The 72,089-nt window shown below is 39.9% G+C and overlaps 2 protein-coding genes across 3 annotated transcripts; one reads left to right on the top strand and one right to left on the bottom strand.

The window, feature by feature from the left end:
• The first annotated feature begins 9,628 nt into the window (after positions 1-9,628).
• LOC134534344 (methyltransferase-like protein 25B) lies at positions 9,629-21,360 on the top strand. 2 transcript variants are annotated; one of them, XM_063372755.1, is made up of 5 exons: positions 9,629-11,356; positions 13,588-13,812; positions 14,572-14,799; positions 17,384-17,723; positions 18,906-21,360. In XM_063372755.1, the coding sequence occupies exons 1-5, from the start codon at positions 11,156-11,158 to the stop codon at positions 19,280-19,282; spliced, it is 1,371 nt and encodes a 456-aa protein (XP_063228825.1). In that variant the 5' UTR covers positions 9,629-11,155; the 3' UTR covers positions 19,283-21,360. The 2 variants fall into 2 exon arrangements, with proteins under 2 accessions (XP_063228825.1, XP_063228824.1); XM_063372754.1 differs by having other exon boundaries at positions 9,939-11,356; positions 17,381-17,723.
• Positions 21,361-32,382: 11,022 nt separating this feature from the next.
• Positions 32,383-42,986, bottom strand: LOC134534502 (uncharacterized). The gene is made up of 4 exons (XM_063372980.1): positions 42,854-42,986; positions 35,514-35,645; positions 34,870-34,948; positions 32,383-32,685 (listed from the first exon to the last, which is right to left on the bottom strand). The coding sequence occupies exons 1-4, from the start codon at positions 42,984-42,986 to the stop codon at positions 32,643-32,645; spliced, it is 387 nt and encodes a 128-aa protein (XP_063229050.1). The 3' UTR covers positions 32,383-32,642.
• Positions 42,987-72,089: the final 29,103 nt, after the last annotated feature.

The following is a 72,089-nucleotide window of genomic DNA, read 5'->3' on the forward strand; positions in this document are numbered from 1 at the left end:
CCAGTCGATGGAAAAAAGTTAAACGAACGATTACGAAAATATTCATGTTTATGGAATCAATCTATGGAATAATATAGAAGGCAGGATATGCAGGACAATGCCTGGGATTTGTTTCGAAGGGAATGCTATCAAACTGCGTAGACTTTATCCTGAAATAATAAATTTGGTTTCGCCCTCACGAGCGACTGCTTCATCAAATTATCAAATTCTTCAAATTCTTTTTTTGTATTATTAAATTCATGAACCCATTTCTTTTTAAGTTCACATACTGCAAGAGCCAGCAGAATATTATCATCGTCGGAATCATTACTCGAATCCCACGGCATGCGTCTCTCAGACATCGCGAACTGGACTGTACTTTCTGGCCGCCTGGCGCAGCGAACTAGAGAACATCGTGAACTTAGCGAACATCGCGAACTTAGCGTAGCTCTCTGTGTGGCCTCGTCCTAAATCTGTCAGAAACTTTGGAAGGAAAATAAAATAAAAAGTCCTCGTCACGTTATTGTACCCACCTTGCAAAGTGACGCAGCTATAAATGAACAAATATATGAATAAGAATGTAATGTATCGTTGGCTTAGAGTTCACTAGAGACATATGATATGTCAAACGATGATACGAAGCAGTGAAGGAATGCAGTTCTAGGGAGAGAGAGGGGGGGGGGGGAGATTACGCCGAAAAACCCAACGAATCAGTCCAGGTTATATCGTGCCGATATACAAGAAACTCACGGTGTTTGTAAACAATAACTGGATTTTTCAACAGTTGCTAGCTTCCCGATGTGTCTTTTTTTCCCCTCTTAAGTTTGACCTTGAACTTGGTGTATAGACGTGACGGATCACGGGACCCGACCCGTTGCTTCGTTGGATTGGTCGTGGTTATGCAAGATGTTTGTGCGGAGTCACTGTGACGTGGCGACGTGGTGTCGCAATCACCGAGAACAAACACCTCGACAAACAGTGCTAACAATGCTTCGTCGCGAGACATTACTCGCGCCTGTAGTTGCTGAGGCCCCCGTCCACCTGGGCGGTTTCCGACACATTGCACGCATCCCTGCATCTCTTGGCAAAGGCAGAGACAGTGAAAATGATGCCTTCCTAAGGAATGGATGATATTGAATACTTTAACTAACTGCTAGTACCGCCTATTGACAGTTGGTTGTACTAATGTGCGTGCAGCCATTTGAATCGTGATGTATTTTTTTTTTTGCAGTTTGGATGTCATGAATTTCTTAGCGATCGAAACAACAATTTAGTTTCAGTTTTCCGAATATTATAAAAATAAGTAACTACTTATTATCAGAATTATCTATATACTTTTACTAGCTGAACAGCCCATCGTTGCCCAGCTAAATACATCGTGAAGAGACTTATTTGGTCAAATAAATACAATAAAGTAGTAGTATTATAGTAAATTAGTTCCGAACCCTGAATTTGGAGCATGGTGTCGGTGTAGGGGTCCACCATCTTGGATCGTGATGTCACTGTGGCATCATAGATGACCCTGCCCTGAAAATTGACCTTGACATTTGACTTTGACCCAGGCTGCCATCTTGGATGACATAACTTCCACCATTTTGAATTCCGCCATTTTGGTATCGAGTGCTCCACTCCTACATAATGCACTTTACATTATGGTAGAAATTTACGCCAACTTGGATTCTGACGTCACACCAATCATCTTGTTTTCTTCAGCTATAGGTCACCATTTTGGATGATGTTACAGCCGCCATCTTTTTATTTTTTCTGCTGGAGGCTGCCATATTAGATACCACCTTATTTGTTTATTTTATTTTTTACTAAAGGTCAGTCTAATCCATTACCTACTAGCATTGTTATGACCCTTAACTACATTATGTTTGGTGTTTATACGAGGTTATTCGAAACATAACAGATTGGACCTCTGGATTGGAAAACATACACCATGACCGCACGGCCAACGATACATTTACTAGACTGAGAATTAAATAAGGTATACTTAAAAACAACAATGGCTTTTTTTTTTCAGGAATAACAGAAGAGAACAAAAACAAAAGTCTCGTCAGGAATAACCAAGAGTGTACAGAGAACACAAATAGAAATCTTGCCAGAGCCAGATGGACTACTCCCACCTCAGAGTATTAGATTACTCTTCATCAGAGCATGTGCCGGGCGAACACCATCACATTATCAACAAAGTAACTGAGCGACACTCAGCATGTCTCCCCACTCTGTCGGAGATAACCTAGCATCAATTTGAAATATAGAAAGTGAAAACACAAGCCGGCATGCAAGAAGGTGAAAGTTGGCAATGCTTGCATTGCATTTTATGTCATTCCTAGTTTATAAACGAGTACACCTATTTTCACTTAGCACAACTAATTCGTTCCTAAAAAAAGGTCATGTTAATCGAAATCGCATATTCTGAAGCAATAGTTTCCATATATATGAAGGCTAATTTATTAAATGTGTTCCAAAATTGTGAAGGAAAATATACTTTACGTAATATAAATGTGTTGAATAACACTCAACTATAAATATGTCACACCACTTATCTGTATATGCCTCCCAGCGCACCTTGTATGACAAACACGACACCGTGTAATGAGAGATACATGGTTATGAACTTTATCGTCAGTCGGCTGGCTGACTGACTTGCCCGTCCGGGCATGACCTTCAACACACATTGCGTACATTTTCAAACCATTCTTTACTGACAGTGAAATCGATATTACTGTCTGGAAAATTACTTATTAAATTTTCAAAAAGTAAAGTGCTTATTCACGTATCACCACCTGGTTGACACCAATCCTGTCAGGCCAATGATTACTTTTTTCACTGCAACATTCATTTACCAACCTTTTCCACGTGAATCATCTGTTGTTCATTTCTGTTCCGGTATCTATTGTCAAATATATTCCCGCTAGTACAACCATCAGCATCAGACTTACTATATAAACTTTTGGTAAGAGTCCTTATTTCGTACGATTGTGCGCACAGTTGAATTGCTTAAAACTAAAGTGCGACCAACATATGCGTGGCCTTCATGACAATCTGCGCGCCATAATACTTCTAGTTTTGTCTCAAATACTTGAACACGATAAATTATTAATGATGAAGCACATACAGTTACCAGCAGCTGGATGGGCAGATGTTGTTTTGTATAAGTGAATTCCCTGCCACTGGCTAGACTGAGTTTATAGCTCGGTTTGTGGCCAGGCCACAATGGTATGGCATGGCGGCATATGCGCGGATGTAAAAACATTCCATAGCCGCAATTTAACTTGCCATAGCTGATGATTGTACAACAGCCGATAGCATAGACAGATCTGCGCGCGCATCTCTTCCCCCCTTGTTTGGCTAACTGTATCCCACGGCACATTTGTTGTTTACAGAAGTTGAAACAGATTTCGTGGCGCCGTGCTCGACTTTTCTTTGCCTGCCGAGATTTCGTGCTAACTGAAATTTACAGATGTGCTATTCAAGACTGGGGCAGTAAAATTCACATCGCGCTAAATGAATCCGCGCAATCTGAAGACGTACTAAGTGAGGGATAGGTGTAATTTAAAATATTATTAAAAGTTTTAACTTTTTTGTTTTGTGTTTTTTATTTCTTGCTTTTTCTTGCATAGTTTATAAACCCGACCTTAGAGCTTATACGCCCACCATACATTCCATAAAAATTATTGGAATTTAAAATTATTGATGCCCTCTGATATATAATTATGTATTATATAATGGGTATTCAAATTCATAGGGAATTTTTGGATTTGTAAAGTATTTATTTTATTCTTTATAATTAATAATTACCAAAAATAAAATAAAAAATGAAACAAAAATATGACAAATATTTGCCAGGAAAAACTATAAGGATTAAGTCAAACAATTTAAAGAGAGCTTTTAATTATGAATTCGAGTCTGTACTTATTGTAGAGGTGGGTTGTGACAGCAATTTTCGGTATCTGTCCCAACCTGATACTGATACAGCATTGTACCATGTTACAACCCATACAGCACACAATGTTTCAGTAACATGTCTGTGATATTGCAGTAACATTACTATGTTGCGAATAGATTACATTTCATCTGTCATGTTTCTGGAATATTTCATAAACATTTCATTGGAAACATAGTACTCATGTCTATAAATGAAGTTTCAGATACATTTCAGCAAGATTCGTTTGGCAATATTACATTGTGGTTGATTCTGAAATGTATCTGAGACATTATATTGAAACTTCCCATCATGCTTGTTGGCACTGAAGTTTAGAAATCTTTGTCTTTGTGTATTATTTCTTGTTTTGGCGCAGTATTTTGGTACTTGGATTTTTATATGTGGTGAATAAATTGTAAGTTTTAACATTATTTATTTCATGTTAGTTTACTTTTTTTTTGTTTTTACTTTCGCACTTAAGCAAGTACCGGTATAGAAACATTCTTTTATGCGTCTTCGAAATGTGTAAAGCTGTAGGTTAAGGAATGTCTTTTTTTGTCGGTATGCTTAACATTCCCGTGCCATATTTATATGTGCGCTATTTTCAGTCTGATTTTTTAATTTATGTGATGCATTAACAGGATATTCGCGATTTAATAAAATTGCGAAAGCATCTAACAAGTTTTCTACTTACTGTAGCTATATATGGTCGTTGACTGTAGAACACGAATGCTAATGTATGGGTTATTTATTATCTTTAGTTAAAAATCACACAAATATAGGCTTATAGGTTCCTAAATATTTTGGTTTTAATAGCATTTGATTAAACCAATTTATTTTATTCAGTTATCACCTTCGGGCTTTTATAATATACTTAAGTAAATATATTTCATAACCTATAATATGTAGTTAAGGGTAATTAATGTTTATTTACTGTGCACAACACATAAATTAATTATGTTGTGTTTATTTTAATATAAATATTGAAGTGTTTCATTTTAAATAATTTACAATTCTGCTGGTTAAGTAATTATTTTTATTATTTTCTGCACTATGTAGTAGTACTTATTGTATGTTGTAGACGTACGTATTACTATTAATGGAAATTTAATAAAGCCTTCTATTATATCTGGCTTGTCATAAATGTAATTTATTGTAAGTGAATGCACTAGGCCTACACATATAATTAGACAGCGGTTTCATTAATTGCCATTTCGTTTTAACAAAGTTATTTCTGCAATCTGGCCTTCATGTTATTGGTGGGCTGGGATTACAGCGCAAAATAATTGAAATAAATTTTATCCTTTCCCGCAGAGAAGGTATAAGTCTTCGAGTTGTGTTGTACTAAGCATAAGCATCATTGGTATTTCTATTTAAATTAGTTTTTCTTATGCTAAATTATAGTACTTAGTAACAAATTATGTTTGATTTGGAGAGTTTGACAAAACCTAATTCCATCCATTATATGACAATAAAGGAAACACATTAAATGATGATTTATTAGATTACATGTGTATAGTTATGTAGTGGTAGCAATTTAAATAATGAAAATAAACATTAAATGTGCACTACAAAGGATAATATTGAGAATCTGCTCAAAAAATTACTAGAAATTTTAGAGTATTATTGCACAAAAACATGGGCTGAATTGTAATGATGTAACATCACAGGCACTGTTCACACAGACACTTATTAGGAAATCATTAGGATTTAAATTTAAGTTTTCTTTTAAAACTTTGCTTAAAATGTGTTATTATACAATGTCATGGGCCTCTTTGCATTAACCAGACACCATTAAATTGATTATTAGGAATGTAAATAGCATGTTAAGAAATTCCCAGTGAAGAAGTATTCCTGCTTAATAAGTTTGAAAAAAAAAAATGCATAGGTTGCAATACCAATTTGTCAATTTTAAGATGCTTTCAGTTTTGAAATTTATCATTGGCATCAGAAACTTTTTTTTTTCTGTTTGCATGGTAATTTAAAAATAAATAATGTAACAACTTAGTGTCTACATGTTTAAAAATGTCACATACATGTCATAATTGACCTGAAACAAGTTAAAAATAATTGTTTTTTCTTCTTCTTTTTTCCAGCAAAAATCTCCAAGAACATCTGCATAGAGAGTCAGTTAAAAGTTTCATGTATTGTATATATTATTTATTTTTATATTTATATATATATATATATATATATATATATATATATATATATATATATAGTTTTTTCTATTAAAGTCTACTTCTCAGACTACGTTGTTATTTGTTATTGAAAATACCCCTTTGCATCTTTGCCTCTATTGTTAAGTATTCAAATGGAAAGAACCTAGTTTGACCTGGTGTGGCTTTCTGATTATGGTTATACATGGTTCTTAACTTACTTCAGGTGCATTCTTGGCTGGTTTCATAACATAGATCATAGAAGTTACAATCCAAAACCCCATTGTCTGTTTGAATAAGTTTCTCTATCTCTAATGACTTCATTGTTGACGAGTTAGGCCAAACTAGCTACCTTCTATTTTGTACAAAGTATAACTCGCCATTCATATTATTTTAAAATTTTGTACTGCATATTATAAAATTATTTATATTATTTGTTTACAATAAATTTGTGATCTCATTTGAATATAGTTTGTGTGGAAGTACTGTTGTGTTAATATTATTTTGTGTATTTACTTTGAAAATTTGGATTTTAGAGACCCTATATACTATTGCCATATTGTATTTGTTGTTTTATCCTTAGGCTATTTAGTCAATTTGGTAGTATTAAAATACAAATATAAAACCTAGCTTAATCCACGAACTTTAGGTAGATTAACATGCTATCTATAGAAAAAATTAAGGAAACCAGATTTTTTATGGACTGCCACTATTTATCTTCAGCAAGTCACTGGCCACTGAATGTTAGGGAAGCTGGATCAATTTGAGCTCTTGTCTGATACAATAAGTCTTTCAATTAGGGAAAGTGACATTGCAATGTTAAAGAGTATTTCTCATTGCACATTTGTTTCATTCCCATTTATATTCCACTACTACACCACCATCTCACTTCATTTAGGCTGGTCAGACAAGTTTTTTGTTTAGTGAGGACAGCCGATTCTAGTCCAGTCTCATTTATGTTGAGCTTGTGTGAAATGGAAAACAATATGTCGATTATAAAGCTATATGATGAAATTGTATTAAGACTGCATTGTTTCATATTTAGACCCTCTGTAAATTAGTATATGTGTGTTTAAGAAGAAAAAGACATTAATTATAACATAAAATTGTTACATGTCTTTTGAGGGTTTTCAAGCGCACATTTTTTTCTTGCAAATGTCCAAAAAACAAGCACCAGCCATATATACTTACTATAGCATTAAATAAGGAGAAAAGTACATCACAATACGAGCACAGGTCAAGTCTCATGGCTGTTCATTATGTTAATACCGGTTTCCTGTGCAACATACAAGTAGGAATTTTCTATTATAATATGTTAGTGTATTGTATATAGGTATATTATTTTTTTATTTCTATAACATTTGTTTGAGGTTGAATGCGATTTTTTTTCTTGTGTGTATCAAGTATTTTAAGTTAATGTAATACCACATGATTATCTAGACCACTGATACCGTACACAATAACAGTGTCGTGATTTTTGAGAATGTCAACATCTGGAATGCAATAGAAAACCATACCCAAATTCTCAAGACATTGTTCAAATACAGATAAAGACATCGATGGACAAGTGCTCATTTATGATACTCAAAAACAAACTTGAAGTGGCCATAACACATTGGGTTGTGAAAATTATATTTTAAAATTCTCAGTAATCATGTCTCCTATGCAAGTGGGGTTTGGTTGTTATGGATTAAGTAAATATTAGCATACTTTCTGTGCTGAGCATAAGGAGATCACATCCAGATAGCTTGGGGAGCCTCAATTTAATTTATTCATTACAAGATGACATTGTCATTGTATTTAATAATGGAACCTTTGTGCATTAGCTTGTCCCTTTTTCCCCATGTACTGATGTAGATGCATGCCTGCCTGCCACTATATCACATTCAAATTCCCCATTAAAATAAAATGCAATGGACAGGAACCATGGACACCAATGCTGGGCTACCTATTACATTCATGTAAGTTTCATTCACTTTGCAAGCATACTGAAGACTTATTTAAATTTTACTTTTATAACCATAATTTGTTTTTAGAATAATAAAATAGTTTGTAAAATTAATGTTAGGCAAGTCTGGTACGCTGACCTGGGAAAACATCTGATGTCTTTATTAATTAAATTATTTCTTTAATTTGGGTCATATATATATATATATATATATATATATATATATATATATATATATAAATTATAAATTAAGCTCAGTAGGGTGGAGAATATGGTTTCATTAATTTACCTGAATTGTTGGATTTTGTCGGCAGGCCTTTTTAATCTTACATTAGAAATTATAAGTAAATTTTTAATTATTGTACAAGCCAAATTATTAAGTAATATAATCAATTATCATTACATTAAAAACGACAAAAATTTACATTCTATGCCCTACCAGAGCACATCTTTAAAATAATTTCAAACAAATTAATATTACAATATCTATTTTTTTATATAATCAAAAAATGACACATTACTATGGACAAGCAAAACTTGACGATAACAAGAAGATACGAACAAGATCATATCAATCCACCGATTAACACTTTCTAAGGGTGTGGTCAAGGGGCATTATGCAAAAAGTGATCAAGAGGAAGTGTACGAGGGAATGCTGTGATGAATTGGAACACAGTCACTGCACTTCACTGCAACTAGCTGACCAATGCAGCTGTAACATTATGGTATCTGTTAAAGTGCAATACTCTTTTAAATTATAAATATACCCTCAGTCATCCTAATTTCCAGAGGTATTTTGGGTCACATGATACATTTTATATGTATTTCAGAACATTTATGGAAATATTTCGGTTAAATGTTTCAGAAATATTGATGGGACATTAGTGGAAACATTTCAGAAACATTACCATTTGATGTTGCAGGGAGGTTTCATTGAAACATTTCAGAAACATTACCATTTGATGTTGCAGGGAGGTTTCATTGAAATATTTCACAGGGCGGACATTTGGACGTTTCTGAAATATATCCGAGATGTTTCAGGTAGGTTGCGAAATGTTTCAAACATGTTACAATGTTTCAAAAGTTATATTTCTGAAACATATCTGTAACATTTTGTGCTGTATGGGAAGTCTCTGATACTTCTGTATCAGACGGTCCCAGGAGGCAACAAAGCTCCGCGTACGCAGACCGTGCGACCGGAAGGAGGAATCTGATACATTATTTATCACGCCTGGTAATTCTCAACCTCTGATACTCTCATGCCCGCCTGATACAACCAGTATCAATCAGTTCAACATTCACTGCAGTTCGTCCTGGCCGTGTATCACCATGTTGCGGGCTGTCATGCTTTGTTGTTAGTATCTTTATAGTGAAATAAGGAATGGATAAGTGCACGAAAAAGACTTCATTTGTGTGGAATTTTTTCACGGAAAATAATGAGTTTGCTAATTGTAATTTGTGTAAACAAAAACTGAGTTATAAATCATCGACTAATCTGAAGAAACATTTGAAAAAACATTGATATAGTATGCTCACTAATGTACTTATCTGTTTTTTATTTTTTATTTTTGATAAAATCGTGAATTTTTAATGTATAAAAACACTAGTTACTAATTGTTTTCGAAAAAAGAAAGTCCATATGTTGATTACATCTGTTATTAGTGTCAGCTGAGAATTTATTTGCATTTTCATAGCTGTTAGGTGCACAAATATAAATATTATATCTTGTATTAATGTACTTTTTAATATTAAAATTTCATTAGTTTTATTATTGAACGAGACGGTGCACGCACTGCGCACTGAGCGTACTTTGAAGTAGGACAATAAACAAAACGACTTGTAACCAGGGCTGCCACTCTGATATTCATGAAAAACCTAGATAACCTACAAAAAAACCCAGACACATGGGTAAAAAACCCAGATGCGTCTAAAATGCTATCGTTGAAAATGTTTGCGTACTAATTCAAAAATATAAACATAACTGGTTTTAATATAAAACAATTAATTACCTTACAAGACTGAAAACGGTTAAATACAACCAATACAAGAAAATTACACTGCAGCAAAATGGCTGTATAAGTAATTCTTGGACCAGCACATATCATAAAAAAACATAGGCCTACAAATATATACATGACAAAACAAACACCATCACTGCATTCTTTAAACCGGTAATTGTTTTTATAAAACTGCATCATGTACGTTAGTCTTTATTCAGAGTCTGATTCTACAAGATTGGTTTGAAGGTTAATTGTTGCATTGGTTTTGTGTTCTGCAAGCCTCTTTGAAGAATGTGTCTAATTTAATATTCGACTTAGCTTCTTGAAAACTAGTTTTGTGTTTATATGTATTTTTGTGTGTGAAACACATAGACTTGTTTGCATTTACAAACAGATATTGCAACAGATACAGTAGCTACTACCTTTATTATTGTTTTAGGTATAAAAATAATTAAAATTATAAAAAACATAGAATTGTTGGAATTCATTATTTAAAAACCCAGAAACCCAAACACCATTGGAAAAACCCAGATCTGGGTGGAAAAACCCATGAGTGGCAGCCCTGCTTGTAACAATATCGCTTTGCGCCACTCCTTCAAGGCTTCAACGCCTTCCCCTGCGCTTCCTCCCCTACATTCTTTCCCTTCTTTATCCCTTATTCGTCGTTCCTGCTCCCTCCCCTTTCACAAGCTCCGCCCAAGTGACCGTCATCTGCGATCGGGTACTGCGCTCATTGGCCGTGGTGTTGTTCCAGGTGAATTCTGAACTGATACTAAAGTCTCTGATACTTTTCAAGTGTACTCATTTGCCGTTCCTGATACAGGCGCGTATCAGTGTCAAAGTATCAGGTTGATACTTTTCGACCCACCTCTAACTTATTGTAGCTCTATTAATTACTCTATGGATATTGGGCACGTAAGTTGCTTAGATATTTGGAACACACCTTTTGAAAAGGAAGCTAAAAATAGTGTGTTATTACAAAACTACAAGATCTCTGATGGAGGGAAATCGAATGTTATTGTAAACAAAGTAATGTGTTTTTGTGAACATGAAACGACTACGAGCGAATTGTAGGCCTAAATTATTTGTACGCTATGGAACGTAAATATATACCGTATATCACTTATCGCTGTGTAAAATGTTGCCAGCTAATTGCAACTACGAATCTTACTTCAAGGAATCTTTATGCTACTTAAGAGACTATCAATGGATTTACAATTTTGCGGTCACAAACGTTCTCGTGGAAGATGTTCTGTCACGAATACCTGAAGACTGGTTGTCGGCGCTAATGCAGCTCACTAATGATGAACTGAATCAACTTCCATTTGGGTTTGAAAAGGCAAGTATTGTTTGTAGCTGGTGATCCTGTTGTTATCATGCAAGGTAATTTTGGAGTTAAGCTCTTCAGAAATCATGAATTCACAATTCCTGAGATGGTGTTTCGGGTGTAGCTTTTCTTGGTTCGTAATTTCACGAAAGTGCGTTAACAAATATAAACAAATTAACTTTTTTTTTTTTAACCTCAAAACTCACTGCAACTCAGAGATTAGAATCGTCTACTTGCAATATTTTAACGATGTGTGTGTGTGTGTATGGCTATTGTGTGTTTTATGATACCCAGGACATATAAATCAATTTGAAAATAATAATTAAATTTCAAAAATGGTTAATGTAAAATATACTTAAAGGGTAGAAATATAGTATGCAGTACAATATCGTGGGAAATATACCTTCTGTATTGTGTTCATTACCTACTAGAATAGATAGAATAGAAATTTCCAATACCACTTTTTATAATTTAATTATTCATTTTCAAATTAATTTTAATGTCCCAGGTATCGTAAAGTACATTACATCTCCACCTATTCTGTTACTAAACACAATATCATTAATATTATATCTACAGTATAGTATTTTTTTCTACAATCCCACCAGGTATAGTATCCGCCAATATCGTAACATATACTTCAGCCGTTCGAAATCTAGTATAGAACACAATACAAAAATATATTCCATTACTCTGATGTAGTATCAAATATGTTGTGCTAAAAAAGCATGTGAATCTTTTCCGGCCAAAATATCCTATTCCCGCGCTTGTACCATAAGAATGTACAGGCAGTAATTACTTTGCATTGCTTGTTGACTACTTCACCAATATCCCCACTACTTAAATCACGATGTAAATGTATAAACAGTTTTTTAATCAGTCTACCTACCCTCACCAAATCTTTCACTTTGTTTTTATCAGTTAGTTTGCAAAACTAACCAACCATAGGAAAATTAGCTATGTTTTACAGTGCATAATCAATTTTATAATCTACCTAGCCAAAGAAAACAAATATTTCACCAAACATCACAAATGAAACACATGGGACACTTCTCACCTAACATAGCAAACAAAATGCACATAATAATCGTAATCATATTAAGTCCATAAACTATATATATGCAAAATATTGCAAAATATGTCAATCTGTTGCTACAAGAAAGTACAAACAGACAAACTCACTATTACATTATAATATTAGTATGGATTGCAAAACATGGTGTTTGTTTTTCCTTCAATTACTTTTAGGTGGTGTGGAACAGAATGAATAATTAGTCTAACCATGATTTAACTACAAAAAAATAGCTAAATAGTTTTTAGTATTTATGCTTAATTTTTTGGTGTTATACTTAAACTAGATTGATTGTAAAAAAATCTTTACAGTGTTTCTTTATATTTAATAAATACAATAAATGAAATAAATTAAACGTCTTCGAGGTTATGTTGTGTTTGAACGTAGATGTAAGTGCTGATTCAGCCACTTGGCGTAAGGCTGGCCTACAAATCCTTTATAAGCTGGGCTAATGGAGAACATCGGTGTTACATGAGTGCAACCAGGGGCACAAGTGTACAGATGGAATGTGACCATTCAAAAATCTGTGCGGTTGAGAAATGTCAACACCAAATGTTAGGTTAAATGTAAAGAAAACATAGAAATTTCTTAAATATAATAGCTTAAATAAAATAAGATATTTTACAAACATAATTAGTTCAGAATTTATGATATGGTGTATTAATGGAGTGGTGTATTCAGTATACGTAATGGCAAAATATTATACTTTAGGAAATTTTTTGACAATGTTGAATTATTTTGGTAGCAATGGAATAAGTATGACCTGCCATGTGCACATGTATAGGCGTGTGCCAGTGTGTATTTTTTTTTTTTACAATTTAAACTAAGATTATGGTTTTCAACACACATACTTTTCGGCTATGCAGTTTTTAATTTTTGAAACAAAAGATAAATCATGACATAGTGTTTTGGTTGTTCGGTACTGTAAAAAAAATTATAAACTTGAACATTTATGGTGAATATTCTCAGCAACAAATGACCAGAAAAAAAATCAAGGTTGCCAGCATGCACTTTTGGAACGTTAACGACTTTCAGGTTGTTAGGTTGCTTATGAATGAAGCACGGTGTACTGATTTCCAAAGAAGACGAGAGCGTTAGTTAGAGGATTGAGTTGCAAGGTTGCGACACTATCTTCCCTGTGTGTGTGCGAGTGCTGTTGTCGGGGGGGCAGGACGGCTGGCCGGCGTCGCTGGCGGCGTTCTGCCGGCGCTCGCGGGCACTGCTGCTGGCCCCAGAGCACGGGCCCCCCGGCGTGGATCCCGCACAGCTGCCGCGCGAGCTGCGCACGGGCCTGTCGCCCAAGAAGCAGCACGAGGTGTGCCGCCTGGCCGCGCTGGTGCAGCGCGAGTGCCGTGCCCTCGGTGCCACCTGTGTGCTGGACGTCGGCTCTGGGCTGGTGAGTGTCGTCTCCCGCGCACGGCTCAGTGAGTGTCGTCTCCCGCGCACGGCTCACTCGCTGGCACGTGCCAAGGGTAGTAGGTTCTCTCGGATTACTCCTGTCGCCCTCATCCGTTCATTCTGTCAAGTTGCCCTGTTCTCATCACATCTCCTCTTAACATACTCAATGTTGATTTAGACTACAACGTAATTCACTTAGTCCTTCCAGCTATTCCGAACATTCCATGACCGACTTCAGACTTTTTTTTTCATATCTAAATGTGCACAAATTTCATCTGCCCTGTGTTCATACTAATTCTAAATTTTTTTACTTTTTAATCGTCCTCATTTGTGTAACGGACAATCTATACAATTTTTCTGTGCTGACACAATGGAGATACTCGTTGTTGGTTAGCAACCCTTCCACAGAACTTTTAAAATTATTTATTTAACCGAGACACAATTGTACAGTAATTAATATCATCTTGTTGGAGCCAGCCTGTGTCCAATCTCTCAATATAGCTACAGTAGGGTGTCAATGAACCGATTTAATGTGGACTTAACTTACTTCACAATTTCTGTTGATGGATTAGCATGTCTAGAACCTGTGACGGGAGACTGTGGTCGGACCCAGGACCTGCTAGTGGGGAAAGTGGGTTGTTCCCCGGCCAGCGTGCAAGGGGAGACTGTAGCCCAAGGCCTGTGCTTCCGGTTGGAGTGTAAGGAGACGAGGGGGAATCCTCCCCTGCGCACACGGCTCGGGCACGGCTGTCGCCAGGGCTACCTGGGCCGGCTGCTGCACCACCGCTACGGGCTGCGAGTGCTCGGGGTGGAGGCAGACCCCTGCAAGGTGGCCACCGCACGGCGTCGCGCCCTGGGCTGTTGCGCGGCCGGCGTGGCGTACGTGAGCGCCGCGGTGGCGCCCGGCTGCGAGCCGCTGGTCAGGCGGAGCGTGCGTGCCGCGCTGCTCGCGCGCCACACGGACTGCTGTCGCGCGGACCAGGAGGTGAGTGACTGAGTGTAGCCTTCTGGACACACAGGTGTGGCACGTCCTCTGAAACAAGGATATGACGGAATATCACAAGAAACAAGCGGGATCCTCTGTTATTTCGGGAGTAGATGCTCGTTCCGGAAAATTGCAGCCATATATATATAATTTTTTTTGTCATAGGAAACCGATGTAATAGTGACACTCATGTTCACGTTTTAAAGATTGCATAATCTGTGCTATCCGCAATTTTTACAGAGTAATTTTTTTTTTTGGACTAAATGTTTTTCAGAAATGCAGTTAACCAGCTGATGATGAAGTAATTAGTGTATTTTCAATTTGTGGATTTTTTTTCTTTTTTTTCTTTTTCAGAAAGCTATCTAGGTACCTACATTTTTACATTAAATAAGTATATTCTCCGTTCACTCTTAGCTGAATTCTGAAATAAACAAACACCGCTGTATCGCTGCGACGCGTCAGCAAGTGATAGGTTGAATTCATCTGGTGCGCCAAGCACTAGTTGCAACACACACACTTCAGTACAGTCGGTGCTAATAAAATAACGGAGATGTAATATAACAGGAACCACCATAGCACTTAGTTCAGCGTAGGTGGTTCATTTGCGAAGAAAAAACTATGCACTTTACGCCTGATAACCGTCTTCACAAAATCATCATAAGTTTTTATAACAGGATACTCAAGTTTTCTTTTCTTCCCAGAAGATGTTAATGTCCCGGTGTCCTGTAATTATTTCCTTGCACGAAGCACACTGCTCTTCGAAACACGCCTAAATTCTGCAGTTAAACTCGCGATATCGTTCACACGACAATTCTGATATTTGTCTGAAAATGTTTTAAAAACATTCAACACAATAGTTTTCTGTGCGTTTTCTGTGCACTTTTCAAAGGCTTTCCCGTTCTGTGTTTTACAAAACTCGGTCCGACGTCAGCCATAACAAAACGTGCGCGCGCGAATCCGAAATACAACTGTTGCGCCGGGCATCAACTGTACACCGTACAGTACCTTTTGTCTATGCCAGCGTACACACGGCGTCTGCTAACATAATTGTAAGTAAATACTTGCTGACACATTAAACTGTATTGGAAATTAATTATGAAATGCTATAATGCTATATATCAACAATTGTTATAAAAAAGGCAGTGTAAAAATACTTACAAATGATACGTAACCAAGGAACTATTTCTTGCGCACGAATAATGTGCGCGGCGGCCGGCAGCCAATGAAAATGTTTGTTTACAAGAGGCTTTGTTTATTCCAAAACTCAGGTAAGAGTGAACGGAGAATAGTGACTGATTTTTAGGATGCACAGAGGGGATTTTTCTTTGATAAGTTTATTGAATATATAGTGTTGATACAGTAACTTAAACCATTTTTAAGCTATAGCTTTGCTTCAAGAACATAAGACAGATTAATTTTTTTTAGTGAAAAAAAAAAAGGGCAGGTGTACTGAAATGATAGATGATATCTCATCCTGTGTTTGAGAGGGATAGAGATGACAGCCCAGATCCGTGAGAAAGACTACAAGCCAGGCAGCGTCTTCATTTTTTTTTATAAAGGAATTTTTTAAGTGTTTTGTGCAGTGCTTTCTCTGGCTGGTCATCGTACGGAGGTTGGCAGTGTCTGTCGTATTCATCAATGGCTCGCTACTAATTGTACTTTGATGTGAATGTAAAACACTTCACACCTGTGGTCCAGGAAATTCAACTTCAGGCGGCAACGGAAGTCCAAGTGGGGCCTTAATAAATTTTGGTGACCATTCTGGGCCTCTCGGCTATTGTCCCATGTGTTCAAGGGACTGCTGGAATTTATATCAGCAACGTCAAACATATCAGTTAATGTGGATTCCAAAATATGAGTTGCCATAAGCTGTGTCAATCTGCATGGTTGTGGGCAGTGCAACAATTTTCAGTAAAGTGGAATACATCTACAAGATCTTGTTGTGAACTCTTTGATTCGAATCGAAGCATTTCACTAAATTCATAAATCATAAATAACTTTAACCATATTAATATTTCATGAACTGTTTCGACCTACGACTTACAGTTCTTCATCTTTTTTACGATTGTTTATTAATTGTGCAGTTAAGACTGTAGCGAGCTGGGAGGTATGGATTGTAACGAGGTTACAAAAACTAGTTTCGTTCAGTTGTTCGAACCTTGTTTGGTTCATCCAATCATTACACAAGTTTTGTGGTATGTATTGTTAATTGTTACCTATACAGACATGTGCTAGGAAGGGCACAGATAAGGATCTTGCATAGCATAGCCTCTCAAAATTATTCATTTAAACAGGAACTATGTGCTTCTTGTCTCTGTCATGTCAATTGTGATGTCAAGCTGTTACTTTGATCTGGTTTGCTGTCTTTGTTGAGTCATCCTTTTTTTTTTTTTTGGCACACATCTTTAATTTTTTTTTTTTTTTTTAAATATTTGTATTCTCTCTCTATTGTTTTGTATTTTATTGTGTTACTGGATTTGTTACTTATTTAGTGTGTGTTTTAGCAATAGCTAGTTCTGACTGAGTGCCCATGTGGTATGGCATGCAACCAAGTAACACAGGTGAATGTTCGTGCCGTGAGGAGGAGGAGGAAAGTCCCGCCGTGTGCGCGGTGGCTCTCCACGCGTGCGGGGACCTGACGCCCAGCATGCTGGACCTGTTCGCGTTCGTGCCGGAGCTGCGCGGCCTGGTGCTGGTGCCGTGCTGCCACCACAAGGCGTCGCCGGGCGGGAGCGCACGCTTCCCGCTGAGCGCGCGGCTGAGGGCGGCCGCGCGGGGGGCGGAGATAGCACGGCCGGCCCTGCTGCTGCGGCTGGCGTCCCAGGAGACGGCCGCGCGCTGGCGCGGCACCTCCGAGCAGGAGCACGGCGCTCACGCCTTCCACGTGCTCTCCCGGGCCGTGCTGGAGCTGCACGCCCGGCAAGGTGACGGCACACGCCCTGAGCACGCACACTCCCGAGAGGTCGTGTCTCTACACCTTCGCCCTGTGCGTTTCTTAGCTGAAACCACGATAAACTGAACATTTGACTCGCAGTGAGACATTGGTGATGGTGAACTGTATACTCATTAGTAGTATTCTCAGCAGCAACACTTTACTTATTATTTATATCTATTGTTAAAGGGGGGTGGGGGGAAACGCATAGATTTATTTGCAAATTTCTACTCTCAATAAACCTGTGTACAGTCCGATCATGTCCATTATAAATAACTGTAAAAGTAATCAAATCAAAATAATTTTGATACATGCAGTAGAAAAAATGCTGTCTTTCAAATATCTGGCAGTCTAGACTGTTAAGTACCATATTTACCTCCTTCTGGGTCGCACATTTTATGTCGATTTTTATTTTTTAAAAAATGTAATGTTACTCTGTCTTAGGTTTGTTGGTTTTTTATATCAACTCGGCACCCATAAACATGGGTCCATCCACGATGTTGGCATGGAACCAACACCCCTTTTAACATGAGCACGACACGCTAGCGATCATGGCGCCGAGGATTCTTTGTGCCTAGGCATTAAGTGTGTGTAGCACAACAGCTATCATTGCACACAACTTAATTCTATAGCTAGAGACAAGATCTTATGGTTTTATTTTTAGTCCAATTTCATTTTTAAAACAGAGTCTTTCAGTGTTATTGTTTTTATTTTATAAAAGCTGTTTTGTAATACTTACGCCACCAGAATAGTGGTGTATTTTTCAAATAATTATAATAAATTTGTCTAAAGTGGGTACATTCAAACCAATAAAAATTAACCAGCGAGAATTTGTGGTGTAAAAGTGATTCAACAAGAGATGCACAATAAAACAAAACTAAATTTAATTTAATCATCCATGCACTTAGTACAATTTTTTTGCTCTGGAAGTAATGGCGTTCCTTGAATTTCAAAAATCAAAAAGATTTCTTTGTTAAGATTTGGTTAAAATGCTACTTCATTCCATTGTATAACTTTTCATTTCGGTGTTATGCAGTGTTTTGACATTTCGGTTTTATCACAATTCACCGTGTCATCTTGTCCCTATCCATAGCATGTACGTTCAGATTTCTACGGTCACGACCGTGAATCATGGATTGCCGGGCGCACGGCTGAAAGCTGTTGTTCCGTGCAGCGAGCCTGGAGCTGGTGAAGAAGAAGCGCCGCTGTGTCCGGAGGGGGAAGCTGGGGACGCCCGGCTTCGAGGGCTTCGTGAGCGACGCCCTGGAGCGCTACGACCACGTGGGGCCCGGCGGGGACGACGAGGCGGAGCTCCGCGCGGGACTCGGGCGGCTGTGGCGGGCCCACGAGGGGAGCGCCCGGGCCCTGGAGCTGCTCACGGCCCTGCAGGTGGTGATGCAGGCGCCCGCGGAGCATCTCGTCGCCCTGGACCGGCTGGCGTACCTGCGGGAGGTGACCCCTGGGGCGGAGGCCCGCCTGCTCCGAGCCCTGGACGACGGGGTGTCGCCCCGCTGCCTGGCCCTGGTGGCCCGCAAGCCGCCCCGCTCCTGACCGGTTCCACTTAGACAACCACTGTCTGTGCCAGAGGTCGTGGCGAGTGACGAGGCCTGCCGTGCTACCACAGCTCTACGTCGTCGCAATGACATCGTACACGCGCACTCGAGCGACTGATTGACAAGGGAGATTGATGCTATCATGCACAGGGGTGTAGCCAGGGGGTGGTTTTAGGGGTTCAACCCCCCCCCCCCTTCCCCTTAGCCCCAAATTTTTAATTAAATTTCTTATTCATCACTCAAACAAATTTCATATTAAAAATTAATAAAAATTTTACCATTACAATATTTAAATTTAAGTACCGGAAACTGCTGAAATACCACTATTTCACACCTTAACAACCACATTTTCCCAGGGGAGGACCCCCGGACCCCCCGCTTTAATCCGGAGGGGGGGGGGCATGCTTCTTAACACCCCTCATACACAAATCCTGGCTACGCCACTGATCATGCAGCAGTATAAAGTGATTCACAGTACAGAAGGAAAAATAATAAATAGTTTACATTGCTGTGGTGAGAATGCAAAAAAAAATGTTTGCTTGTAACATTATCAAAAGCAACTGCAAAGAGCCATAATATATCTTTACTGGTGTTTGTGAAAGATCCATCCAGAGAATAGACGAAACGGTCAAGCACTCAACAACTTACAAAGTTATCTTATAAAAGTTTATAAATATAAAATATATATAAATATGAAAGGAAATTTTAAGCCATGATAATTTTATTTAAAAATTTGTGTTATTTAAGAATCTTGTGTACTTACATGTACTGGTATCGTGTGTGTTACTTTGCTAGTGTTGATGGTTTTTGGTGAAAAGTATCACAATACACACCCATTATCAAATTTAATTCAGTACCGTTGAGTTCTGCAAGATACTATGTGTTTGTTTTACCTCCCTACTTGTTTCTTTTCATTAATACAATTCAGTAACTTCACTGAAAGTTGTGTGTCCAGTACTGATCCAAATAGCTGTAGGTTTACTAAGTTGGCAACCTTGAAAAATTTCACACACAAATTAGGTAAGTTTTATTATATAATAAGAAAAACCTACCTGTTGCAATATGAATACAAACTTGATAACTCACCTATTAAAAAATCTCAACATGTCAAAGACCTAGGAATTTTACTGGATCAAAAACTATTTTTTCATCTTCACATTGAAAACATTATCTCGGTATCTAACAAAATACTTGGTCTAATTAAATTTATCACCTTTAACACCTCCAATATTGACTCTATTCTCTCCCTCTATACAGCTCTAATAAGATCGAAACTTGAATATGGTTCTATTATATGGAATAGCATCAATAACACTGATATTGAAAAGCTTGACAGGATTCAATCTAAAGTATCTGACTATATTAACAAAAAATTAAATACCATCAATAACATATATTTAAATTCCCTCCTTGGTTTATTATCAACTAGAAGAAAGATCTTAGATGCCATTTTTGTCTTCCATTGTTATTATGGTAATCTTATATGTCCTCATATATTTGATGTTACTGGCATTAAAATTCCTTCTCTTAATAGCCGTAACCCACCTTTTTTGTGCACACTTTTAAATACAAATGATATTATATATAGACTTGTTAACAATTTTAATTTGTATGTTAATCACTTACAACCTACCAGAGAGAAAAAACTTGTTAAAAAAATTATTTTTTCGGCATCCAAAGATTAATTATCTTTATGCTCTAATGTTATTACCTAAATTATTTAATTCCAGATATATTAATCTAAGGATACTAACTGTATTTATCTACATAATATTATATGTTCTGTACTTATACATTTATTACTCTCATGAAACATTTTTGTTATTTTAAGTAATTTTTAGAAGTTAAGCACTCATATGGATATGTGTATGTTATGTTGCCTTGTCTTTGTTTTTGTCCTACTATATGTTGTTCTTATAATTTATTGTTTTGTTCTTATTTTTGTTCTGTTACTGTATTTGTTTTTTTACTTGTCTTACATGTTGTGCCCACCGTTGGAGCCTTGTGCTGTTGGTGTGGCATGTAACAAATCAAATAAATAAATAACACCTACTATCCTCATTCTGGGGACATTAATTATTGTTAGTTATTGTATCATATTGTTGTGATCAAGTATTTCTACATTGTACACAGAATTGTGTACAGTGAAGAGCTACCACATACATGTATAATACTAGCTGAGGACACCCGCTTCGCTATGTTTCTTTTTGGTACATCTGTGCAGTTCATTCTGGTCCAGTTCATTCATTGTAGTACATTCAATGATGGGTGGTCAGTGGTAGATATTGGGTGTTGCTGGCCGGTTTATTCTATTACATTTAAGAACATTATTCTAACACATGGTCAGTAGCAGCTAGGGTTCAGAACTGGGAAATCCCGGTCCCGAAAGTACCGAGGAAGCCCAGTACTTTTGATATAGTGAAAGAATCGGGAATTTAAAACTGATTCCCAGTTCTTTCGGTACTGTCACTTGGGGTTATTTTGCTCCATTTTTCTTGAAGTTTAATTTATATTCTCTTATAAAGATGGGGATACTTTGCACCAACCCCAAAAACCAACACTTACAAATGGATTATTAGCTGTGGAGCATTATATGACCTTTATTAAATATAAAATCCTGTTTATATCAAAATAAAACAACTTTTAGAACAACATTTTGTAATATGCTGATTAACATCACATTACAAATCTTTTTTTTAAAATAGTAGTATTGGTACACTTTCTTCAATGACATCTTCAATAGAATAAATCAATGTTATCTTCATACATTTCTTGGTGTAGAACTCAATCCTAAAATTCATCTAGTTCAGGGACAGATAAGAAACCACAACGATTTATCACCTTTAGAGGTTAGATGCTTCCAATTAAGTCATCAAAATAATATCATTGGTTCTTAAAAATTAGGGTTGTTTTTTCTTCTGATATTTAATTTGCAGTGATAACGAAATATTAAGCCTGCACGCGGCTTATACAAACTATGTATTGATTTTGAGAGAATCTAATGTGTATTTATAAGTTGCAATGTCGGTAAAATCACTTGCTGGAGTCTACAAGCATTTGTTTTAAAAGTAACAAACCAACATCCAATCACTATAAAAACATTCATTATGAAAAATTTTGTCATAATAAAGACCTTTGTCCTAACATTGGTACACATTCAAGGCAGCGGCTTAGTTCGGAAACTTGATTTAAATCATAGAAGGGAATATGACTTTTTGGATTAGGTTAATGAACTGTGCGATCATCTGATATAATTATGTATTGGCATCGCAACAAGCCGAAAATACGTCACACAAACAAAATACTGTCTGTTATTGAAAAATTGACTGTAGTGGGGTATATAAAAAATAAGTACACCTTTTTAAAAAATGATGAGTCGACGAGGTATTGCACTTGAACTCCACAAGGGTGCACGCAAGTGTTTCCTCGGAGAAGGGTAATCACTCGTGGCCCGGGTGATCTTTTACTAATAGACATGGTTCAAATGCAACCTTATTACCATATGAATAAAGTTTTCAGATATATTTTGACCGCTATAGACTGATACGTACCCGAAGTGTGCTTACACCATTCCAGTCAAGAAGAAGACTGCCGAATTCGTAACTCAGGCAATGAAACGTATTTTAAAGGATTCTTTAACGTTCAAGCACGTGCTCCGACAGAGGTATGGCATTTTGTAACCAACCGTTTCAGGTCTTAATGAAATAGATAACACGGGATTAATCATTTTCTGCCAACAGCGAGCTGAAATCGTCTGTTGTTGAATGCTGTATTAGAAGTTTAAAATCACTTTCATTTACAAAAATGTCAGCTCAGGAAATTACAAATGGCTGAAGTTTTTGGCCAAAAGTTATGAAAATATACAATGTTGTGAAATAAATTTATCCCATGCAATGTAAGACTCGTGTAGGCAGCCATGTACGGATCTCAAGATATAAATTTTTTTTATTTTCTAAAGGCTGTACTGAAAATTGGCCTCATAAGATTTTCAAGGATACGAATATATGCTATATTTATCCTCAGACCTACTATGTGATGGATCTAGATGAAAATGAACTCAAATGCTGTTTTTATCTGTAAGTGACTAGATATCCAGACACAAATTTACTTAATAAAACCCACAAGAAACTTCCGACACATCTATATTATTGATTTCTAGAATCAATAAAAACTTGGGTAAAACGGAGTGACGGCAAAGAGTAAACCAATTTGTTTCAGTGTGAACGTTACTTAACTAACTGCTGGAGACGGCTGGGACGTCGTACTGGCATCTGGAAGCCAGGTGTTTATGGCAAAGAGGGGTGGGGTAGCTTCCCACGCATCTAACCTATACGTAATGTAATTCTCAACCACATTCATAGTAGTACATAGTATACTGATTGAAACCATTTATACAATTTAATATCAAGATAATATAGTGTGGATTTTTTTTTTGCTTTCATTTATTTTTCAAGTATTGAAGAAACTTAAATTATATATATTAATTATAAATTTTATTATAATATAAATAAACATGAACTAACAAATTTATTACTGACTTAAAAATAAACACTCAGGATATTGATAAATATTGTTTAAAAAATTACTGATTAATTTATATATATATATATATATTACTAACTGTTGATATACTCACACCATAACAAATATTTGTTTAGTAAATATAAATGCTAGGATTGACTAATAAATTATTTTTTAATTTATTTTTTAGGGTTGGTAACATCTTGCAAAAATTAAATTGTGCTTTATAAATGTCTGTGATTTACTTGGGTGGTTGTGTGTTGCTACGTTGCGACCCTTACGTAGTTATGAACTCGGCCCTAGGCCCTCCTGCAATGACGCGTAAACGTAAGAAATGGGAATGAATCACTGAAAGGAAAGATATTTGCGTTTCATTCACATCTGTCTGCCGCTCCTACAGCGCATGGAAACGTAAAAAAACGGCAGTGAATGAGATTGAATTTAAATTTTGTGCCCAACACAATCATAACAAAGAAACATGCTTTGTTAAAATTTAAATTTAATTGCGAACATGGTAATTCAGAATATTATATGAGGACATATAAAGTGTCCAACATCATGATTACGAAGCATTAATTCAATCAAAATATTTTTGAAATAGCCTACAAGACAATAATAGAGTAGAGAATTACAAATGCATATTTAATAAAATCAAAACACAAACAAACTATAGAACACTGGTTGTATACACATACTTATTCTTTTACCTGGAACACTGCTAACTCCGGCCAAACACTTATGTCGCACATAGTTGCGGAAACGGGTGTAATACGTATGATTTTGTGTCGGCATGTGCCACTGTATATACTCTGGTCTGTGATCTACGTATCCGCTTACGTAATACGTAAGCAGAATTTAAATTTTGAATGGTGTGTGTTCGTGAAGGGAGGGGGGAGGTAGAACCACTTTGCCTCTGTGTTTGCATTCTTTTTTTTTTTTTCGGTGGGTGATTAGAGATGTCGCTACCATAGTTACGGGAACGGCGTCACTGAAAGATATTTACACGGTGCTGTATCATAGCACGAACAATCGTTAGTAGGTAGAGCTAAAACTAGTGAGATGAGCACTAATGCCTATAGGGCATTGGCGAATCCAGAGGTTCACCTCGGAGAGGACACTAGGATTTGAGAGTAGCCAGAGAAAAAAAGTCTTAAAATTACTAAATTTGTATTTAATCTACTCACACTACACAGAACATCCAACCACCAGATTTTATGTTTCTACAAGAAATTCATTAATTATATTAAAATATTTTATTGGTCTCAGAAACAATCATTTATGTCGCCAATATTAATGTAGCAGACAATTGGTTTTTCAGGGGGGGGGGGGGGGGCACTTGCTTTAGGGAGGATAGTGGTAGATGTCAATGCCTAACTTGTCCTCGAGGTATAGTTTGATAGTGTGTTCACGAAGCACGTGGTGGTATAGCCCCTCCTCCCCCCCCCCCTACTCTGAGTCAGCAGCAGAAGCCGCACGGGCGGCAGGTGGCAGCACTGCTGCCTCGTCGCTCCTGGAATGCGAGGGGTCCCGGCCGGAAGCCAGCCGGCAAAGGTCCCTCAGGAGATTGACAGAGTGACCTTTGAGAAGGGGGGGGGTGCTGGCGCGCTCTCCCCCGGACAGGTAGCGGGGCCAATAAAAGTCAATCAGCGGACGGCTGGAGTGGCCGCGGCTGTGACGGGACTGTTGTGTTGGCCAGCCCCCCCCCCCCCCCCCCCCCCCAGGGCCGGACTGCTCCGCTACACCGCCGCTTCTGTGCTGCACGCGTCACGCACGTAGCGAAAGGAATTTTTAAAATGTAAATAAATGAAAGGTTGATCAAGTTAAAAAAAAAACTGTGATTAAGTGATTGATTGATATGAAAGTTAACTTTTTTTTTTCGAATCAATTTTTTTTTTTTTGCAATCGTAAGTGGGACAGATGTCAGATTTCTGAAGGAAAAAAAAATTTATTCCCGTGGCTCCAAAGAACATTTTTACTGGAGCCATATTTCTGGATTTGCCTATATAGCTATATATTTTTTTTAAAGTATATTTTTTGATAGTCGTGATACTTGAGGTAAAAGTAATGTTCAGAACCATCTCGCCTCTCGGCTGGTGTATTTTTTATAGAAGCAGTACTTATTTATATATATGACGTCATAAGCGTGTGAGGATGACGAAGACGAGCTCGGACAGTCACGAGGGGGGTAGGGGGGGAAGCCGTGTCCCGCGCGACTGTAAATCCTCATCGGCGTCCCAGAAGCCCACGTGACGCCATCAGGAGGGGGGGGGGGGGTGTCTGCTCGGTCCGTCCGCCGCTGAGCGAGAACTTCCGGTCGCCTTCCTGGTTTACTGCCGTCCGCAGATCCGATCATCAGTCCGGCGAGCAGATCACGATCACTTCAAGGGCGCAACAACAGGGGGGGGGGGGGGGGCAAGGGTATTTTGCTCCCCCCCCCCCCCTTTTCTGAAACCTTGAAGTGGGGCAAAGAAAGTGCTGTGAAATCAATTTTTAGATAGTAAAACTGCTTAAATAGCACCATTTTCCACCTTGAAATACAAATTTTCCCACTCCCGCTTCAATAGGGGGGGCGGGATCGATGATTCTTTATAAAAAGGTATATTGCCCCCCCTACCCCCTTTTGGAAATTCAGTTGTTGCACCCCTGTATCACTTAACACAGTCTCGCTCCAACGACACGCTGTGTGCGTCCTTGTGTTCAGCGAGGCTTGTGAGCCAGCAAAGGGCCCGCAAACACCGAATAATTAACGTGCACTTAAAAATATATATATATTTATATTGTGTCACTGAATTATAAAAACAATATTTCACTAAAAATATATATATATTGACGTAATAACGTCTTATAAATCAATGAACGCCGGCTGCACGCACGGAAAAGCATGACATTGTCACGAGCGTGCAAGCGAGAGCGCAGAACAAGCGATAGAGAGGCACGATCGGCCTAAGCGTTCGGCTCGTGTTATTTAAATTAAATTTGCAAAAACTGTAAATAATATTTGAAAATTAAAAAGTATGCAATTTTTCATCAATGTTTTCTTATGACGTTATCACGTAAAATTATCGTCCGTAAACCGACTTTACAGACAAACACCCCCCCCCCCCCCTCCCTTTTTTTATTGCTTTTTTTTAGATTTATTTTCGCGAATTTAATTTATCGTTAATGTATTTAAATAATTTTTATTTAAAGACGGAATGAAATAATTTTTTTTTTTTCGTCAATATTGCAATACTTGTGTGCGTGCTGGGATGCCATTCCAAAAATGTACAAAACATGTAAAGGGTGAAAATATGTGTGAATAAAAAACCTATTAAATTGTAAATATTGTGTATTGCCATAAAAACATAAAAATATAGATAAAAATACTACTGTAACAGTTGCTAACCTCAAATATTGTTTACGTTTAACTTCATTGTTAATAAGTTTGGCTCCTTAAGATCCAGCTACGATAAAAAGAAAATCGTTGCATTAAAATATGTCATTATTGAATACTACTTATTACAGTTAGATTACATCGCTAACCTCTTACTTGTTTCACACCACCGACTGACACGCACGTGGTATGTAACGTAGCAGCGGTGCGGTAAACACCGTCAGAACGGCGTCAGTGGTTGGAGTTCAACTGGAAATGTTGTGTTGGCAATGACGCAGCTGCCTCCTGCAGGTATGTCCCCGACCTGAGGTGGTTACCGCGTCTTGCGTCTTGCGTGGCGTATAGGTTATGTCGCCCCCTCGCCTGTGTTGTCAGTAGAGGGCTGCTCAGTGTATTAGCTCTGACTGGCGCTGTGTGCACAAGGGCCTAACCAGCAGAGAGACATGTGCTCGGTGGAACACTGCTCTATCACTAGCGGGGCGCGAAGTAGCTGTAGAACACGAGTTACCTACTAGTTACAGTATCACAGTAGGGTGCAGTTCTCGCGTTAGAAATGTTAAGGTAGTAAATTTAATTTTCTGCTCGATAATTTTTTACTTAGACCTATATGGTGAATTTTTAATTAGTTACAGCTTTTTTTTTAACAGGACAAGACCTCAGCGCTGCTAGACCTGGTGAATATCGGCGTAACAACTTCCTATTGTGATGGTGAGTGATTATGGTATGAGAACGGTGATGGTAGAGATGAGGATGATAATGTTATCTGCATGAAGTCTATTGTAGCCAGGTCGCTCAGAAAACACAGAGGTGAAGAAGCAGTGCGTAAATGTACGTCCGACCGCAGGTTCAAGGTTGTAGAGATGTGGATCCGGCCGCCATCTTAGATTGTGACGTCACGGCGGCCATTTTCAAAAATGTCTAAAAAATTCTTAAAAAAAAAAAAAAAAAACTCTATTATTTCAAAAGAAAAATTTTCCTTTTAGAGGGAAATTTTTCCAATTTTTTCCTTTTCGGTAACAAAAAAAAGCGAAGGACAAATGTCCCCAAAAAGGCTTAAATCCCACACCTCCCAAAAAATTATAATTTAATTCGAGCCTCTGGGGTAGCCCTAGTCATATTGAAATCTGACACCTTGTGTGTAATTTGACACTTGTAATTCATTTTTAACTAACAAAACATTTAAAAAATATACCAGATATTAGGTAACAATTTTACAATTTTAATAACAATTAGGTAATAAAGTACGTCATGTATTTCAAAGAACAGGGTTGGATTCCTGGTGGATGCACTTGTAAAAATAATTCAACATAGTGTTATGACTCGCTCTGAGCACTCTGGCAAGCGGCTTCGAGGCTCGCCCTGAGTCAAACACGAGGTGTCAGCAGTTTCAACACCGCCAGCGAAACAGCGACGCGGGTCGCCGCTGCGAGAGAAAAGGGGACAACACGGAACATCAACACGGACGCGGACGGAAGAATAAAAACGACAGCCACCATCGAGAGGGGGCTTCTTCTGGTCACCGGCGACTGGACGGCTGAAGTCCTGACATCGGCACCACGGAGCGCCGTGGTCCTCGGCCGCCGCAGTCCGTCGTCGAGATCCTGCCGCGAGCGCGACCCAGCACAGCGTGGGTCAGGAACCTGCCGAGGTGTGGTAGCGAGGCTCCCGATCATTGTCGGAATTAGGTGACCGCTAACACTGCAATAGTACGTGACAGTAAATCAAGTCTCTATATTGAATTGTCTTTCATTCTTAGTCTTGAGCCCCCTATCACCCTGTCTTAGAATAGTCAAGAATTGAGATCATCTATAGTTGAATCATAACAATATCCTTCCTCCACAATACCTACCAGGCAACTGACCCTCCATCGCTACTACTAACCAGTGTGGCGTCACTTTATTCGTCCGCAAGAACTTTTCTTTCATACATGACTCAAATCACATTCTTGCTGTGCTTAGCAATATCTGTTTTCGTTTCCAAGTGAGATAGTGAAGCATTCATGCCATCTCGAAAGGCCCTCAAATAATTAAGACTTTATGCTTTCAGTACTTTGATCATGTCACGAATTCGAGAATCCAAGGCCATACATTTACATATTACTTGAACGTCTGCGAGAAAATGGCATTGACGCATGGAATAAAATATTGGCATTGTCATATATAGGAATTCAAAGTTTGCAATTTCTTTCCATCTATGGTTTAATATTTGTGAAGTGACTGCTGCGTGCTTACATTTATCACTAACACTGACTTTGCATTTAAACATTTAAATTGTGCTGCGAATACTTTATTTTATTATTTAATTGAAGTGAAAACTTCTATGGGAAGGTTTGGATAGGGAGCCTTGATAGGGAGTAAATTCAAGTAAATCTTAAGTATACGATTACTGTTCAGTAAAAGTGAGTATAAAATATATTAATATTCTCATATAGATATACAGTATGAATAACGAAGAAAACGGAGTCTTTGTAGCAATATAACCTAAAAATTAATAACATCATTATTTATTTTTTAATACCTACAATTACTATGCAATGTGTATTTTATAGGGATTTAGGAGTTATTTTACTGACGTGATAAAACAATTTTGTTGTGTGATAATATTTTTTCGTAACAATTGCAAAAAGGTTTTCACTTCTGTCGTCAGTCCTCATGACTGCTTTAAAATATTTTTATTGATTTTTATGCTTTTGCAACATTTTTTTTTGATGTGGCTTATTACGAACACACCACACGTGGCAAAGAATAAATATTGTGACGAAATAAGGCTTTGTTTAGTACAAATATTTTTCAACTGTATTTTTATTTTGACAGATTTATTAGCATTGAAACCAACCGTTGTTGCATTCTGTTAGAATTGCTGACGTCCCCACAGCTCCGCGCAGATGACGAGGAAACAACAGCTGTCACCTGACGGTACACGCTGGAAAAGTTGTTCACGTAGTGAAATTGGGGTGAACAGGTTCTGAGCTCTTTGGCTACTGGCATTACGTAATTTTTTTCTTCATCTCATTTTACACATACGTATCTACATTGCACTTTCGAAGCGAAATATATGATAAAGAGATTCCTGACAAAACAATCAGCTGTTAAGTACGTCTTGGCTTATGGAGAAATGAAAATGTCACATGGAAATGTTTAGCCTTGTTCAAGACGGTTAACAACCGAAAGCACAGTGTACTGGAAGAGTGTTTGTGCAGGGACGTATACAGACCATCTGTGATTGGTCCTTTCTGACACCAGACAACTAGCTAAATTGAACATCTCATCCTAACTGGCCAGACATTCCTACAATCATGGCTGCCGACAGGGAAATGGCTCAGGTGGAAATGGCCCTGTAAAAGTACTGTGCCAGAATACTATGCCTTCCGTCTTAAAAGTCCTTGAAGATGGTTGCAACAAGGCATGCTGAAACGTCGGGAACAACATAATTTCCTCAGACGTGGCTTCAACCCAGAATCCAATTAGTAGTTGGTTCTTCGGCCACGATTGCTGTGAACTGTTCAGTATTTGAATTTTTATGCATTAACATAGAGTACCCACTAACCTAATAATGATTAATTCGTGAACATGGCTATTCAAATATTAAAATACAGTATGTCCATAAAATAATGGCCCAGTTATAAATTTAATAGTATCAACTATAAGCTTTGTAGAGTGTTGGTTCAAGGTCACAATTAAAGAGTAACTCAAACAGTTTTAGGTAAGTGCATGCGCGAGTACTGATTTGTTGTTTTCTCGCTTGCAGCGCCACCTACGCAAAATGGCGACTCCTGAATGTAAAGCGTTTCGTGTTCTGTAGTTAGCTAAGAGTGAATATGTAATTTCAGTTCAACGTGCGTTTAGTTTAAAGTTTAATTGTGATCATCACTATGGCAGATCGTAGATACAGTGTTGAATGCAAGCCCATTTCGCAAACACATTACACAAGCGCGACCATCGGGACTGCGAATTTTACACGAATATGCTGACGTTTCAAGGCTTTCATACAAACTATTTGTATATATTCCTGTTTGTCCTGGAATTTAATTTCTCCACAACATGTCTCGAATAAATTAATTGTTTTCTTTCTTTTCCTGCTCTCCAAAATAACATTTAAACCCCCTGGTCTTCATCCTTCCAATAATATAATCTTTAATTTATATTTGTTGTAAGAATCTCTTTTTATGTACTAAAATGGTTTACTTTGCTTCAATAATATATATCTATTATTAGTTATTACTCCTGCCATTATCTTGGTACAGAGAATGAGGCAATAGCCACTTTCGACTTCTTATATCTGGTAATATTTTTGTTATAAACGCTACTTTAAACTATTTGTCCTAAATATTGACACAAGGCATAAAGAATATTTTTTTTCAGATAGTCTACACTGTTGTCTTCTGGTATTAATGAACAGGGTCTGGCATGCAATCGGAAATTACTGATTATATCATGAGATGGCGCAGTTGACATAATAATTACACTGTTTCACGAATGTTGACTTCATCAAGAGTCCAGAGCTGGGTCATGTGGCTTGTCAAAGCATAAAATGGTATAAAACATACTGCAATCTGTGAAAAATTGTTTTACAAATCTATTATGGAAATGTATGAGTCCCCTTAAGCCAGCTGTCAGGTTCACAGTAAGACGTAACTGCAACACCATGTCCAGTTAACATACACTTAAAAGTTCATGGGAAAGTTCTTCTACGCCATTCCTCTATTTCTTCCCTAAATTGTCGCTGTGTATCTGCGGTCCTTAACATAAAACGGACTAAAAGTGGCATGAAACTATTTTGTCAGTGCAACCCTACCTAACGTAGACTTTTTAGGCGACACTCATGCTACTACGGTGTCGCGACCGAAGCCAGCTGCGCGAATTCTTCTCTGCATTTGCCTGGAGTCACATTGTGGAGTATAGAAAACAGAAATCACAATGTATGTACTGGGTTTCGAACCCAGGTCTTTCAGAATGCAAGTCTATCATTTTATAATTTACCATTATGCCACGTGTTTTGGTAACAGCGAAGTTAAAACTAAAGGTAGGGAATTACTTACATTCACGATCAAGCATAGTTGCTTAAGGTAACTGTGCCTTAAAGTGTACACTTGGTTACTGACCGGGAGCGCATACATGGGAGTCATGCTGGGGTACTGGCTCACCCAAGGTTTGACACCACTCCGCAGGGGGAAAGGCCGACACGTTAAGTGAAACGCGCAGGTCACAGTTTCGAGACGTGTATTTATTGACAATTAACAAACAGTGGGTACAGAGTGTCACGCGCGGATGATAAGGTCAGGGCAGGCAGGCGCTCGTCTGTGCTGGAGCAGGTCGAGGCAGGTTGGTACAGGTCTGGGCAGGTCCGGGCAGGTCCGCGCCGGTCGGAGCAGGTCTGAACAGGTCCGGGCAGGTCCGCGCAGGGGCGGGCAGGGTGAGCGCGGGCCTGCCTACCCCGTCAGGCGCCAGATACTCGATCCCGGCTCTCAGTTGTGAGATGATGGGAAGTCTTCGCTTGCATTATCTTTCCTGTAAATTAAAAACAATCGATAACTTCGTGTTTTTTTTTTTGTTTTTATTATACAAGACGTTGTGATAGTGGATGTCTAGCTGGACTTCCTGCCGCCATCGGCGCGCCTGCCAGTGTCCCAATCGCCCGCGTGTTCGTCCTCAATCAGCCTCAGGCACACTGACCGCACGGGCCCACGCCTCGGGCACACTGACCGCGCGGGCCCACGCCTCGGACACACTGACCGCGCGGGCCCACGCCTCGGGCACACTGACCGCGCGGGCCCACGCCTCGGGCACACTGACCGCGCGGGCCCACGCCTCGGGCACACTGACCGCGCGGGCCCACGCCTCGGGCACACTGACCGCGCGGGCCCACGCCTCGGGCACACTGACCGCGCGGGCCCACGCCTCGGGCACACTGACCGCGCGGGCCCACGCCTCGGGCACACTGACCGCGCGGGCCCACGCCTCAGGCACACTCTGCGCCTGTGATATACCGGTCAGCTGGTCGTCACCCGCTCTGTGCATGAACGCAGTTATTTGCTGTTTCTCTACACACACACCAATGTGTAGTAAAGTTACTTGCATGCTGTTCGTCTAAAAATAATTAAGTGGTAATTGTATTATCACATAACTTCCATTGCAAAATATTGAAAAATGTTTTTAATAAAATATTTCCTCTGGGTTTTTATTCCGCAAATTATTTGTAATGCTTGTGTCGTTCGATAATTCGGAAGTGACAAACCACAGCAGTGCATTGGTTGTGAAGTGAAGATGGGATGTGGAATAAAATTCTTCCAAAGACTGAGACAGTAATCTCTTTATTTTAATACAAGTCACTGATTAATGGGGCATTTGCCATTGATATATTTTAATGGGCAAATATGCAAGTGAACATTGTACTAAACCAAAAAATTTTACTTTAGAATGTAAAATTCCTTTTAGTTCGCTTGTTCATTCTCCAAATTATTTAACTAAATAAAATAATAAATTTTATTTATGTTCATACTTATATTGAAAACAGAGTTTTTTTTATTTGATTGAATTGTTACTTTACCAACAGTATTAATAATATAAATCCAGTAAATTCATTATTTTATGTCTATTAATCATAATTATTTGCATGTAATTTTTGTGACGTGATAACGTCTTATAAATCAATGAACGCTGGCTGCACGCACGAAAACTTTTCACGTTCCGCCTGAGCCGAGCGTGCAAGAACCGGCCAACCGCCGTGCGAGCAAAAATCTTCTATAATATCAAACAGGTTAAGGTCGGACTTTTTAACTAAATTGTTCGTGATTATATTTAAACAAATTATTTAAATTAAATTTTGCAAAAAAAACTGTAATTAATATTTGAAAAATTAAAAAGTACGCAAAATTTTCATCAATGTTTTCTTATGACGTTATCACGTAAGAATTATCGTCCGTAAACTGACTTTACAGACAACCTCCCTTTTTTTTTTTTTACCACGTCCTGTAGGTTAGGTATAACTTGTAACGCGCAGCCAGCAGGTAAATGTCTGTGTCGTCGCGTGTTCATGAAGCCCCCTGCTTAAGGAACGCGCCCGACGCGGGGGTTGCAGGCGGTCCGCCGCAATATGCGGTGATTGATGGCTGCTCGGGCGCCTGTCTGCCCCTCGCAAACCAAGACTAACTGCAGCGCTGCCTCGCTCCAGAGCTCGGTGCTTCAGCGGAACAGCGGTCTGCATGCGCTACTTACTGCAGCTTCACTCGGTTTGTCGCGGTAGCGATTCCTTGAATGCAAACAACGCATAACCCACAGGAAACAAGCCTAAATCATTAATAATGTCCGCAGGCTTTCACGGCCGTTGTCTCAAGTAGCTCGGCTTCCGGGTTGTAGCCGTGTTCTTGGAAAATAATTCACCGATGTTTCCGTCGAACATTGCAGTCGTCATCATCAGGGAGTGGTTACCTACTGTATGGTTAGGTAGGTACAGTGGGTAACTGCTCCCTGATGACGGCGACTGCAATGTCGACCGAAACGTCAGGTGAATTATTCGCCAAGGACACGGCTACAACCCAGAAGCCAAGCCACTTCAGACAACGGCCGTGAAAGCGTGCGAACATGATGTAATGTGTTATCTGAAGGCGGGAGCCGTTGAACACAGGTGTATCCCGGGTCTCGCTGGCGCACCGGTGCCCTCGGTGCGGCCGGCGGAACGCGCGGCGAGCTCACCTGTCGAAGCAGCGGTAGAGGTTGGTGACCCCGGTGTAGAGGCAGGTCAGCGGGCCGCCCTCCCCCGCCTGGACGGACCCTGCAACCACCCAGAGCGCTCTCAGGCAAGGCCGCGCTGCACACTGCGCGCGCTCCAGCTGCATACATGCGGCGGGTTGAGAGTGGAGCATCGACGGATATAATTGGTTATCCCAATAAAAAACCCACCGGCTCCCAGTAACGTCCGTCAAGTTACCCCCTTGCACAGTCTCCTGGCATGGCACCACCGGAGACATACCCGGATCACTTGGTGAGAGGCGAGTGTCTGACCACCTTCCCGATCCATCCCAAATACCTTTATTCTTTCAAAACTAATTTAAACATTTTTTAAAAATATGAAAATTATATCACTTCTGTGAATAACTATCACTAATGAACTTCTTACTGTATGTTTTAAAACAGCAGTAACGCAGTGTGGACAGTATATAGAGCAGTGCGTGCAGATGGTAGTGATGATAATGCATATGGCAGTGGAGATATAAGTACAGTGGTCAGTGCAGAGGCTAGTGTAGAGGCTAGTACATATGTAAGAGCAGAGGCTAGTGCAGAGGCTAGGTACAGATGTAAGAGCAGAGGCTAGTGCAGAGGCTAGTGAGGGTACTGACCCGCCGACGGCAGCAGCTCGGCCCGCTTGCCGTACCGACTGCCCAGGAAGAAGCGGTCGTTCCTCAGGGACACCTCCGCGTGGCCCCCGCTGCGGCCAGAGCGACTGCCCCAGCCGTGGCCGGCGCCCCTCACTGCAACACACGCGAGCTCACGCCACTGCGCCGACACTGTGGCTGGACGTGTCCACGTGTGGGCGGGTGCAGAGTCTCACTCCTAATGACACGACGCCTGTAATTAGACAACACCGCGTACACGTAGACGTAATCACCCTGCTTATGCTCGCAGCAGCTACAACTGAAGTGTGTGTGTTCTGAAGCGGTGGATGTTCACTTCGGAGTGCCACGACTTATGATCGTTAAAAGTTAGTGAACACTGTCGGCCCCATTAGACGCATTGAGCAGAGTGGAGCAGGTGTTTCTGACACGACCTTGACATAATGTAGCTGTCAAGGCCGGAAAAAAAAACTCCCCACACGCTCGCTACCGGGAGGGCCCATCACACAGCTGCCCGAAACACACTCGCTTCCCCGAAGCCTGAGTTCCCCCCCCCCCCCCTCCCTAACCCCTTGAGCATGCAATGCAAGATTACAGAACATTATCCAAAGCGTTATCATCGTCAAGATCTTATAGAGAAGCATCTAATGGGTAGCGATGATAAAAAGAAAACGTGTCATTTAAACTTTAAGTTAACTTTCTTCAGTTTATTAAGTTCAAATACAATCGTGAAAACCGACCATTTATGTGACAATACCATTTTATGCACGTGTTAAACCTTTTCTAAAGTCCATATGCTTCATAGCCACCAAACCTATATACATATAATACTTATAAATAATGATAAAAATATTGTAAATAAAATACATGCCTCAAAATTGCACAATAAAGTTAAGAAAATCTCACGTTAATACAAATAATGTATGTAAAAATAAATCCATTATTTCATTACCGGGCTAAATTGTTAAAGAATATTTAAAAATTGACATGATAACTGCCACTAGAAGTGAATACAAAAACTTTGGAATAACTGTGTTCTATTTTTTTTTTTTAATTAATTATAGTCTGAATAATTATTTCGCACTTATTTACATCAGATACTGACGTAACATTAATTACATAATGACGACGGTAGTCTGACATCATTATGATCTCCTTTAAGTGGATTTTACATACAGATTACATAGCAATGATCCTCAATTATATCGATTAAACCAGGCGTTGAATAATAATAATAATAATTTAAATGCCTAGCGATTCAGGTTCGAATCCCACTCGGATCCTTTATTTGTTTATTTTAATAAAATAATAATAAATAACTAAATAAAAAAGGACTCGAGTATTGGTATTATTATGATTATGATATCATAATTATTATTAAATTATAAATATATAGTAAAATAACTCAATTTGACTCAAATACAAAAAAAAAGACGGAAATCGCAACACTCGGGATCCTAATCTAGTACCTACCGCTCGGTAGTCTTATGCGCTATCCGCAACGCTACGCAATCGATTAAATCCAAGTATTTTAGTAAGTTCATATCACCTAGTCGTAAACCACGCCTCTACAAATTACAATGCATTATGTCGAATATTTAAGGGAGAAGGGATAAAAGGTCACGATCACATGTAAAATTATTATGTAAGCAGTTGGCAATTATATAATAGCTATACTTTATCTTATTCGCTATAAAATATAACCTTTTTATTTTCTTGATTTTCTTTCCAGAAGATTATTGAAAACAATTACTTTTAATTCAACAAAATTAAAATTCTTGATTTCTATTTTATCGGGAGAGGGCTTCAGAAGATTTCATACCGATTTCCTCAACTCTCTATACCTCGATTTCTATAAATATCACTTTGATTCAGCATGATATCATTTATCCTTACATTATTTTTTAGTCATAACAGATGTCAGCGGTATGTCAAAATTACGTAAAAATTAATTACCTAGCTATGACTTACCAGTGATGTCAGACCTAGGTCATGTATTCACGTGGTCAAATTAACTTCACTTACCGCTAATACAGCATGTCAGTGATGCGAACTCACATCCAAAAAAGAGTCCAACACGCACATGATACAGTCGAGTATATACAATGTATTAGTGTATATATGCGTATACATGTACACAGGCCGCTGCGCGTCGCCAGTCTGGCGCAACACGTCACTAGCATTTCGGTGACGTGAACCCGTAAGTTTTGCCCCTACCAAAAATCGCTCAACGCGTATAAAGAAGTTTTTGCTTCAAAAAATAGTAATCTAACACATTATCTAAAATACTACAATTATAAATGAGCGCTCCTACATCAATGTTCATAAGGCCTTTGCTGTTCATCATAAACGTTCAACTCTATTAGCACGCTTGCCCAACAATCTTTTTCACGCACAATTCGTAATTAATAGTTACATTAATTCGTGGACTTGAAATTTACCGTTTTGGCACACAGCATTTTCATAAACCCCGAATCACACTGCCTGGTCATTTAACTGTTTCCCCTTGTCTCAGTCTGTAAAGGCGGAAAACACAATTTAATATAATCGCTCAAACCTTTTTTTCCGTTTGTAAGACAGTTTATTCATAATTGTTCGCTAGCACTATAAACTTCCGTAGAAAAATTTTGGAACCAATCTACACTTGTTAAATCTTGTAGCTGACCCATTAGAAGCAACAGCATGCTTCGTCACACTCAAATATGTCTGCACGCAGAAGTTCCGTATTTGGTAAAAGGCTACTAATGCCTATTATGATGAAGTATAATGGGTGTTAATAAACCGCTTGATTATTAATTATTATTAATAGCTTGAAAAACTTTGTAGAATAAAGAAATATCCTCGATACAAATACGATTCCCAAAACAGATTTTCAAGAGCGAATATCACCCTTAGAAACTTATGAAGGCTAAACGTATTTTACGTAAATTCTACCAAGAAAATCTGGCTAAGTTTCCTAACAACCTGTATGTTTAAGTGTAAATATCTGCTCACTTAGGCTTACAGAAATAATTTTAAAGCCACAATTTACTTATATTTTAAGTATTATAGGCTAAACATATCGTTATGTTCTGTTGTAATGTTTATAACTTTGATACATTTTATGCGTACACTTGTTTGTCGCTATCACGACAGTAATCGTAATGAGCGGTTAAAGGCCCATCAAGGCCAAGTCTGGGCTTGCTGAGGACAAGGCTTCAAGCAAATATTTTAGTTTAGAAATATGTTGATGCGTGTCGAAAACAAAATTTGAAAGATAATAAATATTTTTTATTTCAGTTTTGATACGAATCTGCACTTAATCATTATCTGTTTGGTCCTCAGCAAAAAGGTCCGTTTACGTGTTTGTCTTATTCTGCTTATTGTGTTATCTGGGCGATACCGTCCCTCTTGCACGCTGTAAAACGAGAAGCCTAAGATGTCCATCAAGCTCTGTCCCTGCCCGAACACGCCCGAATATTCACCTTCGGCCAACCTCGGGATTTGTTTTATTTTTGCGCAGGAAAAATGAATTCAAATATTAAAAGTGGTCCGTTAGGTTAGCTACATTAAAACACTTTAAAACACTATGGACGGTTAGTAAGGTTAGTATAGCTACATTAAAATATATAGAGAAATATAAATATATATAAATAAACCCGAGGTTGGCCGAAGGTGAATATTCGGGCGTGTTAGGGCAGGGACGGAACTTGATGTACATCTCAGGCTTCCCCTGTAAAACGCGTTCAGTTGACTCGAGCGGCCGGGTCACGTGACTGGGTGCCGCGGACAACCGGCGGTCACGCGGGATGCTGTGCTCTGGACCACGACATCCCCCCCCACCCCCTCGTAGTGGTCACCGGGGCCGCCGCGGTAAGTGACAGCTAAGAAGACAGCTCTCTAAGAAGTTTCCACTCGCTCGCTCGGCGAGGATTGTCGATATAATAATCGATCGGCGACCCGGGCTCCACGCACGGTCCAGGGGAGGAAGGGGGAGGGGGAACACGCTCTGCTCCCGCGAGGACGTGTCCTGACGTGACGTCACTACTCTGTTGACAGGATCACCGCGCGCCGGGGAGTCCTCTGACGCGCGCCACTGGAGCGGGACTCGTGTCTCTTCATGGGCGCCCGGTCGGCGTCGAGGTCAGACGACAGTCGCCGTATGTACAGTGTGGTCATTAGAACAATTGGTTGTCTGTAAAGTCGGTTTACGGACGATAGTTTAACGTGACAACGTCATAACAAAACATTGATCAAATGATTTCATAATTTTATGAATAAGTTTGAATCATTTTTATTGTATTATCACTATTTCGTATGGATACAAAGAAGGAGTGAAATGAAATCTACAATTTAATTGATAAATTTACTTTTATTTGCACTCATTAATTCAAATACTTGTGTTTATTACTTTAACTATAACTTTTATACATGTTTGCTATTTAACTTCTTCCAATCTGAGTTATTCTGTTAAGGATAGGACGATGATAGGAAAAGTAGGAAACGAATGGGAGTGTGTCAAGGATGATGTGCCTCGAAAAAGTCAAATCGATGGTTGTTCCAATCTAGTGGAAGAGAGATAGATGCGGCGCAAGCGTCCAATGAGCGTAACGGGACACAGCGTAACGGGACAATGTGTCATCCTTTTTCGTGCGTGCAGCCGGCGTTCATCGATTTATTAGACGTTGTCACGTCAATAATGTTACAGTTATAAATTTTTAATAGTGTCAACTGTAAGCATTGTAGAGTGTTGGTTAAAGGTCACAATTAAAGAGTCACTCGAACAGTTTCAGATGAGCGCATGTGCGAGTGCTGCTCTCTTGTGCCGCCTGCGCACAATGGCGACACCTGGGCGTAAAGCCTTTTGTTGTCACCTCTGCCCATTGTTCCAAGCAGAGATAACAACTTGCCCGCTCCCTACTGGGTACTACGCGTCGTGATGCACAATTCACAAACTCCCCAATCAAATAGAAATTTTAATGGGCCACATAAAAAAAGACGTATCTATACCCTTGTTTACCACCGGAGCAGGCGTAACACAAATAATACCAACAAAAAAATGGGTGTGATTGCTCTAAAGCGCACATGCCATATTGTGTAATGCGATTCGCTAAGAGTGAATTCTGTAATTCCAGTTCAAAAGTGTGTTTCGTCTAAAGTTGAATTGTGATCCCCTATGTAGAAAAAAATATCCTCCGATGGTGTAAGCAAATCGAGACGAACAAACTCTTTTTCGCTGGCCTCCGCGTTCACCCGACATAAAATATCGTGTCTACGTTCCGCCGCTACCTAATGATTTGTCAGGAGTTCAGACGCAGAACTGAAGAGGCTATTTGCTTCTATTACTCCGGACTTGTGTGGGAGAATTGGACTTTAGGTTGGACATGTGCCGTATAACCAATGGTGCAAATTTTAAGCGTTTGTAAGAAAAACTAGGTTAGTTTACCTTCAATTTGATGTAAGATTTGTTGTAAAAAGTCTAAATTAAACTGTTATAATCTACCATTGAATTTGGGAAAATGTTTTATGGACATTCATCAGCTCATAACTTTTAAACAACCTACATTCAGCTCCGAACTTGCATCCATCAGTCTACTCGGCTACAGTCGGCTCGCATACCTGTATTATACCTGTATTATAGCTGCATTATACCTGCATTATACCTGCATTATACCTACACTTGCACTACAGAGCATCGACAAGTCATTCGCGCAGGAATGTATCCTCCACCACGAGTCAAAACAAGCAATGTCTTGGGGCTTTTACCTCGTGAAGCTGTGGATGTTTCGGTCTCGAACCCGAGACCCCCGCCAATATCACGGACATCGGAACTCCCCACTGAAGGAGGATAAGAGTAGTTAAGGGCTGCAACACGTGACTTGGACATGAACTAGCGCAGGATGTGCTGGTATGAGGCGAGGAACAGCAGGAAAACAACAATAAGAATAAATATAAAGTTATATAAGAAGATGTTACGCCCCTGAGTGTTACGGCGAGTGCACACTTCCGTTCCATGCGTGTGCCGTCTCGCCGTCAGACACTAGGAGAGGCCAGCAGGCGGCCACGGGCTTAGCAGAGTCTGTGAGACCGGCTGTGTCAAGGGGCCCGCCTCGTCAGGGGTGTATGTGTGTCGGCGAGGCGGGATGATAAGCGCGACGCTCGCTGGTGCTTCTAGCGCGGTGTCTCCACTGGACTGGCGCGCAGTCTTCTCGTCGTCACAGGACAACTGTGACATCTGAGCGGTGACCGTAACATTATTTTGCGGAGAAATGAAGATAAAGATGTAAATCAAGTCCCTTAAGTACTTTAAATAATCTGTACTGGTTGTTTTACGCCTGAAAATTACTCTGAAAACATGCGTTTTAGCCATTTTTAACTCTTCTAAAAAATACATTTTAAAAACTTAATCCGAGATCAAAAGTACTTTTCGGCCCTCAGCGAACTCTTAAATGCTTTGCGTAAGCAGACTCCTGTCTGATATGTTGAGTAGTTTTCAAATCGCGTTGTTTTCCCTGAAGCTCTGCGCACCGCGTGTGTGCCCGGGCGGGCGAACAACTGCACGAGTGTTAGCCCCAGGAGTCTGGCTGGAGAGTGTGCACCTCGTGTTTGCGCTGCGAGCAGTTGGCAGCCGTGTGAAGCCACCTGCTACCCCGGGCACAAGTCCCGCCCACTGTCTCCTGGGAGGGGGGAGGGAGCCAGTGGAACACTACGTCACAATGATAACTATATATTTGCTTGTTAAAGAAATGTATGAACACGCAAAAAAAAAATTTAAGTCAACAAACTGTGAATTGTATGAAACATGAGCTCGTTATTGAAGATTACAAGAAAAGATAATTTAAGAAGAATCCTCCAAGTGAGTTATAATTTCTTTAATCAACAGCTTATGTTGTTTGTGTAGTATAAATAAATATTATGTAAATAATTCTGTAAACTGTATAAAATAGTTTATAAATAGTTTATAAATAGTTTGTCAGTATATTTTTGTGTAATTATTAATGCAATTATTATTTTTATAATAATTTCAGCTATTTGATTAACGAATACTTGTGGCAGTCGAACTTTCAAAATCATCCGATACTTTGGTTTGCATTTATAATCTAACGAACCTAAACTTACATTAAAATTATCCTGTGAAAAAATAGTGTTAATTACCATATATTCTAATGTAATACTTTCCAACCATCAAACAAATTCTCTATTGAAACACTTAAATTGAGAATTTATAACGTCGGCGAAGTATCCGCAACGTTCTACCCGACTAATGTGTTTCCCTATTGGCAAAGAGTCGGTCGAAGAATGCCCAGGAATGCGCTACTGCACCGCATGCGCGCACGGTCTACGAGATCACGACTCTATGCACTCACCAGGCAGCGCCACCTCGTCCCTCTTGTCGTAGCGCGGGTCCGGGAACTGCTGCGCCGAGGACAGCACAGCCAGCGCCAGCAGCCACACCAGCCACACCAGCCACACCAGCCACACGCTGTCGGCCCGCCGCATCGTCTCTGCAACCACGTGGCAACACTGTCCCGTCACACCAGCCACACCAGCCACACGGTCTCTGCTGCAGCGTGTGGCGGGAGGCTGGTGTGAGGCCACTCGGGCCTGCTTGTGGACAGACAGGACTCGCACGAGCCAGCAGCAGGAGTGGTGTCTGTGATTGCCGCCACGCCACGCCACGCAGGTAGTCTCTGTCCAGTAGAGGTGTCCGGAGCCCATGGACCACCCTGTCAGGGTGTTCTGAGCACAGGGTTGGAGGTGAATACAGCAGATAGAGGCTTTCTGAAGGCGGTTGTAGACACATTGGGCATTATTTACAGCCTCAAGATTCTTTTTTTTTATCCGAGCAAACTATACTTAGTCATCCTAATTAGCTGCACGGCTTACGGTTATTTTATTTATTTTATATTTTTTAGGCTTAAATAAATTATATTTAGACATAGTTATTACACGGGAATGTTTAGGGGAGTGGAAGACCTGAAAAACTTACCTCTCTGTTGAAGACATTGGTTTAAAACTTTTACCTTTGCTTTATCTGTTGAAGACATTCCTTTGAAAAGTTTTACCTTTTGTTTATCTGTTGAAGACATTGGTTTAAAACGTTTTACCTTGGCTTTAACCATTATTTTTATTAATATACCGGCCTGCCTGTGCATGTGAACATGGAAACAGTGGTAACGCGCGGCGGGGACCCCGCCTCACCTCGACAACTACGACGGGCTCCTGCAAATCCCCGGCTGCGCGCGCCGTGCCGGCGGGCCTCGTGGCCGGGATCTCCGCGAAATTAACTCCCTTCCTCCCCTCCTCCCCTCCTCCCCTTCAGCCGCTCCCTGAAGCGCACAGCCGCCGCTCCAGTTATTGCGGGATGATTCCCAGCGCAAACAGTATCGCTTCCCACTTCCCTCGCAGCCCTGCAGGGGGGGGAGGGGGGGGGGGAGTCGTCTCCGGCATCGCATTTCCGCCGCGCCGCGTCATTAACGCCCTCCGACGCGTAACGCGAGTCGCCGGCGCCTGGCTGCGACTGTCCGCGCCGCGGTACGCCCCTCTAGGGCTTCCAGGCAACCCTGCGGGGCTGCGTGACACACGGACCTCTCAGTCGGGGAGCGGACCGCAAGAGCCCTCCGTGGTTCCGAACCACTGGTTCTTCGATGTGACTACGACCAACTCCCGAGTTCCCGAGTTCAGGATCCAATTCTGTTCAGGATAAACACGTCGCATGAATAAAAGTACTATGGGTGTAGCCTTGTGTTTTTTCAATGTTTTGGTTCATTTGCCGTGGAAATACTTTGAGGATTCTTGTTCAAAATAAGTAACCTAAGTACTCGTAAATGGGGACGCACCACAACGCCGAACGTACAATAACGCCGAAAACCATAACGCCGAATGCCAAATTGACTACAACGCTGACAGCTAGAAACCTTATGTGTACCACAACGCCGAATTACCACAACGCCGAAATACATTAACGCCGAAATATGTCATTGCAGGACTGCCACAAAGGTTAGGTTAGGTAAGGTTAGCACACAAATTCATTCAGTTGTTTTTTATTTTGCTCCTGTGCCCCCCCTCCCCGCAGCAACATTTTGCGTCGTTACTGTATTTCGGCGTTGTGGTACACCGCAGTTTTCTAGCTGTCAGCGTTGCGGTCAATTTGGCATTCGGCGTTATTGTACGTTCGGCGTTATTGTACTTTCGGCGTTGTGGTAACGACCCCTCGTAAATATACGTAGATCCCTAGTATGTATGGTGGAAAGTTTTTTAAAGTGTGCCTGCTGTTCCAGTCCGCGTCTCGACGAAATGAAGGCAGGCGTCAGCCTAGGAGGTTCGAGCGCATTAGCTAATACAGGCGGCTGCGTGTCTCGTACGATATTTGATCTCCTTGATGGCACAAGATCGCTGAATCGTTAACATGACAGGAGCTACGCACCTGCCGCTCGTCAATAAAGGGCACTGCGTTTTATGTTAAATAGTTGCTGCTGTAAAATTGTTCAGTTTTTTTTAACACTTTTAAGAATAAGCAATAAAATTTAAACGAGACGTTTAAATATTCCGAATTTTTCCCTGTTGCGCGATATTTAATACCGGGAATACAATTCACGTGTGCTATGGAAATGTCAATTTTCCTGGTGGTACAAGACTAAGCAGCGTTTAAGAAAGCACAGGACAAGACCTTCAAGAGTGACCACGCTCCCACGAACATACCGCCGAAGCAGGCTCGTTGTGTATCCTTCCGCCGCATTGCAACAGTGACATTGAGCAAGTCTGGTGGCTGGCACACTCTAATCTGGCATGTGACTCAGTGAAACATCGAGGAACGTACATAAGTGATTTTTACTGAGATTCTTGCATGCTGTCAGCAAAATAAATAATCCAAAAATAACATTAATTAATTAAATAAATATTTACGGTGTCTTCTCGTCCTATAAAAATTTTTTATCAATTTAAATCAAAAATAAAATTCTAAAATTATAAATAAGACAGTTAATACTTCGTCCAGCTATTCATACAAGTCGACAATTAAATGACCAATGATTATTCTGTTTTTGTACGGTCCAGATACCGCGGTCATTAAAATTAATAATTGGCCCGTCTACTCAGGTGTGTATTTGTGTTTGTGAGACGTGATGATAAGCGCGACGCTCGCTGGTGTTTCTAGCGCGGTGTCGCCTCTAAGCGCAAGGCTCTGGACTGGCGCGCAGTCTTCTCATGAACATGGGACAACATCGACATCTGAGAGGAGACCGGTAAAATTTTATGGCGGAGAAATGAAGATAAATGTGTAATGCAAGTCCTTTGAGTGCTTTCAAAAATCTGTACCGGTTGTTTTATGCCTAAAAGTTACTCTGAAAACACGCCTTTTAGTCATTTTAACTCTTCTAAAATTACAGTTTAAAAAACTCAATTCAGAAACCAAACAACTTATTCAACCCTCGGTGGATTCTTAAACTCTTTTCGTAAGCAGACCCCGGATATCTCGAGTAGTTTTCAAATCGCGTTGTTTCACCTGAAGCTCTGCGCACCGTGTGAGTTCCCGGGTAGGCGAGGGCCTTAAGTATGTGGTTGTGTCGCCTGACTCTCCATACACCCTCACGCGTGTTCGCTGCTGTGAGGGTTGCCTCTTGACTCCTGTCCGCGCTCACGGGGAGCGCCTGTCGTGCTGGTAACCCGCACAGCGCGGCGCTGCGGGCGGTATCCCGCCCCTGGGTCACAGGTGACTGCAGCGTACTGCGTGTCCTGGCGGTCACTAGAGCCTCGCTCAGTCTCGGCTCACTACTCCTACAGTTCAGCACCAGGTATACGATAGTCAAATAGCATGACAAAGTACAGGACCAAAAAAAATTGGTTGTCTGTAAAGTCGGTTTACGGACGATAGTTTAACGTGACAACTTCATAAAAAACATTGATGAAATGATTGCATTCTTTTATGAATAAAATTGAATCATTTTTATTTTAATAATAAAAGAATAAATACTTGAAATCATACTAGTAATCAGATTTTTAAAATGCAAGAATAATTAACCTTTATTGCCGAAATTGTTGTTGTAATAAGCAATGAAAACCACATTAACTTTTCACTTCACTTTGTAAACAGTCGACGAAACAGTTCACGTGTAGATAAAAACTGGCTTTAGCTATAAAGTTTAAATATAATTATGAACAAGTTTTCATAGGTATAAATAAACTGTAATAAAATATATATCATCAATTATATGAATCACCATAATTTTTTAGTCAATTGTAACATAACCTTTTATTACTGCACTCGCCGACAGCGTAACGGAACACAGCGTAACGGAACAATGAGCGTAACGGGACACAGCGTAACGGAACAATGTGTGTAACGGGACACTTTTCCGGCGTTCATCGATTTATTAGACGTTGTCACGTCAACATAACAATTATAATCCATAGTACATGCGTATTATATACGTTTAAAGCAATGACAAACAAACAAACATTTGTGAAAGATAAACGGAATTTTAAAAAAATCAAAAATCAAACGGTCAAAGAATGAAAGTCTTAGTAAACACAATTAAATATACTGAGTCAAATCAGAAACATCGACACAGAAATAGCGATACGAATCATATCCAAACACAAATGGAACAATGCTACAAGAAGAAAAGGGGAAATTCAGATAAAACGATACAATATTTCTTTGAACGAGTTTCTTCGTGATCGACAATCAGGAACAACTTTAAACCACTCAGCAGTACACGACTCACGAGCCAACATCTCGCGATCACGTGATGCGAGCAGAGATGGTCCGATCAGGGCAGACACAGACGTTCCTTAAAGTTGGAGTATCCACATCACACTGGCATTGTTGAAGTTATACTTCTTTAGGCGCGTTATGAAAAATACGATGACATTGAACTTTTACGATGCGTGCACACAATGCACCGAAATTTTCACAGGACGAAAAAAAGCTACATACAAATAAAAATTATACATGTACTTGTAAATATGATACTTTAGTGATTGGTATTGAATATTGCTAAAACTTTGAATTAATTGTGAATATTTGTGATATAAATTGTGTATATAAACTTTCTCAATCGCATTTATGTAAGTGAGGTTATGTACCCGCATGTTTAAATAATTTTCATTGTACATTTTTACATTATTATTTGACAAATAACTTAAATTAATAAATTATATTAAACATCCAGAATATTTACTGGTTTTACATTATTATTTAAATATCTCGATTATTTTACTAAATTAAATAATTAATTTATACAGGTGTTTTTATACTGAATACTGAGTTTTTATTTTGATTGAATTTATACTTTACTAATTGTATTTATAATATTCCTCCAAATATTTTAATTATAATATTTGTATTCATAATTTGTTTATTACGTCAAATAAGTTTAACTTTCAACGAGCGTACATAAAAGTTAACGCTCCCATTTTTTTTATGTAGCTTATAATCTGTCACCAAATGTATGTAATGTGTCCTGGTTGAACATTGTATTAACCTGAACATGTAAAGTGCGTGGATATTAACAAATGAACGTGAATGACGTAATCGTTGAAGTAGCTTCTGAATGAGTTCCCCTGCGTGCCGGCTCGAAGGAAGACTAACCCATTCAGCAAGGGGGGGGGGGAGAGAGTCCTGTTCGCTAACGCACCTCGCTGTGGAGTGACGTGTATTGACAGCTCGCCTGCTCGCGAGTCATCTGTCATCGTCCAGTCGGTGGTTGGTGCTCTGTCCGGAGAGAGCTGGGTAGCGGTACGTGTTGTACTCCCCCCTCCCCCCTCAAACAGTACCCGGCCCGGCAGTGTTATGTCATCGTAACAACATGGTCGGCGGTTACCCACTCCACGAACGATAAATGGTCTTCACAAATCAATTGTATCTTCCCTATATTTGTTTGGAAATAGTTCAGATCTATTGAAAATATACTACGTTTCCATAGCAAATTTCTCATACAGTTTACATGTTAGTAACGATTTAATTTTTTAGGAGAACCACCAAAACATATTTTGAGTTAGGCCGGGTTTACAATAGTCCGTCTTCCGTCCATCCGTCCAAAGTTTGGTAACTTCAAACATTTGACGGAGACAGCCGGGTGAAATGATAACCTCCAAATGCCAGCTAGATTTTTTGCGTGTCAAATCGTATTATATTAGAAGGTATACAATTTTATAGAATTGTATAGTTGCTTCCAAAATTATTGTTTTTTTTAATTAAGTTTGAACTCATTTCAAAAACGGTTTTATTATATAACAAAACTCATTAGAGTCACAGAAGTGTATTAATCACGCATTCTCGATTTATTCATTTCAGCAGTTCGGGTCCACCTCCGTAGATTTTTTCGTAAAAACGTCGGGATGAATCATAATTTGTGTTTTGTGTTAATGTGTAATTACGCATGCACCTACACTGGTAAGATTACGTCACAGGCAAAACAAATGCTGCGCGACAAACACGTACAGGCATGATACATCCGTTGTGGACTTTTAACCATTGTTGACACATTATTAGTCTTCTAGTTATTACAAGTTCAAGTCTGACGGTATTTTGTCACTCAAGGAAGTTCGACCGATTATCGCTGTAACGAGCGAATAGATGTCTTCACGTCAAAACTAGCAACACAAGACACAGAGATTTACACGTTTGCTGATGACAGTCATCTAGCAACACGTCGAAAACAAAGGTATTCGCCTACAAACAATTGGTCCTCACGCAAGGAAGGCGTGAACGCAATCGAGAGACGCCCGGGGAACGACGCACGCATCAACGGGAGAACGAAGCAACAAAAATTGACGTTTCAATCGGCGAGGGAAATTGGATTTGAATAATTCCTTCAGCTGGGAGAGTGGCCAGAACCTGCGACGCGCGGGAGGAATAACGTGTTAACTGGATTACCGCCGACGAGGCAGTTTGGTGCTGGCAGTTTGGTGCTGCGAGCACACCAGCGCCCCGGACGATGACGTCAGGCGATGTGTCCGCCGCACAGCGTGAAGGGGGCTGTCGGAGTCGGACACGCGAGGCACGGCGACGAACACGCTGTTGTTACAACTTCAGGAGGACACATCCGCGCCTTCCAGACACCACTCCACAACAATGCCAGGTCTGTTTCTTCCACCAGGGCGAACCACGCCGTCTTCATGTCCCTGATCCGTGTCCGTGAGTGGTCCGGCTGCGACTAATCGTGTCCGTAAGCGGTCCGGCTGCGACTACTCGTGTCCGTGAGCGGTCCGGCTGCGACTAATCGTGTCCGTAAGCGGTCCGGCTGCGACTACTCGTGTCCGTGAGCGGTCCGGCTGCGACTACTCGTGTCCGTGAGCGGTCCGGCTGCGACTACTCGTGTCCGTGAGCGGTCCGGCTGCGACTACTCGTGTCCGTGAGCGGTCCGGCTGCGACTAATCGTGTCCGTGAGCGGTCCGGCTGCGACTACTCGTGTCCGTGAGCGGTCCGGCTGCGACTACTCGTGTCCGTGAGCGGTCCGGCTGCGACTAATCGTGTCCGTGAGCGGTCCGGCTGCGACTACTCGTGTCCGTGAGCGGTCCGGCTGCGACTACTCGTGTCCGTGAGCGGTCCGGCTGCGACTAATCGTGTCCGTAAGCGGTCCGGCTGCGACTAATCGTGTCCGTGAGCGGTCCGGCTGCGACTACTCGTGTCCGTGAGCGGTCCGGCTGCGACTAATCGTGTCCGTGAGCGGTCCGGCTGCGACTACTCGTGTCCGTGAGCGGTCCGGCTGCGACTACTCGTGTCCGTGTCAGGCGCACGGCCAGAACATAGAAAAACACATAAAAACACGCGCACAAGAAGAGAAGCTGCAAGGCGTGAACTACAGCAGCCGTCACGTCTGTCTCCGGGCGGTTTACAACCCTCAAATCGTACGTCGCAATATTCTTCTTTGTCAACACTGACAAAACTTAAAACTGAAAAAAAATAATTCTTATGTTATTAAATTAGTTAAACAATATGTAAGCTAAGCACTTGTAACCCATTAAACGGAATTTTTTTTTTTTTTTTTTTTCACTTTGTGAGCCCAAACATCAAGGAGGGATGTTCCTATCCATATCATTATTTCATATTTACGTTACACACGGTTAAACTCGATGACATTTTGAGTGTTTGAACTTTCACAAAATAAAAATATATATGTTGCATACTTTTTTTTGTATAATTAGCTGCCAGAGTTTCAGTTTTAAAGTTTTCGTGAAGTATGGATAAGTAGAATGAAATGGAATATAAAATTGGAACCTTTTATGTTTAAAGTCAATTTTACTGTGTGCTATGTGACATGGTTTAATTTATTTCAGAAAATAACTGTTTAATTTTTACCTAGCCTTTTAAAAATTCTCAGAATATTTATAATTTTAAAGACTAAATAATTTTTTTTTCCGAAAATATTAATACCCTATATCGAATATCCATCATAATTGCCTTTGAACCCAAAATTTTTAGTTATTTACTATTCCATTATTCATACATTTTAAAAATTCCACTTTTTCCAGCTATTTACGCGAAAAAGGGATGCACCATGTATTATTATTATTTTTTTAATTTCTTAGAAGTTCAGGCACTCAAAATTTCTTCAACTTCAAGTGTTGAACGTAAATGTAATATAATGACCTGGACTGAGTATACATCCTTAAGTAGCGAAGCGGCAATAAAAGGTTGGTGGTGTGTCGTCCTTCGCTGCGGGAGACGCCTTGTGATGCCTTGTGAAGCCTTGTGATGCCTTGTGATGCCTTGTGAAGCCCTCTCAACTCTCTGACACCCTCGACCCCTCGCGCCTGCACAGTCGGCTGCCCGCAACACAGCACGCCCCTGCCGCTTATGCAGCGCGCAGACCCGGCCCTGAGTCGCTCCACGAACAGCAGTCCAGAACTCTTGAAGACGGGCTGTGATCCCGTCTGTTCGCAGGCACGGACATCCTTGTCAAACACGTGCGTGCGTGTACTTACGTGCGCGCGTTTCAAGTTACACTCGGCGTAACAAAACACTAACTTTAATTTTGTATGCAAATCATTAATAGAAATAAATTCATATAAGGACTGGATACATATCATAAATACGCTAGTTAAGTATAAATTCCATAAAATTAATTTTTTAAATAAATAATTAGTATTCAATATTAATTTAAACGCATGTATAAAATTAATTTTTTTAATAATATAATCGAGATAAATTTTATTTTAATGAAAATCAATCAAAATGCGAAATGTTAATTGTTTTTTAATTTTATTTAATTATTAAATTAAAGTGTAATTATATATAAATTCTAATGCAAATTAATAATACCTACGGGAACATCCTCTTTTATAAAACACATTTGAAAACACACTTGAAAAAGTTTATAAACACAAATTATATCACTAATATTCACAATAAATATTTTTTAATCATATGAAACATTATTTAATATAAGTCACTAAAGTCTGTGATTAAGAAGCAAATATATATATTTTTTCAATGTTATTTAGCCTTTTTTCATCCTGTCAATTTTAGTTTCATGCTACGCGCGTAGCGTCAAAATTCATTCTCATCATTTTTTCATAACCCTCCTAAATAAGTATAACTTACATATTTTTTAACAGCAACAAATAAACTTACGACGCATATTTAGAATTAATTCTACGCTGAATAAAAGCCGCAGTTGACGATTTAAGTTTCATAGAGGCAAGTCGATGCTGAAATTATTGCAACCCCATTTTCAACTCGTGATTGCAAACGCGCAACTGTTAATTAGAATGAAACCTGAATAACTGACTAAATTCCAGACGATAATGTGAATGCCAAATTGAGACGAAAATTTGAGGAAATAAATTAAAATATGGCTTCTTAGAAACAGTTTATAAACACAAGAAAAAATATTTTGATGATATAAATGCGGAGATATTTAATAAAGACTCTTCTGGCCGTCTTCTAGCAATCCGTAACGCACACGTTATGGTGACAAAGGCTCTATGGTGACAGAGACTATATGGTGACAAACTCTTTGGAGATATGTAATATGTGGTGACAGAGACTATCGTGACAGGCACTATGGTGACAGAGACTCTATCGTGACAGAGACTCTATGGATACATGGAATGTGGTGACGGAAACTCTACGGTGAAGGACACTCTATGGTGACGGACACTCTATGGTGACAAATTCTATGGAGACATGTAATATGTGGTGACAGAGACTCTATCTTGACAGAGACTCTATGGTGACGGACACTACGGTGAAGGACACTACGGTGAAGGACACTCTATGGTGACGAACACAATGGTGACGGAGATTCTATGGTGACGGCCACTCTATGGTGACAGAGACTCTATGGAGACATGTAATATGTGATGACAGAGACTCTGTGGTGACGGACACTACGGTGAAGGACACCCTATGGTGACGTACACTCTATGGTGACAGAGACTCTATGGAGACATGGAATGTGGTGACGGAAACTCTACGGTGAAGGACACTCTATGGTGACGGACACTCTATGGTGACAAATTCTATGGAGACATGTAATATATGGTGACAGAGACTCTATCTTGACAGAGACTCTATGGTGACGGACACTACGGTGAAGGACACTACGGTGAAGGACACTCTATGGTGACGAACACAATGGTGACGGAGATTCTATGGTGACGGCCACTCTATGGTGACAGAGACTCTATGGAGACATGTAATATGTGATGACAGAGACTCTGTGGTGACGGACACTACGGTGAAGGACACCCTATGGTGACGGCCACTCTATGGTGACAGAGACTCTATGGAGACATGTAATATGTGATGACAGAGACTCTGTGGTGACGGACACTACGGTGAAGGACACCCTATGGTGACGGCCACTCTATGGTGACAGAGACTCTATGGAGACATGTAATATGTGATGACAGAGACTCTGTGGTGACGGACACTACGGTGAAGGACACCCTATGGTGACGGCCACTCTATGGTGACAGAGACTCTATGGAGACATGTAATATGTGATGACAGAGACTCTGTGGTGACGGACACTACGGTGAAGGACACCCTATGGTGACGGCCACTCTATGGTGACAGAGACTCTATGGAGACATGTAATATGTGATGACAGAGACTCTGTGGTGACGGAAACTACGGTGAAGGACACCCTATGGTGACGGCCACTCTATGGTGACAGAGACTCTATGGAGACATGTAATATGTGATGACAGAGACTCTGTGGTGACGGACACTACGGTGAAGGACACCCTATGGTGACGGCCACTCTATGGTGACAGAGACTCTATGGAGACATGTAATATGTGATGACAGAGACTCTGTGGTGACGGACACTACGGTGAAGGACACCCTATGGTGACGGCCACTCTATGGTGACAGAGACTCTATGGAGACATGTAATATGTGATGACAGAGACTCTGTGGTGACGGACACTACGGTGAAGGACACCCTATGGTGACGGCCACTCTATGGTGACAGAGACTCTATGGAGACATGTAATATGTGATGACAGAGACTCTGTGGTGACGGACACTACGGTGAAGGACACCCTATGGTGACGGCCACTCTATGGTGACAGAGACTCTATGGAGACATGTAATATGTGATGACAGAGACTCTGTGGTGACGGACACTACGGTGAAGGACACCCTATGGTGACGGCCACTCTATGGTGACAGAGACTCTATGGAGACATGTAATATGTGATGACAGAGACTCTGTGGTGACGGACACTACGGTGAAGGACACCCTATGGTGACGGCCACTCTATGGTGACAGAGACTCTATGGAGACATGTAATATGTGATGACAGAGACTCTGTGGTGACGGACACTACGGTGAAGGACACCCTATGGTGACGGCCACTCTATGGTGACAGAGACTCTATGGAGACATGTAATATGTGATGACAGAGACTCTGTGGTGACGGACACTACGGTGAAGGACACCCTATGGTGACGGCCACTCTATGGTGACAGAGACTCTATGGAGACATGTAATATGTGATGACAGAGACTCTGTGGTGACGGACACTACGGTGAAGGACACCCTATGGTGACGGCCACTCTATGGTGACAGAGACTCTATGGAGACATGTAATATGTGATGACAGAGACTCTGTGGTGACGGACACTACGGTGAAGGACACCCTATGGTGACGGCCACTCTATGGTGACAGAGACTCTATGGAGACATGTAATATGTGATGACAGAGACTCTGTGGTGACGGACACTACGGTGAAGGACACCCTATGGTGACGGCCACTCTATGGTGACAGAGACTCTATGGAGACATGTAATATGTGATGACAGAGACTCTGTGGTGACGGACACTACGGTGAAGGACACCCTATGGTGACGGCCACTCTATGGTGACAGAGACTCTATGGAGACATGTAATATGTGATGACAGAGACTCTGTGGTGACGGACACTACGGTGAAGGACACCCTATGGTGACGGCCACTCTATGGTGACAGAGACTCTATGGAGACATGTAATATGTGATGACAGAGACTCTGTGGTGACGGACACTACGGTGAAGGACACCCTATGGTGACGGCCACTCTATGGTGACAGAGACTCTATGGAGACATGTAATATGTGATGACAGAGACTCTGTGGTGACGGACACTACGGTGAAGGACACCCTATGGTGACGGCCACTCTATGGTGACAGAGACTCTATGGAGACATGTAATATGTGATGACAGAGACTCTGTGGTGACGAACACAATGGTGACGGAGATTCTATGGTGACGGCCACTCTATGGTGACAGAGACTCTATGGAGACATGTAATATGTGATGACAGAGACTCTGTGGTGACGGACACTACGGTGAAGGACACCCTATGGTGACGGCCACTCTATGGTGACAGAGACTCTATGGAGACATGTAATATGTGATGACAGAGACTCTGTGGTGACGGACACTACGGTGAAGGACACCCTATGGTGACGGCCACTCTATGGTGACAGAGACTCTATGGGCTGCTAGTTGCAGTAGTGTATGTGGAGCCCACTCCCACTCTCCACTGGAGACGAGGTTGCATACGTGAGACTCCTGTTTCGGAGACAGCTACGCCCCAGCCCGGGCGAAGCAAATGATTGTCACAGTTCTGGGCGCTTTCTTTCACGGAATGAAATGAAAACCCACAGCCCGCTGGTTCGCTCGCAGACGTTAGGGGGTGGTGAGGAGGGGGGAAGTGATCTGGGGGCGGATGTAGATGGCGTGTCAACTCAACAGGCGCGAGGCTAATAAGCCCGGGGCGACACAGTCCGCCCTCTTAAGGCGCGACAATAGTCGCGGCGGGGAGACGTCATTAAGGCGGCAGATTAGTTCTCCCCGCTTGGTGGGGGTGTTGGAGGGGTAGGGGTGGGGGGAGCTCCGCCCCCTCCACGCCCCGCGGGAAGCGGGAGTGGGGGAGGCCAGGCGGGAAGGTAAACTCTTAATCGCCGCCCGCTGTTGACAGTGTGTGCTGCCTTAAGGGTTGTGCAAACATAATCAAGAGCGGAACCAGGGTGTCGCCCGCCGCTACAGATGTTGCCGGCTCCACGCAGCTTCCCGGCGGTCGCGCGAGAGCACATCTGCGCCCGGCGACCTCCAGCAACGCGACCCGCCGACTGGTTCACGTCGCTGATTCTCCCAGCGTCTGTGATCGTGTGTACTTTTGAGTTTCGTGGCTAAATTGTACTTAGTCACATAATAAGAATATATTCATTATAAAAACCAACTATTTAAAAATAAATATATATGATGGGAAGTGTTAACCACAAAAATTATATAATGCAACAAAATCTTTAATTTTGAAGTCATACTCCTTTAGGCGCGTCATGATAACATGAGTGTGAAATTTCACGGTGCGCACCCACCATGCAACGAAATTTTCACTGGATGGAAAAAATGCTACGTAAAAATAAAAATGTTATATGTGCTTTTAAATCTTAAAATTTAGTTTTTAATATTGATTACTGGTCCATTTAATTAAAAATGTATGTTAATTGTGGATATTAGTGTTATAATTTGTGTTAATAAACTTCAACAAGTGTGTTTATTTATTTGAGTTTATGTTCCGGCATCTATAATTTATTTACATTATAAATTATTATATAATTTAATAAACAATTAAAATTAATATATTAGAATGAACATTTAACATATAAAATGATTTAAAATGTTAATTAAAATTCATATAGTTTAGTTTACTAAATTATTTATTAATTTTATAAACGTGTTCATATCAATATTAAATACTATATTTTAATTTTTTATTTAATTTATACTTTACAAAGTCCTTTTTTATTTTATTTATATGAATTATTTGCATGCAAAATTAATGTAAATTTTTATCACGCGTACATAAGTACATGCGCCCAGTTTTTTTTATATGTGAGGAATCTTGTTGCTGAAAACCGACTGCGTGCGTGGTAAAGTCCACGAACCCACACGCACCTACTTGATGCTATGTAATCCAATCGAGCCGATCTTTTTTTCATAGTTGTTTAATATCAAGTAAGATTCCATCACAGACACCGTGAACTAACAATGGCCAACGTAAAGACAACACTTGCTTAGTTGAGGTTCGTTGTTGGCTCGTCTTTCTCTGGCGGTGTCGTTTGCAGTCTAGCAAGAAACAGTCACTGCATTCAGGTCGTGTTCCTGCGAGTGAGACAAGACGATACGGTCGAACGTTCCTGCTGTATCAACCGTACTCTCGGTCTTATAGGCTCTACGGCGCGGGCGCATGTGACCGCATTTTAAAGCTTTGTACAGTTATTAATGCATCTTGTAGGGAGCCTGCAGTCGTGGCCCTTATTTTCTATAAATATGCTATTCGTTTGTATTCGTCGCTAGAAAAGTTGAAAATCATGTGATATTTGTCTGCGCCAAATCTCATTTGCACCATTCTTCCGCGAACTGTTTGCTTTCCATTTGGCAGGGTCTCCTTCATCACTGCTCGGGTCCGTTTATCTCCAAGCAGCCGCTTCTGGGAGGCTTAGGTGAGTCCCTTTTGTCTACCCGAGGACGGCATTAACTGAAGGTTCCTTAGATCTAAACTTACTAAAGTTAATCTGCAATTCTATATACTGGAAATGTTGTGAGTCATAACGCTTAAGGAAGTACTGCACTGTCATACTTCAGAGAATTTGATCCGACTGACGATATCTGTACCCTTTGCTTGCGAAGGAATATTTTCAAAATGCCATGCCAATATTTTCACGTGACTGCAAGGAACTTGTTTGATGACGCACTTGATTGAAGGGTGTCAGCTTGTCTTTGCTTTCTTACCAACCAATTATTTCTAAACATTTGTTTTTTTATATCTAAAGTTTTTTTTTGAGAAGTGTAAAGGTATTCAGTGATTATTAAAGATGTTAGTAATTTTCACATATTGTTTCGTGATTTTCCATTATTTTCAATGTTTTTAGAAGAGTCTAAAAGATTTTCCATGGTTTAAAAACTCTTCACTATTTTTTTTTTTTTTTTTTTTTGTATTTTCACGCCACATTCCTAAACACTGAAATTGTTCACGACACCTCGTCACGACCTTGTGAGGATATGCCAAATAAGACCAGGCGCACATCAGCCGGGGCTGTGTCGAGAGAAAGACCCCAACAGTAAGACGAGAAAAAGATACGGGATTTATCTTGGAAAAATAATTTCCTTTGAGCTGATTATGCATGCAGTGTCCACCTGTAATTATTTTATTTTTCACAAAGCGCGTGTACACAAATAACGAAAGCAAAACGAAATGAAATAACATTTGCTTTTAATATTTCAAAATTAATTTCGTTGCTCGATTCATGGTATAGAGGTGTATCACCATGCGGCCACCTGATTGGCGGACAGGGAGGAGAAGTGAGTTGGAAGGAAAAACCCTTGGATATCAGCCATTTCTGCTCCCGGGCTGTTGTAAATGCAACCTTAGAGGAAAGTGGACAAGTAGAAAAGAGGTGTGTGTACATTAATGCTACCCACCACAGTTAACCACTTGTGCGCAGTAAAACAATGAAGAACTTAAAACATGGTGTCTCGCAATACTTCATTTTACTTGTTATTTTCGACAACTTCTTAAAGTAATGTTTCATTTACAAGCACTCTGGTCATCTCGACTCCTCGGACGAAAGTTCTGTGGAGTTCGAGTTGTCTGTTATTTTTAAAAATAACTTGTTTATTTTCATTTACGAATTAAGATCCATAACTATGAAGTACGTAAATGTTTTGCGTTTCTGCTTTTGAAAAATAAGTGCAAATCTGGAGTTAGGTTAGGTACATTAATAGTAAATAATTAATTATCAAATATTTGATTTACTATTAATGTAGCTGACCTGTCATAACTAACTTTTCACTCAGTTACTATCCAATATCCAACTACGCATTGAATTAACATGTACTTTTTTTCAATTAGTTTAACCTCACATTTTTTTCTTACAAGAATTTGATTTACAACGTGCAGCCTGTAATAAAAAATATTTTACGAGAATTAATTTATGTTAACTATTTTCCTGTTTTTTTTATAAAGGTACTGAGCTGAACTAACCCGTCTTACACTTCAGTTATGATTACCTAGTTTACCGCCCGGCACCTTGGGAACAACGACACTGCGAAAATATGTCAGAGGCCTGAAACTTGCGAAACTGAAGGCAAATGTTGATCCGAAAGTCTGTGTATCGGCTGTGGTGTCTGAGAGCCGCCAGCCGCAGAAATGTCGTGGACGCGGCAGACGATGTTGTGAGCCCGGTGCTGCCAGGGAGAAGCCTGAGATGTACATCGAGTTCTGTCCCTGCCCGAACACGCCCGAATATTCACCTTCGGCCGACCTCGGGATTTGTTCTATTTTTGCGCAGGAAAAATTAATTCAAATATTAAAAGTGGTCGGTTAGGTTAGCTACATTAAAACACTTTAAAACACTATGGACGGTTAGTTAGGTTAGTATGGCTACATTAAAATAAACAGAGATATATATATATAAACCCGAGGTTGGCCGAAGGTGAATGTTCGGGCGTGTTCGGGCAGGGACAGAACTCGATGTACATCTCAGGATTCCCGTCGCCAGGCGAGTCCAATCCGCCGAGCGCCACGCGCCGTTAGCCGCGGAGGGCGCGCCACATAAACCTGCGCCAGGCCGCGAGGGCGCGGCACAGCAGATGGGGCCGTTAGCGGGGCTCACGGAGCGTGTAACGAGCTGGGCTCGTGCTTATCTCCGCCGCAGTGGCGGGCCTCGAGGCTCGGGCCGCTGAGATTACACCCGTCAACAACCAGCTCGTCCCGTTCTTCAGCTCACTGCGCGCGACGTACTTCAATAGGGCATTGTGTCGCGACATATTTTTTACTTCATAACAAGAATGTTATTTCCTTACCGCAGTAAAGATTTTGCGATGAGAAACAAAAAAAAAGGAGAGGGGTTGTCTGTAAAGTCGGTTTACGGACGATCATTTTACGTGATAACGTCATAAGAAAACATTGATGAAAAATTGCATACTTTTTAATTTTCAAATATTATTTACAGTTTTTTTTTTTTGCAAAATTTAATTTAAATAATATGTTCAAATATAATCACGAACAATTAGTTTAAAAAAAGACCACCATAACCTTTTTGATAGTACAGAAGATTTTCTCGCACGGTGGTTGGCCGGTTCTTGCACGCTGGGCTCAGGCGGAACGTGACAATTTTTCGTGCGTGCATCCGGCGTTCATCGATTCATAAGACGTTATCACGTCAAAAAAAACAATAAAACGAAGAATGTCTATCACACATAAGATAAATTGTAGCTTACAGGAAATAATACAAAATTTAACAAAATGAAAGTATTTGCGTTCCAGACATGCCCCCTTATATTCCGAGTCTATAGTAGTAGAGTCCGCTTTCAGAATAAGAGGGAATATAAGATCGTGAGCGCCCCAGCCGCCGGCTCAGTCAGCTCTCGTGTCCTTTTGGGAAAGTGAAGAGTGTCATCGGGGTGGTTCCTACATTTGTGTTTGAATTTACATTGAAACTAAACGCGCGCGTCCCACACGCCGTGTAACAGTCGCAGGGGCAGACAGAATTAAGCCCTCGCCATGAAACACGAGGCGTCGCAGCCCTTGTGGGCCGTGTTTGCAATGGAGATGCGCCCTTCACCACCCATCGACTCTGGTCGATATTCATAACGTTTCCGTGCAAGCGCCGGAGGTCCGCCCTCGCCAAGGTGTTGACATGTTTCACCTTCAGTTCACGAGGAAAGCTGGTTGCGAATTATCCAGCGATCTTCGTAAAATCGCACGGTTTATCTTCGTGAGTTTCCGGAAACTGAGCTCACTTTCTTTGAACATAAATAAAAACAAATGGTTGTCTGTAAAGTCGGTTTACGGACGATAGTTTAACGTGACGTCAAAACAAAACATTGATGAAATGATTGCATACTTTTATGAATAAAATTGAATAATTTTTATTGAATGATCACTATTTTGTATGGATACAAAGGAGTAAAATGAAATCTACAATTTAATTGATAAATTTACTTTTATTTGCACTCATTAATTCAAATATGTTTATTACTTTAACGAAGAGATTTTTTTTAACTATAACTTTTATACATGTGTGCTATTTAACTTCTTCCAATCTCTGTTATTCTATTAAGGATAGAACGATGATAGGAAAAGTAGAAAACTAATGGGAGTGTTTTAACTTTAATGTGCCTCGAAAAAATTAAATCGATGGTTGTTCCAATCGAGTGGAAGAGAGATAGATCCGGTGCAAGCGTATAATTAGCGTAACGGGACACTTTTTCGTGCGTGCAGCCAGCGTTCATCGATTTATAAGACGTTATCACGTCAAAATGTAAATGTTCACTTTTACCGCGCAGCTAATCTCTGAAAGTTCTTCTCCGGTTTCTTTGAAATTTTGACGCAATGAGCGCGTGAGACGAAGCGAAACTTCTGTGGCAATTCAAACCACGACTGTTTGCGCCCAAAGAAGTTTCACTCGAGTGTGCGATATCAAACATTTGAGAAACGCGTGCTTTTTCTTTTTAATTTTTTTCTTTTGTTTCCCGTCCAACTGAGCTGGACCACAGCAAAACGTGGCCGGCACAGCAAGTTGTATTTATAAATATTTACCTCCTCCTCCTCCGCCCGACACCAGCCAGACAGTATCTCGTCTGTCCGGGGCTGAGCGGTGACCAGCAGGGGGGGGGGGGGGGCTCGGCAAACACGACCTGCAGTCCGTGGTGGGCGCCTGGCTGCTGCCGCTCGCTGCGTGTTGACTCTGCGAGACGGCGCGATTAAAAACCCGCTAGCTCCTCGTCCCTGGCCTCTACCGGAGAGTGGGGGGGGGGGGTCCACCCGCCGATACGACGCGCGGAAAAAGGAAAAGTCGACGACAGCAAACCACCGCTACGCGACACACACCGCGTGTGTCTTTGCAGTTTGTTTCATACATGCTGCAAGACACACGATCCTGTGGAAATTATTTATAAAAGTAAAGGTATTTTCGAAGCATTACCTGATTTATTTATTTATTTATTTATTTTTGCCTTATTTTAAGTGGCGAAGTTAAGGCGTACCGCCTTGTCTTACACTCAACCACATACATATTTTCTAACTAGGTACACATACCAAAAATTGTCACAAAATACATTTTAAATAAAAACTTAATTAACATATAAATACAGATATGAAAATAATAAAAAAATTCACCGAATTCAAACCCAGACATGTGAAGGCGTCACTAGATACTTGACCGCCAGGCTGGACCGCATACTCGGGTAGCTGTAAACTGTTCACTGCCGAGGGAAACCCTGCAGCTGAATGTTGGCCACTGGCTCTATTGGCCGCCATATTCATTATCCATAATATTTGACTTAGAAATTCAGGGGAAAAAATCCAAAAATCATCCAAAAACAAATCACTCATTAATGTACTAATTTCTTCACAAGGCCTGCGCAGTTTCAAATGTTTCAAATGTAGAGTGCGTCAGTATACTTCCACTGCGATATTTCCTGAGCACCTTCAAGCGCCATGTGCATTCACACTTCTCGCCCAGCAGCACTCATCAGGTCCTGCTCTGGCGATGATCTGTCGACCAGAGACTGAGCGAGTCTTCACTGGATGTGGTGGGTGCGACCCTTGGAAACTACACGACTCTTCTTCTTCTGGTAAATATTGTGTTTGTGCGCGCGCGAGCCGGATATTGTTTGATTCCTGCGATTTCCAAACACAGCCGAGGGAATACGAGATCCGTGTTTGCTTACCCGAGAACTGGAAAAAAATTAAGAAACACATTGCAAAATATTAATAAAAAATATTTTTCGAGTGAGTAAAATGATGTATTTGTACACATTGTTTTATCAATAATATAAGCTAACAGGTAAAGTTGTTTTTATTTTAATTTTAATAAAGCTTTATTCAAAGGCTCTGGTATATTTATTCAATATTCAGTGACGTCATGAGAAACGGGAAAGTTTTCCGAATATTGTTGTCCATTTACGTCTGCGTTTTTTTATTTTAAATATTTCTATCTACACAGTAATTTCAATCAACTATCAGAAGGTTTTCATCGCAGTGGTTCTCCATCCACGAATACTATTAGGTGCAACTCGTGGTTTTGTTCTGAAGTCCAGATAGACTGTAAAGAATGTTTTGTTTATTAGGTACCCACAAGGCGAACTTCGCTAAACTTTTCCATCCAGTGTTTGAAAAATATTTATATGTCTCTCGTATTTCCCGGTGATGGATCCTTGAGGGTTCAAAGCATAAGCCAAATAGAAGGAAGACTGTCGGTAATATTTCCAGTTTGTAAATACGATAATCCTAATTCAAATTATAAACTGGACAATTTACATATATTTCACTAATAAACTACCGACACTGCATAGGATTGTAAAAATGACAGAAAATGATATCTTCTGAGGTCAGTAATGAAAAACTATTATTTTAGACACAGCTAATTTTAACTCTCATTGTGTGAAAGTTACTCAATCACTATTCACCAACGCATTCGCAACACCCCGCTGGGAGTAGCATCTATGAGCCGCGGGAAAAATAAAAAGTGAAAAATTTTAAAAATCTTCAAAACCGTGATTAATTTTCAAGCCGCTTTCACACCAAAGTTCTGAAAAGTTCTGTTCTTAAAAGTAAACAATATTTAAAATTGATTCAAACAAATATTTAGAAGGGGCGGTAAGTGGTAGAAGTGAAAATCTGAAATAAACATTCGATTACCTTTAATATCATCACCAATCATAGATGACTTCGCTACATATAAAATATGTCAAGGATGTTAAATGGCTGTAAATAGGTTAGTTTTTTTTTACCGAATGTAATCCAAACAACTACTCGCCGAATACGTTTGGTTGGTGTTCCTCGCCTGCAACAGGAAGCAGCCAATCATGCTCTCTCGCAGCAGAGCAGTCAGGCGAGTCAGGGGTGCCCATCCCTTATCCGTGGTCCCTCCGCTGAACTCCGGTCAGCTGAACTAGCTTCCCCCTCCACCCAGCGCGCGAGGCGCCTTTGTTCCCGTCAAGTCAGGGGCGAGCCGGCAGCCCGCCTCGCTCCCGTGCGTTGCGGGCGGCGTTCGCCAGCCTCGCGCGCGCCGCGTTCCGTTTCCTCCTGTGCGTCGGTGCTCGTACACATTTCCGTGCTGCAGGTGGACTGAACAATATCCCAGTCAAACCGGGCGACTTTGGATATCATAAATGTTGTGATTCACCTTATGAGTCGGTGGTCGTAGAGTAGTTTTTGAAAAATACTTCATTAAACGCGTTATGAAATAATTATGACAGTGAATGTTAATGATCCGCGCGCCACATGCAACGAAATTTGCACAGGATGAAAAATAAGCTACGCACATTAAAAAATACTGCATTCAAATAAAATGTATATATGTGCTTTTAAATAATAAACTTTATTTATTGGTATTAAATACTGGTCCCTGTAATCAAAAACATTTATTTATGGTGAATATTATTGATATAAATTGTGTTTATAAACATTTTCAAGTGCATTTTCAAGTGTATTTATATAAGGGAGGTTATATTCTCATGTGTATTACTTATTTTTATCTTAATATATATAAATCTCGTGTCACAATGTTTGTCCTCAATGGACTCCTAAACCACTTAACCGATTTCGATGAAAATTGGCATTTAGGTGTAATATTTTCCAACTTGAGAGATAGGATAGTTTTTATTTCGATTAATGGTCTTAATCTTATAATTTCAGAGTTTTCTAATGTGATGTATGTATGAGTTGGCAGAAAATCACCACGGCAACGGCTGTAGCATTGTTGATGCTTCATTCGTCTCCATGGCAACGACTATTTCATTGTTAGTGTAGTCCTCATCACTCATTAAATACAGACCACCAATTTTTAGATATATACAGGTAAATAACTATACACTGGTAGAACAAAGTCGGTCGGGATTTGAAAGTGATATAAATTATTCAAATTAAGAAGACAATTACTAACTACATCTGATTTCTAAAAAGGTCCCCTTCACCAAGTCAACTGATTTCGATGAAAATGGGCATTTATGTGTAATTTTTTCCAACTTGAGAGATAGGGTAGTTTTTATTTCGATCAATGGTCTTAAAAATTTATAATTAATAATAAACTGATTATCAATGTTGATTGGTGTCTACGCCCGGGAAACAGCGGGTACTTCGTCTCCATGACAACGTTGCGTGCTCGAGAGTCGGGAAACCATCGGTGCTATTCGTTTTTTCTTCGGTACATTACAAAGCATTGTATTAAGTTTTTGTCAAAATTAATTAATTTTCATTTTATTTCATTTATTATAACTGTAAATAAGAGATTTGGTCTCATTTCCCCCTCCCCCCCCCCCCCAATTAATACAACCGTGCGAAGCCGGATCGGGCAGCTAGTTATAATATAAGACATAATTATTTAATAAATTATTACTATTAATAAATTAGACTAAACATTCAGCATATTTACTGATTTTCATTATTAATTATAATTTATCACGATTATTTTAATAAATTAAAAAATAATTTAAGGCATGTGTTTATATTATTATTGAGTAGTGAAAATTATTGAAATTTAGAATGTGTTTGAATTTTTACTTTACCAACCGTATTTATTTTATGTCTGTTAATTTTTTGCATGCAAAATTAAAGTTAGTTTTTTGTACTTCGTCAAGCAAGTATAACTTCTATCGACCTTTTTTGTTGCTACGAACGGTAACGCTATTTGTTAATAGTCATAGTGTTAGATCTCTATTAAAATTAATTAATATATTTTAAACTCTTCTGCTATTGAACACTCTTAAGTCTGATTTCATATTTAAATATTTTCAATATTTTATCAATAATAATTTTTTTTTTGCTGAATTTTGATCATCTCACATAGGAACTTTTCTTCAGGAATTAATAACGTAATCAATAGTATCACCAACAATAATTACCGACCTAAAAATTAATATGCCAACAATTTTTTTTCAATTACTAGGCTTTATAGAAATAACCCAAAATATTAAACAATATTTGAAATTTTATCCTTTTTTGATAAGTAGTGGAATAAAACTTATTTACTGTCATATTTTATTAAAATTTTAAATATTTACCATAAAAAACTAACGTTGGAAAAGTTGCTTGAAGATTATCAGCACTTCCTTGAACCCATAAAATGTATACTGAATCAGTAATATCCCTATAAAAAAATTCCAAATAAATTAGCATATAATGTAATGAAACTCTCTCAAAAGAATAACCCAACACATTTATAAATGAATTTTACTATTTGTGTTCATTCGTTTGAGTGTTTCATAAACACATCTTATATTTAAATAATACACATAACAGTTTGAAGTGAAGTTGTTTTTAAATATATTTCCTCCAAAAATTATTTTAGTGCCACTTTCTAATTCTGATCTAAACTGTATAAACTATGAAATAAACAAAACAATATTATTTTTAATTTTTTTTTTTTAATTTACAATTCTTAGCGAATATTATCCAATATTTAAAATGAGTATTTTTTCCGTTTACCTAATTTTGATAACTATTTAATATTTTTGTCAGAATTTTTATTAGTTCTAAATGTATTCCAGATTTGGCAGTATTCATTAATGAACATCCCTGCATTTTTCTTGATTGTTAGTTACAGTTTGGTTTTCATTACTCGGCAAGAACGCAGCGGGGACTTCAAAGCCGCGCGTTATTCGTGAGGATCCAGCACTCTGCTCGCGTCCCGAGCGCGCACACACACACACACACACACAGAACTGCCAGAGGGTCGCCACATGGCAGACTGGCCCACGAGACAGGTTATCTGTGGCCCTCCTCACCAGCTGGTGCTGCCAGATGTGTTCCGACCTCGCGTTCCCCTCCCGATATGCGCCCTTGAAGGGCAGTGTGGGAGTATCTTCCAGTTCTCTTTTAAAACATTCCAGGGCTTTTTAATATACAGAACTGTTAGGTATCGCTCCCTGTTGTTGATCGGGAGGGTAATAGACCAGCGGCTGGGACCACCAACCCAGCATAGTCACCGCCTCAGCCCCGTACCGCACTCAGCTGACCAGACAGTTGGCCGTGTCCTGAGCACTGCTGGCGCCTACATCACGCTGGGACCCAGTGAACCTGTGGTCCGGTGGAGGACTATCCAGGCTAGCACCGGAGCTGTGTCGTCGCTCACCACGTCGACTCCGCATCGGGCCAGGGAACCCTTGGAGCCTGCTCCAAGCGATCGGAGCTGGTGTCACCAGCCAGAGGTCGCCTCGTAGCCGCGGCTCTGAGACTGCTCGCAGTGCATACAGCCGTGGCCCTGATGGTGAAGTGATTCACATACCCATGCTGCTTCCAGGAGTCTGTGCTGACAATTTATTACCTAACATTTGCTCTGGAAACATCCGTTTGCAGCAGTTTTAACTCTCAAAGGATACGAATTTAAAATTTAAATCCCGAGGCAGAGATACTAGTCAGTCTTTCCTCGACACATGCTTAACGCTTTCATTGATACATTCTTAACGCCTTCCTTGACACATTCTAACCGTTTTCCTTGACACATTCTCTAACGCGTTTTTTGACACATTCTCAACGCTTTCCTTGACACATTCTCAACGCTTTCCTTGATACATTCTTAACGCCTTCCTTGACACATTCTAACCGTTTTCCTTGACACATTCTCTAACGCGTTTTTTGACACATTCTCAACGCTTTCCTTGACACATTCTCAACGCTTTCCTTGATACATTCTTAACGCCTTCCTTGACACATTCTAACCGTTTTCCTTGACACATTCTCTAACGCGTTTTTTGACACATTCTCAACGCTTTCCTTGACACATTCTCAACGCTTTCATTGATACATTCTTAACGCCTTCCTTGACACATTCTAACCGTTTTCCTTGACACATTCTCTAACGCGTTTTTTGACACATTCTCAACGCTTTCCTTGACACATTCTCAACGCTTTCCTTGATACATTCTTAACGCCTTCCTTGACACATTCTAACCGTTTTCCTTGACACATTCTCTAACGCGTTTTTTGACACATTCTCAACGCTTTCCTTGACACATTCTCAACGCTTTCCTTGACACATTCTTAACGCTTTCCTTGACACATTCTTAACGTTTTCCTTGATACATTCTAAAAGTTTTCATTGACACATTCTAAACATTTTCCTTGACACATTCTTAACGCTTTTCTGACATTCTGAACGCTTTCCTTGACACATTCTCAACGCTTTCCTTGACACATTCTCAACGCTTTCCTTGACACATTCTAACCGTTTTCCTTGACACATTCTAAATGTTTTCCTAGAATAAATGCCAATTGGATAGCCTGAACAGTTTTTCAGTGGCGCGAGGTCTCCTGAAGCCGTGAGTACACTGCAAGTCCGCCAGGCAATGGGGTCCTAACACGAGAGGTGCTTCGCTAGTCAGACTAAGTTACTTAGCAGGCTGAGGCACTGTCCTTCATTACCTTAAGTCACCTGAAGAATAATATCTATTTTAATATACAATAGTTTTTTTTAAATTGTGTAAGCCAATTTATTATTTCGTTAAGAGTATTTAGAACTAAGTTAAATATTGTTGCATATGTAAAAGGTACCAAGTATTTTACAAAAAAAAACAGTTTAACTGTGAAATTGGACTCTAAACATTTTCAAAAAAAATAAACAAGAAATATAAAACATAGTTATGTATTTTTGCGTTGGGGAAGAAACGTATGTTTATTTGATTTTTATTTAGAAAATACTACTATTAAAAGGAGAGAATATTTGTTACATTTACTCTCAAATAAATTAACGGTATTATGTAAACTATACAACAGATGTTAAGCTATTTATGCTTAAGTTAATGATTACATAAGTTTTAGTATTAATAACTTCTTGTGTTATAGTTGTGTGATCCATATGGAAGACTGAGATAAATACTTTTTGTTTTCTACTTTGGAATTTGCAGACCACCCTTGAATCAAAATGTTTAAATTAAAAACTTGAAGAAATAAATTTATGTTAAAATTAATGTAATGTGAATAGTTTTAGTTCATTATGCGTAAATCATATTTTTTTTAGCGAAATATCCACCATAAATCAACACTCGGTGCGGTTTAGTCATCAAAATTCTTCACATGAAGCCATGTACCACTTCTTCAACGACAGAAAATATTTTACAAGGATAAAGAATTAGTTGAATATACTTAAAGACATAAAGATATGATTAGGCTAGTATAAAAGAGAAATTTTAGAGAAATCATTGAACACACAATCTATACACTACATTAGATGGTTGAGCTAGTTATTGGGATATGAGAAATCATGACACAAAATATAAGAAATAGGAGTGATATCTGTAATTAATTTGCTAGTCGAAGCCAGAAACAGCTGTCGTATCGGGAGGTATGCGTTTTTGTATGTAAGTGTCATTAACGCCCCCGGAACTCCTACCAGCTGTTATTTAAATGGTTCATGCAATGAGGAAGGAATTGGGATTTAATACAGTTTCTTGGACATACGCCATTGCAGTTTTTCACTGGTTTTCATGGAGAAAATTCATAAATGCAAAATAAGAAATAAAAATGAAAACATAATCCCACAGAGAACAATCCTAAATCAGCTGACGTCAAACAGATAAACACAACGATGAACCTAAACATGTATTATGGACTACATAATGACGACAGCACAGACAAAAACATTCAAACTTAAATATCAGACAGCACAAGATATCTGTGAAAGAAATTTAGTCATGAAATTATTATTGATGTGACGTCTAATAAATCGATGAACGCCGGCTGCACGCACGAAAAAGTGTCCCGTTACGCTCATTGTACGCTTGCGCCGCTTATTACAACAACAATTTCAGCAATAAAGGTAAATTTTTTTTGCATTTTAAAAATCTGATTACTAGTATAATTTCAAGTATTTATTCTTTTATTATTAAAATTAAAATGATTCAATTTTAATTATAAAAGTATGCAATCATTTCATCAATGTTTTGTTATGACGTTGTCACGTTAAACTATCGTCCGTAAACCAACTTTACAGACAACCAATTTTTTTTGCATCTATGATTTATTTTCCGGTGACAAACAGTGCGGAACAGCAATGGTGTATGTCCAAGGAACTGTACTGAAAATTACCAGCTGAAGCACGCTCCGGGCCCCAGGAGACCGGCACGGCAGTTCGGCCCGCCCCGCAGACAGAGGTGCGTGTGATAACAAACACTTTACTTTCATATATATGATATATTTACTTAATATTGCATTTTTTTTAATATTGTGGCATTTAAAATTATTTCTTAGGTATATATAAAAACATTTTACCAAAAAGTAGTTTTTTAATGACGGACCCCTTGAAAAGTAAACCGTGATTGTGAATTGTCTCATTCGATAATCTTTAATGAATTATAATGACTTACTGGAATAATCAAAATTAATTTTCGGCAATAAATAGAATATTTACTTAATTTGCTGAGTTAATTAAAAGTATAGAAAATTAATAACTCACAAATATATATATATATAAAAGCTTTTCTTTAACTTCCAGCGTCATCTTTTGGTGACGAATTCAAATGCACTTCTTAACACGTATGAAGAATGAAAGTGTTGCTGTCAAGTGCGGCTGCATGCAGAGTGCCTGCATACTCCTGGAGGGCGACTTCCCGCAGTACGCTGGCGTTCTGCGGGCAGGCGCTGTCTCACGGCGCTACAGTCAGTGAGTCAGCGATGAGAATATAATATATGTGTGTGTATGTTTTAAGTTAAAGAAATTATATTTGTCTTAATTTTTGTTGTGTTGGCGAAGCCTTGGGAGACGTGAGGACCAACGTCTGGTGCACTGAGCTGATAACCAAGGAAATTAATGAGATGATTGAATGGCTGTTCGGCGGCCATGTTCTTGCAGACCTACCTGCTGGCAACTGGAGGCGGGAGAGCAACTTCCGGCGGTCGCAGCTTACGGCGTCGCAGTGCCTGCCTCGCCGCGCCGCGCGCCTGTTTTTATACCCGGCGGGAAGAAGAAGTGCGGCGGTGCGCGGGGGGTTGCCTGCTCTTCCCACCCGCAGGCGCGGGGCGTGCGGCGCGGGTTGCCGCCCGTGGGCGCGCAGGGGCCGGCTCTCTCCAGGGACGAGTCATTCATTGTTCCTCTCTCTCTCCCGGCTGCTGGACTTTCACTGACATGTTGGTCGCATACCGCTTGCATACTTAACGGGCAAAGTTTCATTCTTAACGTTTCCGTGCAGTAGGGATAAGGATAATGAAATAGGATTTTAAAAAAATGAAATATTTCAGGTTTAAAGCCAATTTCATTGGCTGCTATGTGATATATTTTATGTATTTATGTTTTTAAAAGGTTAAATAATATGAAATATTTTTTTTCTGGAATAATTTTAAACCATGCCATGCAGTAACCACCAGCACTGCATTTAAATACAAAATTTTCTGTTGTTTATTCCATTTGGTTTTCCTCCATCCAAACTGCACAAAAATGTTTAAAAAAAATCAACTTACCAGCTCATTCTGCAGAAAGTATGATCTATATAATTATATTTGTTCAGTTTGTTGAAGTTCGGCCCGCGCAGAAAGTCTGCAAGTTCAAACAGTGTTGATCGCCAGTATTAACTAACACCCTGTTACGGGACCTGTGACCTTGGCACAGGTGCGTCATGACTGCTACTCGCCTGGCGAGAGGAGATACGCCCCTGGGGTTCCCCGCCATCAGCACGGGGGCTTCGCAGACCCGTTATCTTTTGCGTTCGAGGTACCTCAGCAGCCAACTGTTACTTACAATTTCCTGCACCTTAACTTGATATTAAACAGTTCATCTAGACAACCCAACAACAATACAGCAACGCACCTTGCGAAACAAAGATGAAATTCAACAGATTTTGTGAACACCACAAAAATATTTTGTCATTATAGACCCAAATCAAAATTTTGTCCTGATAGCAAAATAATTTTTTTACTCTCAACAAACACATTTTTTTGTGTCAATGGAATCTTTTTGTCGCTGTTATGTAGAGACCTACATTATTCGCGATGTTGTCTGGTGTCAGGATGAGCTACATACTCTCGTACACGAATAGGTAGGTGTCAATTGGCCATTGGCTTCTGCAAAAAAATTAATTAACACAGTAACATATTAAATATACACTAACACTATTGGAACCTTCTTTACTAGTTTTTCACTTTTCCGATTCAATATTTAA

Source organism: Bacillus rossius, chromosome 7, assembly GCF_032445375.1.
Source record: "Bacillus rossius redtenbacheri isolate Brsri chromosome 7, Brsri_v3, whole genome shotgun sequence".
Lineage (NCBI taxonomy): Eukaryota > Metazoa > Arthropoda > Insecta > Phasmatodea > Bacillidae > Bacillus > Bacillus rossius.

Bases quoted from the DNA above. Each gene is read 5' to 3' on its own strand.
- LOC134534344 (XM_063372754.1), top strand. From the start codon at position 11,156: ATGTTGCCAGCTAATTGCAACTACGAATCTTACTTCAAGGAATCTTTA. The intron at 11,357-13,587 runs GCAAGTATTGTT...TCGGGGGGGCAG, and splicing joins TTCCATTTGGGTTTGAAAAG to GACGGCTGGCCGGCGTCGCT. The intron at 13,813-14,571 runs GTGAGTGTCGTC...GGCTGTCGCCAG, and splicing joins TGGACGTCGGCTCTGGGCTG to GGCTACCTGGGCCGGCTGCT.
- LOC134534502 (XM_063372980.1), bottom strand. From the start codon at position 42,986: ATGCGGCGGGCCGACAGCGTGTGGCTGGTGTGGCTGGTGTGGCTGGTG. The intron at 34,949-35,513 runs GTCAGTACCCTC...GGGTGGTTGCAG, and splicing joins CGAGCTGCTGCCGTCGGCGG to GGTCCGTCCAGGCGGGGGAG. The intron at 32,686-34,869 runs GTGAGCTCGCCG...TTTAATTTACAG, and splicing joins CTCTACCGCTGCTTCGACAG to GAAAGATAATGCAAGCGAAG.